The following is a 62,744-nucleotide window of genomic DNA, read 5'->3' on the forward strand; positions in this document are numbered from 1 at the left end:
ATTCTCTCGCAATTGCATCCATACATATTGCATGACACATTTCCGTTAATTGCAATCTAATCTCGTCCTTCATCGAACTAGCTTGAAAAATTGTTCGAAGAAAAGCAATCCACCCTTCACTTGTCGTTGGTAATTCACCGTTGAATAGACTCCAACAGCTTGTCAGAAGAGCCTGGATCATCATTAATCATGCCTTCGCTGCAATCAATACCTTCTCCATCAAAACACACGGTGGATGGGCGAGCGCGGTGTCATAACAAGCGTGCGCTCGTATCCAGGAAAACTGCACACCATAAGGAGAGCAGATCCTTTAAGTTACAAGAATTCAGCGACTGCCTCTCGTGTCGTACCAATGGATCATTTACAATTAATTTTCTTGGAATATTCCATGCACTGTAACTTGGTGCTTCTGGACTTTGAACAGGCTTTTGTATCTGGAAGATTTTGCAGTAAATTCATACTAAGTTGTATTACATTCCTTGCAAAGTATCCTAATTGCCTTTACTCTATGCCAAGGCCTTTCAATGATCATAAACTTAAATAAAAGTTTTGTTCTTAAGCTCTGGTAACATGACACATTTTTTGGTAAGAAAAATGATCATTCCTTCATCAGAAACAGTTTTTAGAATGGATATATATTTCTATAAAACATAGCATAGAGTATGTTATTCTTAGAATCTATAATGCTCTGCAAAGGGCCCAGAACATGAATTTAAAGTGGCCAAACCAAAGGCGCAATCAACGAGGGCTCGGTTGAATAGAAAATAAAAGCTTCAGCCATCACGAGAGGAGTCATATGGGTCAAACACGAGTAAAAAACATATTCACTCATAGTTTCACTTCCGTTCCCTGGGTAATAAACGACGAAGGGGAGTTTTTCAAGCGGCAATTTGTAATTCTTTTTAGCACAGAACTTACCGCTTCCGGTCGGGAATGCAGCAAAAGGGATGTTACCCCTTCGGTTGCTTTACTTCCGCTCTCGGAAATGCCGTTGTGCAGTTTGCTTAGCGGTAATGGTGCATGTAATATTTTAAATTATTATCTGCCTGGCTTGAGCGTCTGAAATATGATTCCCCGTTGGACAGTTTCAATTCATCGCTGGTGGAAAATGGAATTGCCCCAACGAGCATGTGCCATCGTCCCGTGCATTCCGGAACGTAGACAAAACCGGTTGCAAGGATTGTAAAAAGCTCACCGATGTCTCGGCGGGACATGGCTCCACGTGAATGCAAACACGAGTTTGGTATGCTTACACTGGCCAACAGCCGGGACTGGGTCTGTGCTTAGATACCTCGACTGGACAGAAGGATGAGCGTTCAGGGACGTTAAGAATTTCTTTCCCTAGACAGGTAGATACGGACGAAGTACAGATAGTAATCCGGGGAATGGCACGTTAATCACCGACAAAAACAACCGATCTCCATCGAATCTGGGATCTGAAAGCCGATGGTGTCCTTACGGGATGCGCACAACTTTACAGCTCCTCAAAAAGAAGTAGATAAGGCTTCCATGGAGCTGGTGTAAACTTTGGAAAGGCTTTTGGAATGCATAAGAATTGCTGGAACATATAATTTGATAACAAAAGGTGACACCATATGAATCCTGAGATGCTAACTTTTACCTTGACTTTAATGTTTGAAGTACTGGGGTAGGCGAAAAAGATTCTGTCAGGCTATCAGCTTTTATCAATCTTATGAAAGTGTGAGCAAAACAAAGGTTGTGATATCTATATTCTTTTTAACGTTTCGGGAGCCAGCCCGATTCTGAGCACAACAAAACTATAAAAGATGTTCTGTTTCTCTTTTTGCTTATCGCCCTACGACAACAATCACTTGTTGTGGTAAATCTCCACGAAACGACTCCTTGGAATGCCGACAGGAAGCTACGGCCTTATGACAAATTGCCACCGATTATGTGCTTCGTCATTGTTTTGCGGTTTTTTAGGTCAACGATTGGAATAGTTTGGGAGGCTGAATTCCGCAGAGTCGAGCCAGAATTCTCTACCTCCGACATCTTGACGCTTTTTTTGGGCTTCGTCGAAGCTACCGTTGCTCCAGCAAAACGAACCGAGCACGGCTGGAAAAGTGACACCCTTATAATGAGTGGGGAAAATGTAGAAAAATGACACTTCAATTTTCTCGGCTCCAGGATTCGCAATCTTTTCTGACATGGGACTTTTGGGTGCTTCTTGAGAATGCAGGGAAGAATGCCGCTGCCCCTGGCTGTGACATTGATGGGGAGGAAAATTATAAACAACCCCTCCCATGCCGATAAATACTGCCGCACTTTTCCTCACCCAAAACTGTTGTAATCCCGCAGCCCTCTGGGCGGGTCCGTCGGGCTTTTACTTTTACTTTTGGGACGGATGAATAATGTATGTGGGTCGCGAACGTGACAGGAATGTTTTCGGAGACTTGCAATCTCGAGCTGCACCGTTTGTCGCTCGTTCCTTGGCACAATGCGAGGAACACACAAACATACCTATTTACATGCGGACAATTGTCGTATTCGAGCAGTTGTTGGCAGAGTGTTCTTAGTCGCCCTATTCACATCTTTTCTAGCATGGGTGCCAGCATATCGAGAATAGTCATAATATGTGTATCTCGGAGATTATTGTTGTACTTTGCGGCATGGTTTTCCTCTAGATAAAGTCTTGATAATTGGGGAGAGATGGACAAATCAACGACAGTCAATTTAAGAGAGCATGAAATTGATCAAGGTGTATTTTTAACCTACAAATCAAATAGCCGATGTGTTTGATGTTTCGCAGACGTTCTTTAAAGAAATAAGTTTAGGTTATAGGTTATAGGTTCTTAGAATAATTTTAGACTTGCGTTACACGTATAACAGTTGATTGGCCATTTGAGATGTAATTTTAGTTGCTATTGAATATATATGAAAAAAAAAATGCAGTAAACATCAATCGGGTGCTTTGTTAGAAGTTTAATTAAGTAGTTGGTGAGGTTGTTGATGATCGTAGGTGGTATAATTAGAAGTTTATCACAATATTTGCAGCATTTTACTGAGAGAAAATGAGTTCGGAGCATTTGATTTAAGGCTAGAAAATATGAACAACCGTACTAGTAGTTATCCTTACACCTTCGGTTTTCTTTGGTACCCCTATTAATGAGAGCAATTTAGATGATCAGTACATTCTCTATCATCTAAACCTCAGCAGCACCACGAACGAGATGCTGACTGGGCCAGTAACTACTGCCTTAACAATGCCAATCATTCTTGGCATTCCAAAAACAGCAGGACCAGCAAGGCAGGGCGGATGCTAGCCTTTCATCGCCTCCGACGTCAAGTCGATAATTTTGGAAGGTCCATTGATATGCGAGCCGAAGCCAGCGCAAATGGTAAATATGCAAACATGCTTTTACGCACTATACCAAGGTCAGATGTTTATCACGGTGAAGCAAGACTTTTCCACGGTTCTTTCTAGACTCGAGATGACGCTGGAATCAGTCAGAAGTCGATTATTGAAAACTAGTTCGTGACTTGAAATTTCATGCTGAAATAAACGCGTCTGCAGCATGTAGAAAAACACTCATAAATGAGCTACACAGCATGCCGCTTTCACATGCTGCTCGAACGAAACCGGCTCGTGGTGTCGATTGTTGATGGTATAAATTACAAACAGACACTTGCGATAAGGCTTAATAATCAATTTGCATCAGTAATGTGTACACACAGACTCTAGTGGGTGCGTGAGATGATTGCGTAACCGTCACCACAGGTCAAAGCACATGTCAAATAACCTTCTTCACGCATCAAGAACTCGTATCGCTACAGATCAGACGTAGCGTGTCAGCTGGGCAAACAACCGGTTGCGTATTCTTGCTATGATTGTTTTGAATACATAAACTGGATTGTGTTTTCTTGCATCTGCATTGGCTCAACGGTGGTATTTTGGTAGAAGCATAAAAGGAACTAAATATATGCATGTTTCCAGGTGAAGAGATATGTTTGAATAAGCCCATCGAATATTAAGAGAAACTGTATTTTCTGTATGTAGAAGTAATTCAAATTCCAGCTGCATTTCCACGGCATCTCTTTTCACATTGAATTTATATTGCATCAAAAAACAATTGAATATATAGCGCAGCGATTATAATAAAAGATTATCTCGTATGCTATGAACCTCTTCATCATATGTAATTTACCTCCATGGAAAGTGTTTTCGCATTCTCATCTATACCACGACGTGACAATGTATGCCATATCTTAGCCACCTTCACTATCATTACAGAAGACCGTCTAGGCGAGATGAAACCACCATTCTTACCATGAAATGATAAAACCTCATCAATCAATTGTTGAATCCTTCGTCCTATCGCTTTCATTAACGACTTTCCTTGGCAATCATTTTCTAGCACTCTTTCTTTCTCAGAAGGACTAGAAGATGATGCCGACATCACACGGCTGGAACCGGTATGGGTTATTGTTCGCAAGTGCGATTCATGAAAGCAAGATTGGAATTGCAAATATGCCATTTCCTTGTCGCGGTCCTTCGTCCTCCTTCCTGGAAAAGTGCACAACGGGCAGGAATGTTGATGAGCAACAGGAGTTTCACAAGAATGTTTCCGATCAGGAACTCGTGAAAGGAGCTGCAGGCATGAGATAGAATCATAAACTATGTGCTTCGGTATCCTAACATTTTTCGTTGTTCTTTTTCATTGCTGTACTTTGGTGAAAATAAGCTACAATTTATCGTGTTTCTGAAGCAACTGTAGGCTAGACGTTTTTTCGACAAAATGATAGTTTCCACTTGGCAGGTGTTATTTATTTATGGTCCGAGAGGGTTATTATGTGATAAATATAACTTATACATCATTTTCTATACAATCCATCATAATGTATAACTGAATAAAGTGGATTGAGTAGAATAGGGTCATCACCTATTTTTTACAGTATAGTAGTGGAAAGTAAAACTTGAAAATAATAAACCTTGCCTTTCGTTTCACCGTGTATTTAATGCAACAAATGCAAAATTAGTTTTTTCAGCAAATCTCTTAATTTTCACATAACTAAGGTACATTTCGTTATTCAAAATACTAACAGTGGACAAAAGATGAAGCCGCATTCCGACACGTATTTTGGATTTATTTTACTTCCTAGAAGAAAGCCTTCGAGGTGCCACTTCCGGTACCCAGTTACGGTAACGGATCGTTTCCGTTCGATGGTGGGCATTGAACGTGACTTTTGCCGAAAGAAGCCTCATCCTGTAGTTTCGTTACAATCCCTGCCGAGAGCCTCCCGATACTGCCACCCGATTTCCCGAAACGAGTCATTACACTCGCAGAAAGCAACCGTTTCGGGCAATTATTTGTGCTTCACGGCAAGGGCTCCACTCATTTCCGGGCCGACCCCCTTCACAGCTGGGACACGACAAACAACCGATTGAATTCGTGCTGAAGGCTTGAAAACGCAATCACTAACTCTTACCAAGGTTCTCCGGCACAATAAGAGGCAGGTAAAAAGAAGAATCAACGCTCTAAAACAAGCCCAAAGAATGCCGAGTGGAAAGAATGGAAAAAGGGCTGAACTAACAAACCAATGGACTCTGCTGAAACCGTTTGTAGTACGATTTGTTCGCCTCATTACACCTTGACGCAACGAAACGTTTCGCAATGTCCTTGGCACTTGGCACTTTGCGAAATGGACGTGTGCCGTTGCTTTGTGTAGAGTTGTAAGATTTAGACAAAAAGGTTTATTTCTTTATATGAAACTGATGGTAACTAAAAAAAACATTGTTAAAAATATCCCATGGCTGATTTGTATCTCGATTATTCAATTGTGAGTATTCATTTGAGATTTTGCATACCCCGGCACAGAAGAGTTATTTCTATTTATGAACAAAATTGTTTCAAAACTGTTACTCTTCTCATTTGGAAATCAAGCATCAAGGATCATGCTTGAATTTCCATCCCAGCGCTGGCGGAAGCGATTCCAAAATATGTTGGTTTATTTGTAAGTATTTTTTGCTTGCATCATACTTTATATGACCTCCGCTATGCTCCCTGGACAAATTTTGAATGCTCAAGCGCAAGTTCCATGACGCTTCCAGTGACAAAGAATTAGGTGTCATTGTCCTGTCTTTCATAAAAATCATTCAAGCTGAATTTTTTATTCGTGCGCTGGATGGCCTTTTCCGATTTGCTTGCGTGTCTGCCATCTAAAACAGTACCAAGCTTTCAACTGGCATCTCGGGAACTTACCCATAAAAATACCCGTGCAAGCAACGGGTTCGCTTGCCAATGGCTCGCGTGATAGAAAACCCAAAACGGTGTTGCGTGCTGTGCAATTTTGTGCGATACATTCCCCCAGGACCCAGCAAAAGATATTGAGATGACGGTGCGAACGTCTTCTTGCAGGATGATTACTTTGCAAAACTGACATCACACGTGCAGGAATGCCGAGACCGGTGATAGCGAGAGCCGACAAGAGCAAACAATCGCTTGAGACGCACGTGACCGAAATAAAGCCTAATTTCAGCCGATGTAAGATGGGAATAAACGGCACTTGCTGTTTTTCTTTTTCGTGTCACCGCCTTCAATGACACCACTTACAGTCAAGGCAAACAACATGTTGAACCTGTTGTGTTCGTCTTATTTTGTATGCTGTCGCAATCCCATCACGTGTAAGAATGTGTGATGGGCGTGTAGGTTTAATTGAAGAAATGGTAAAAGCCATTTTAACGCAAAAAAAAACGAAAACGGGTGCGTTGCATAATTAAAGGAAAAAGCAAGGACATAACCGACGATGGGAAAAGAGTGACTTTAAGGAGCTTTGATTGAATCGCGAAAATCGAAAGCTCTTCCGGTGAAATGGAGCAGTACTTACTGAGCAAGCAAGCTGCTGATGCAGCAGTTCAGTTCACGTATCGTTAAAAACAACCCAAGTCAACGTAATGGCTGTCGTGCTCTACTTCAGCTTCGCTCAGGCTGCGATTGCGTCCGCATCGAGAAGGATTGATCCGGTGAGTAAAGAGGATCTGAAACGGAATTGAATTGGCGTTCACCTTACGGCGCACATTTTACATCCCAGAGAGGGTGAAGCCTTAAGCTCCTGAGAGCAGACGGCAATGCCCGTGCTAGCGTTCGTTTAGATGATAATCTAGCTACTCTTAAATATGGCAGGCTTCCTACGGCTAAGTTATGCTTTACGCTTGGCTCTCAACTTCCCAGCGGCGAATCTTCATTGAAGCTATTCCGTTTATGCTCTGATTGCTCATCGCTCCACGGGGAAATATAAACCGTATTCGCAGATTCCGGACACAAGGGGCCACTCGATCCGGTTCGCTGAATAGCGTAAGCGATTCGCATAATGGAAAGCTTCGCACGAAAAATCCTTGGCCACGATACTACTGTCAGAAGTACAAAGAATCTGCGGATGATATGAAAAGCTACAGGAAGGTGATTACGAAATAACCCAAGAACAACGTTTATCTCGTTTTAGCTGAAAATATTTTGAGATTTTTAGAAAAAAATGTGTGTTTAATGGTTCATTTACTGGTTTGAGTTTCTGAGTATGAACTCTGCAATGATTTTCTTGCTCTAAAGATTCCGTTAAGCATACGTGTCAAAAAATCTCGTTGACAGATGAAACCTCGAGGAATATTGCTACAACCTTTTTATAAGCAGTTGGGGAATTTCTTCAAAAATCATACCACCAGATTTGAATGCTTGGGGAAAGATGAACGACAACACCATTCGCAGGTATGTTTTTTGAATAACTTTTCACCTCATTTAAAACAGCTTTTCCCATCGCCATACGCCGTGTTTATTTCATTTTTACAGCCCGAAGCGTCTCCATCCAGGTACTGAGGGAGCGTGAAAAAGGCCGTTTATGTTTTTTTGTGTGCAAAATCTGGTTTTGCTGTTATTTTACTGCCAGACACACAGAGAATCGACACGATTCTGCCTGCAGTCCCCTGATTGCGGTCGCCAGAAAAAATAAAACACGACACGACGGTTGTAATTAAGCGCTTTTCAGATTTCATTCACCTTTGTCCCTGCAATAATAAATTATGAACCGTTCTGAGGCCACGATCTCTTCTTCCCTTCTAGCTGCCTCTTGCTTGAGCCCATCAAAATCGTGACCCGCGAAAGGTGCGCTATCATTCTGTACATGGCAATGGGAACCCCTTCATTGTCGCCATTACCCCTTACAAAATCCATCCCTCAATGGTTTCATCAAAAAGAGTAATGGATTACACTGTAGCGACCTTTCTGAGCCATTTTCATGTTTTTTTATGTTTGGTTGAGTTTTTCTTTTTCATAGCTAAAGCAAGGTGTCCAATTTGACACAATGCGATTAGTTTGTAAAACGGTGAAAGGATAAAAACTATCCAGCGAGAGAGAACGTAGCGCTAAAGAAGAAATTTTCTTTTCAAATCAATAATAACAGCATGAGGTGGAAATTCTCAATTGGGATTTTTTTTATTGAAAAACCTCTACGAAAAACAGTTTGTTTGTATATATGTTTTGCAATATATATTTTGAGTTTGAAGAAAAACACCCAAACCATAGTCCACATGCTATCTAAAAAAACAAATATTGAACTTTTTTCATCGCCATACGGTTTTTGGCGTACTGAAAAAGCTGAGTTTTGCTGTTATTGATTTTTAGCTTATAACACAAGCGTCGATCAATTTGTTTTGTTTTTCTAAGAAAGTTTTCAAATTAAGCCGAAACCGTTCAATTTTCGTGGCAATTTGATGTGTGACAGATTGGATTAGAACGGTTGGTCGAATTTGTGTAAAGTTTACTTAAAAATAAAAATCAATTAGCTTTGTCCATGATCTCTTTCAGAAAAAGAAAATTCACCCCCGAAGATGAAAGAATAATACTTATGTTACACAATTTGTGTGTAACTTTTCAGACTCACTGGATACGCCAGCATCAAGCATATAATCGCATGGCAAAAAAGGCAATTCAATATGAATAAAACACGACACATCGCACGTTTTCAAACACGTATTATGAGTGCCGTTTTCATAGGAAAAGTTGACCCAGTTTGTCGTAGCGAGTTCTATCGATTACGGAAACAAAAAAAAATCGGATTTCAAACATGCAGCGATAGATACCGATTTCGTTACCCGTACGCAGCTGACACGTCCCATTGTATTATACTATTGCGTCCCAGCGTATCTTACCTCGCGATACCTTTCCCGGAATGGCCACCCGAAAGACTTCCGCCCATCTGCAGCAAAGCGTATAAAGGCATTATATGGTTTTCGCGTAAAACTCCGGTAATAAAATTTTACGATTATTGCCGGCAGCCGTTCCCACATCCGGTTGGGTAGGATCGAGTGCGTCGAGATTGCGTATTATCATTTTCCGAACCCTACGCAGCGGTGCGCAAACGAAGGCAACATTAGCCACGGCCTTTGTAGTTAAAATCCTTCTCCGGACACATGTGTTCTCTGTTCGTGCGAGGTTTGCGTTTTCCCACCCGTATTCCTAGGGGCTGGTGTAAGGTTGGTGAATATTTGGCTCGAAAAATGCTAATCAAAGGGCAGTACCAAAACCGAGCCTTTTAATCTTGGACCCGTTGGACAGAATAACTGCTGTACAGTCGTGTAATGAAATGCTGATTTTATGCAATGCAACACATTACCACGCCATGTACCTTATAAGGGCTCATACTTGAAAGGTTTTGAATTAATAAGATCGAAGCTTTGGCATTATTTCTCCATTACATTTCTTCATTTCATTGAAATTGATTTTTCGTTCCATTCTCTATCCTTAACTTATTAAATTTTAGAATTGAAAATTGGAGTGTTTCGAACGAAACACTGGATTTGCATTTCCAAACAATATCAATTAGTGTTATTATTCTTTACTAGTTGCTCTAATTTAATTCGTTGATACACGATGATTAATGTTAACTTAAACAACCGGTAAACTTTACTATTTTTTCATCAATCTACTGACATCGCGCATACATAACTCAATATAAGTTTAACCTATTACATTATACTTTTATACATTAAATAAAATACATTTATAACTACACAGCCTGCAACGATTAAAGCATTATTGGTATTATCGATTTATGCAGATGGAGACGCCTAGTGTTTTTTGCGGATGGAGCACGTGGTGTTTTTGCCGATAGAGACGCATGGTGTTTTTGCCGATGGAGACGCATGGTGTTTTAGTTGTAGAGACGCATGGTGATTTCTGCTGATGAAAACGCCTGGCGATCTTTGCTTGTGAAGATATCTGATTCGATTTTACAATAAAGACACCTCGCGCTTTTTACCTATGAAGATATCTATTTTATATGCAATGGAGACGCATGGTACTTCATGCGTCTTTCAGTGCATATCACGTCAATACTGCTAGAAGAAATGATTTAAAAATAAATTTAAAATGCTTGTATCCTTTAAATGCTTGTATCCTAATAGCACAGCTAGGTTCAGCAACTTAAATATTAAACGTCAAGCACAGAAGAAACGAAGCAGTTTTCTTGCGATCGACGGTGAATATGCTTAGAGTAATATGCGCTTATGGATAAAAATTGACATCGCATTCGATAACGGGAAACTCAACCATACAGCGTTACCACGCAGATGATGCTATTTCATGGTTGCAGAAGGCCCCAGTCGTGCTTTGTCAAAATGCAACAAACCACGACTGACAGGGACAAGGGTACGAGAAAATCTTATTTTCGCAGTAATGCTGGGTGAAATTGAATTTCTAGCAGTGTGTTGTTCTTTGCCGCTGGAACTGGAGTTTGCCTTCGAAGGCGCACCGGTTCTGTTGATTTTGGTGTCATGGAAGGCTTATTTGGGACGGGTTTCGACATCAAAATTGCTTCCGCGTAGCGTTTCGGCCATCCGTTCAGCTCTATTTTGCTTACTGTTTGCTATCTGTTTTTGTGTTATTTTTCTTTTCCAAAAAGATGAAGCGTACAGTGTTTGGATAACGGTTTTGTTGACATTTCAGAAGATCATTCTATCCTGCTCGTTAGATTTCGAAGTCTCTTATGTGAGGACCACCACAATATGGCTCAGGTACATAGTAGAACTGGTTGCGAATGATTTGGCTGGAGTACAAAGCTATGAAGCGAGATTTGCCTTGTTGACGTTAGCAAAATCTGGTAAGTCTCAAAGCTATTGTTATTCATCAAAATGAATAAATACAGGTTTATTATAAACATAATAAAATCAGTCAAATAATGAGCTTACTAAGTGTAGATTATTTGCGTAAATACTTCAGAGCTCATCGAAAAAATATCTTCAGTGAATACCAATATTCGAAAACGAATTCTCTTCTTTAAGTGTGTGTTTTCTCATACAGCGTTAAATCAAAATCGTATAAACAAAATTTTTACAACCATGGAATCGATTTGATTTTGCTTTTGAAATTTTGAAAAAAATAAACTTTTTTTCATACATTGTCAAGCAAATTTATTCAATTAACCAAAAAAACTTCATGTTTGATGCGAAACGAAATCTTTCTTGCATTCTGCGCGTTGTTCTTCAATTGCCTAGTCTGGTTCCTCACAAATACGTGTGTCTCGCTGGGAAAGCATTAACATTTCGCTATGATTTTGCGACGAAAACCAACCGTACATTTGTGAAACGTGATGGAACGACATGACACAGTACGTGTTGGTCATACATATGACCCAAGCAAACACGCAACCACAAAAACAAGTGGTTTCCGGACGGAGAAAGGGTATCCTCGTAGCACAACACTTTCCCTCGGTGGCAACGACAGCTGACTGAAAAACAAGCACACCAAAGCAAACATGCCGTACGAAAAGCAGAGCAAAATAAAATGACTGCTTCCTTTTCATATAATCTGGTTCAACCGCACTGAATGGCACTAACTGAGAAGCAAGGACAAAAAACCTTGACCGCACGGAAATTCACAATTATTACTTGGATACACATTTTCTTGACTGCTGAAGCGTTTGAAATCCCACAGAGTTTTTCAAGCTGCAACAAACACACTACCGGATGGTAGCGAGGATTTCGAGCAGGAAAAGCTACCTATTTTTTCTATCTTGTTTCTCTGTGGTTAAGGCTTGTGTCAGGACTAACGTGTGCTTCAGCTTATGCTGTGTATGACTTTGTTTTTGATATTTGAGGTCTGTTTCCAACTTTCTGTCATTTGTTTTGGTGGCCATACGATAATTAAAATAATACATTTTCCAGTGACTGCTCACATTTCGCTAAAGTTGTACTAATATAAGAGGAATCACAAACCAGGAAAGATTTAACACATTGTAATTCATTACGATTTCTATCCAAAAATACTGGTTGGTTAGCATTTTGTAATCGTGTACGTTTTTACTCAAACACACAAGCTACATTTCCTACAAATGTTTTCAAATTTTTATTTATCAATTTTTTTGTGACAATTTCATCTATTGCCTTCTCGTGAAAAAGGATGCTGGCTTATCAGTGCGCCTGACGAGCATTGAAGCTCGGTCGTTACGTCTGTGAGTCTGACAAGCGTATCTTCACCACGCTTTACGCTTCCGACAGAAGCGGTTCATCCGCTTTAAGCTCGCCATCGTTCTGCATTCGAGCGTATCCAACGTTTGCACCAGAGCACGACTAGACGAAAACCTTCGTTTCTCTATTTCCGTTTTGCACTTTTTCACCCGCTTCATTCCTAAAAGCCACGTTAGTCTTCGCACCAATATTTCATTCTGCCTGCGCTTGTCACGTTGATCCCTTACTATCGTCGACGGATGCAGGGCACTCTATGAGGATGCTAAAGCTGCTAATAGCGGCTTTCCGTTTCTCGCGACAAACATTCGCGGTACTATTCAAAACCAATGTACCGTGTAAAACGTCGATTTGGTGTCCAGATATTTTCGCACCACCCGTACGACTCGGTGACAGATCCCAGAACTGTGGAGAACAAAGGAGCATAAATTTATGAGGATCCAGACATCAACACCAAGTAAGGTTTCCTGCTGCGACGATGATGAGCCACCAAAAAGCCATTCTATCAGAATGTGGCTAACAAAAAGGCACACTTGGAGATCGCAGGACGTGACAGAAGTTGTCAATAGAGAATGGAGAAGCTTCAGGCGTGAAAAGCAGCCGCACAAGCCTTGAAAGCAGCCTCAATATTTCTATTCCTAGGGGAAAATCATAGATCTGTAAAAGCGAAAAGCTATTCCTCGTAAAACCTTCTATAGAATCCGAAAACACAAAACGAAACGGACGATGGTAGAATCTGACCCGGGATTGGCGACGATCCATCATTCATCCACATCAAGGTTTCCCGAAGCAGCAAATTAATCGGAACAAATTCGAGTGAAAACGACGGCCTACTCAAAGCTTACCATTTTGAAGTCGCTGAATAGCATAAATTTAAGACAGATGTCTGCTTTGCTCCATGCCAACGCAAATCATCGTCATTAAGCATCAGATGCTTTGCATCGCTGCATAATGAGAGTGGCCTCAATTAGCATAGGTCAATTAATATCGTTAACACAGTTGGAGCAACACAATAAGCTGTTATTGCAAATTCATATGGCAAGTCCTTTAATATATTTTGTTGAAATACTGTAAACTTTTCCGAGAAAAAAAATAAAGTCCGAATGAGTAGAAAAAAAAGAACATATAGACAAAGCTCAAGGAATGTTTTTGTAACAAGAAGAAGAAGTGGTCTATGATATAAATAATTTGAATTATTAGTTGCCATAGTTTACTTCAAAATATTTTTTATTTGATAAGTGAAAAACATTTCAATCAAAAGTGATCAAATTCATTTATGTGTCAAAAAAGCTAGAGTTATCTTATTGTTAAGCTATGACTGCTTGTTGTCTGTTTTCCATTTCATTTTGTTAAAGAAAAAAACATCCACGCAAAAAAGCAGCAGAGTTCATTCACTCTCTCACGGTTCGTTGCATCGCGTTTATCAGCAGGAAACTTTCGACATTCGACCCCTGCGCTTCCATGCGCTTCCAGAACAGCGGCACTCACACAGGCAAACTAAAGCTGAAATAAAAACAGACCCATCCCGACATCGCTCACCCGTGCACCAGTGACCCACTTCCGAAACCGGTGTCGGCGTGAATGAAAAGCTCTACACCCTCGCTGGTGTTGGTGTTGCACAGCGTCTAGGTGCTGGGAATGTAGCGTAAAAAAAAATCGCCCGTTAGGAAAAACGGATGCTGAAAGCTCCCGAAGTGAACACGACCTTTCACGATGCTGTCAGTTTGCCGGCCACCGAACAGCATCCGACAGCACACGGCATCTCTCCTTAGCGTGGAAGATTCCGGATTGCCAGTCAACGAATCTCCAGTCTAGCTCCAGACATCAGCGCGGATGGTGGAGCTTTCGGTATCGCTCAGAACTCAACGAACAACGTTCGATTACGCAGTGACATCTGTGATGTGCCGTTTTACGATAAATACATTGAAGTCTAGTCTAGCAACCACCGTAGCGAGCGATTAATCACAAGTCTACCTCTAAGAGACGACTCTCGCTTGTTTTTTTTTTGCTCTGTTTCGAAGGGGTAGTCGAAGATAGGGTTGCTATTGTCGGTGAGTTTGCTAGTGTCCGGTTGGCCGCCTGTCCGGTTTGCTTTTGTTGCCACCGGAAGGAAAGTGCCAACGTTCTCAAGACGCGGAAACCAATTGTTCACCGTGGTGACTGTAGTGGTTGTGTAAGGTCGGTGCACTGGCCAGCACGCTACGAGAGAAGCATAGCAATAGAGAGGAAGTTATTTAGTGCTCGATTTTACAGAATAATAATTTACCTCGCTATTGTGCCGTGGAATGTCGGTGGGTTGTTCTAAACGTAGGAGATGGCAGCAGCACACCATCATGTCGTTGGAATATAACCGTTGCACTATCGGCATCGAAAAGCACAACGAGCAGTGCTAGTCGCAAGGTGGATAAGGAAAATGTGTGCAACTAGCAAACCGCTTCACCATCAGACCGGATTTCTTACGAGCGGATTTGTCCCGCCATAATTCCTATCGTACGATGGGAATGTGCCAGTGAGTCGGTGCAGGAAACGCAGCCGGATGGTCATAAAAATATTCGCATACATTACGTTTGCTTGCGATCCGGGTTTATACTGCGAAGAGCGTGCTATAATGCGCTCCATTGTACCCAGCAAACATCGTGCAGGTCCGTTTTCTTAGCGGTAGCGTTGTGGCCTCTACAAAGAACCGTTCAAAAGTGGCGCAACGATAAAAGCGCCGTACGTCGGCGTAAAATATGCTCCTTAGGCAGTGCGGTGTGGTTGCTTTGACAACCGGCTCAAACGAAGCGTTTCGTGGCGGAGATTAACGTGTTGACAGTGACGCTGCCCGAGGGCGGTAGTGTGAACGCGCGGTTGATCATAATTATGACAGTGCCGATGATTATGTTGCTGATGCCGATGAAGATGATGACGGTGCCAACAATGCGAGTGCCGATAATCTGCGAAAGCTTAGTATCATAACCGAGTTTGCTCAAATTAAATCACGAGCCTGTCCCAACAACGAAAGGGATGCTCCGAAAATTCCTTCCTGCGTTCAAGGCTCGTATAGGTAGTGGGGAATTATCTTCTGCATTCCGTGGAAGCCTTTCACGGCAATGGTTTCGTCGGCTGTCTGCGGTGGCCCGGAAACACAGTAATCGGTGGCGGATCGTAAAGGTTCCGCTTTACGGGCTTCCCATGCTACGGATTCCGTCTATACGCGGTTTGATGGTATTACCCGTACTGCGGATCGCTTGTGAATCTTTCGATTGGTGTTTTTACTTCCCCACGGGAGCATCCACTGCCACGCGCATACACTCTAAAGCCTACCTAAATTGTGATGAATGAAGTGTTGCATAGTTTGAGCGCCAACGCGTTAGGGAAAGATCGTAAAAAAGAGTCTCGAAAGCCGAACGGTCTGCGTCTTCGAGTTCGCAGGTTCACTGCTGCCCGTGCTGTGATCCCTGGTGTAATAAAATCTAAACGAGCCCAAACCATTTCCCAGGAAAACAGTCAGGGAAGTGGATTGTGTGATTACGAAGAATTAATGCTTCGCACGTAGGAAATTTAATATCTTCGGAGCGTGGCCCTTGTCCCAGTGTAGCGGCTGTGGTACGTCTTTCCTGTGTAATTCACTGCACACATAAATTCAAAATGGGGGAAAAAAGAGCAAAGCTCGCTGTTAAAAAAGAAACAAGAAATCAATAAAATCCAAAGTCAACATTTACCAGACCACAAACACAACCAGAGACGGACATCAAACGCATCTGCCGAGATTTTGAGGTAAGACATACGAAAGCAAGACCAACGAAAGGAAACATCAAACTGAACACGTCACATCACGTTCGCTCACCCACGGTTCACGCCTACTGCATTCGTTGATTTTCGTGAATTGAGGCAGGTTCTATTTGATTTCTTTCACCATCCAAGTGAGCCGCAGAAAGAGTTTAGAATATCAATAATTTAGGGGCGGAATTGCGTACGGTTCTCCAGCGTGCGCTCTCTACGACATCGACCAAAACTTTTCTAACACCTCGACAATTTAGTAACACTCGAAAGCTCTCGCCCTATCCACCGTCCTTCGACAACTTCGGGAAGGAAAAAAATAACAATATTCGGCGTGCGTCGAGTGTCGTATTGCAGAGCCGGCCGGCGTAATTCAAACACCAAAATTTAATAAGTTTTACCACCTTTTCATCGGCTTGTTTTGTTTGCTGCCTTACGGGACACAAGTTAATAGGATTGCCCGACCTGAAGTCGCCGGGCGTTCGTGCCAACACCCGAAGCTTGAAACTTTTCCCACCAGCATCGAATTTATCGAACATTTCCTCCTGCTCGCTGCCTCACAGCCTGACTAAACAATGGTTGCCGTGTGGCTTCCGGAGAGCAGATAGGTCGAGGGAATCGCCACTGGTATTGTACGGGACTGAGCTTTGGGCGACTTTTCAGCTAAATTTGGGTGGCGTTACACTTTTGCGCTTTTAAGATCACATCCCGCCGCCAAGTTTCACACTCAGTTTTTGAAAGCTATTCAAAGGTGTAAACTTTGTCTGAAGCCACAGGAAGAAAATGAAAAGGTTTAAGATTGTTTTGTTTTGTCTGAAATAATGATCATATTTGACGCCTTAAAACACCGGAAGATAAACATTTTCCTGATAATTTTTGTAAGGATCGTTTTGTAACACATTTAACGTTGTCAATCGACATATGTTTAGCTAACACTATGATACAATTTTACGGAGGCTTCCAAAGCGTGATACACGAAATACTAACAAAGAACAGCTTTACAAAAAAACTATAACTAATGCTTCTATATACAGTTGCTATTGTAATAGCTTTCATCACATTTTAACAAATTTATTAGCATACAAAAAAATCCTTCAAACACATACAACACACCCAAAGGACATTTCACACAACAGACCCAAAAATATCCTTTAAAAAAGATGGAAAAATTCCTAGTATACGATAAGGAATCTCATTTATGAGCCATGAACAATTGCACGAGATATTTTTGTTACAACCCAGCAAAACAAGGCTTCACCGCCGGCTGAGCTGCTACATAGCCTCCTCACATAACCAGCCGTCTGTGTGACCGATTTACCAAGGGTGATCTAAGAAGTATCATTCCCCTGTCTGATGCACAGACTGGGAGGGCGTTTATTGGCTGACCTTCATGAGAGAGGAGGAAATGTGGGCAATAGCTCGCCGGTCTAAACCTTTTCGGAGCAATCTGAAAGACGCTGAGTACGCACATGAACCTAGCCTTTGTTCTTGCCGTCTCCGGCAGATAAGGGTCATATGGAAAAAGGACCAACCATCTGGCGAGAAGTCTGTGCAATAAAACCAGCAAATGGATTGCAGTACGATGCCGAAGAAAAGGGGTTTATAATGTGGAAGAACCGCCGACTGTTATCATCCTTTTATCACTCTCGTTGCATTACCAGCCACTGGGTTACATGAGTATGATCTCTACGTCAAGGAGAGGTGAAACCCATTTTACGATAATGCCTCCAGCACACGGAACGGAGGATGGATATTTTGTCTAGCTCGGCAGCCAACTTTGAAACAATACCCAAAAACCACACTGTAGCGCAGTTACAACAAGACGTTTCACATTGATCAGCTCGTTATGACATTTTCCCTCCGCATTTGGAGCATGTTTCCTCCATTCAAACATCCATCAGCAACACTTGGAACCAACTCCGATTCCATCCTTTGTGAGACGGAAGTACGCACGTTTTGCAATGAATATTTGCGATTATAGCATCCGCGAGCATCTCCCTAGTGTCTAGCGGTTCCGTGTGTTAAGCAGTTTGATTTATGAGCTTTAAAACAATGGTTGTTAGCACAGGAAGGAACCGCTGACATGCCCCTGCGACTGGGTTCTTCCGAGTTACAGTTCCATAACACACCCCAAGTACCGAGCATTGAAAACGATGCAGACACTTGCAAAGCGACGAGAGCCTTAAGACGAGAGGTGCAGTGTTGATTCATGTCAAGATGGAGAAGATGTCGCGACCAAACATGATTCATGACAGATCGAGCAACGTTCGTACACGCTGAACGACCACGAGCACGTGTGCGGAATGTTAGCAAGCCTGCTCTCGAAAGTTGCCTCAATATGCTAAATTTCTCCACAATGAATCCTTTGCCAAGACCTTGGAAACCCCGGAACGGTCGTCGGTGGGAGCGGACTTCTAGTGGATCATTATCAACCTGCACAAGAGGCTCAACAAATGAAGTGTGAGAAAGTTACGAGCGCATACTTAACGACATAATTTCGTTATAATGGCATCGTGCGCGGACAGCTAATATTCTCATTATCAACTTTTGCCCCGGTAGCATTTAATGGTAGAAAGTTTGTGATTATACGAACACTATGGAGAAGAAAAGAACGTTTAACTTTTCGCATGTCAAAACGATTATCACTTCGCGATGATTGCTCGTATGTTACATGCAACCCTTATATGATAAACAATGTAAGGGAAGGAATAAATTCTTCAATTGGAGTTGCTTCAGATCTCAATTTCCTACCATAATGTTGTGTCAATTCGTTCCGATGTACGTGGCGACACTTTTCTGCTTCATGATTGATTATTCATGGCACCACTATCAGCCCATCATATCAACGATTTCACTTTACTCATCAATGCAGTTTCGCAACTCCTTTCACTCACATAGCACAAACGTTCCAAAACTTCACTCAGGTTTTCAAGAGCAAAAAAAAGGAAAAAACTTTCCTCATTTTCTTAAATCATCAGCCATCAGAATTTTGTCACCGTCATCGTTTCTTCCCGCAACGGATGTGTTGCATTAACAAATTAATTTCCCCTTCGTCCATGTCGCCCACACTTCATACGGTTTCACGACAGCTCAGATATATACGAATTTCATCTCGACAACGGACACAGCAACACGAAACTCTTTCCAGCCCTTTGAAGGTATCAGCAAACTCTCGAAGAACAGTAATTTTTAAACTCCAAACAACTCTCGCCTACGCTTCATCCACACTCCTTGCATACATCTCATGCCGTACCGGTAACACAACACGACCGATACTCTTTCCACGACGTTGTTTTCGTCGGGTTTTGTTACTCGAGCTGTTGCGTAAAATACTTCGGCCGAAACACTTTTGCCCTACTTTAGCCCAGGTATGACATCGAAAAGGCCTTCGTTCGGTCTATACCGCGTCGTACGATGGCGTTTTTCACTTTCATTCGAGACGACTTCAGACGGTTTTTTTCTTCACCTTTTTGCCTTGCTTTAATCTCACAAAATTCCCATCACTCAGCCATTAGCGAGACGCCTACGAACGACACACATCGCGTACAATGACTCTGGCGGGCAAACACGATTGTTCCTGTTTCGCCAGGATCAACATTTCCCTCGTATCTGATCTTCAGAGCGGTAAAAAGAGGCGTAAAATTTTCAGAACACGCATTAAAAGTCTCTTTCTCCTTCACCGGGAACCTGTAATCTAGCGTATCGCTTCTCTCGTATCGATGAAAAGAAAGATTTTCCAGCATGACATAATTCTGTTCTCTTGCTCGATGTGCCCTTTATAGGAGACTAACGGTACCTAAACAAACTCAAGGATACTTTTGAATTACCGCGACGAAAGGGAATGATTTGAGAAATTCGATTTATTGCGACATGAATGCACTTTTATTTGTTGACAAAACTTTCCAAAAACACCTAACAGAAATAAGCCCAATAACAAATCGAGCTGGTGTATACCCCGAAGGTCCACAGCCTTGCATTTTATTGTCTTGTTGAATAATCTCAGCTAAAGTGACCATCTCGTTAACTTTAAATTTTGAATTGTCTTCAATTTGCTTTCATTTGAATAGTCCTCATGCATTTCAGCTGTTCTTCTGTTCGGCACATTCAATCCTTCTGGTGCCGTGCTGCTAATTTTGTATCGTCTTTTGTGTTGTGCTTCCATCTTGCACTCGTCTATCTATCTTCATAAACGTAAACATGTAACTCACGGTTAGTGACCCACACGTCTGTTCACTATTCAGACAACCCTTCTCTTACATTCTGTTTTCCTCCTTCAGACAGCTCGACCGTAGTCACGTAGTCCAAATTGTGAACAAATATCTCCAACTTTATTACATTCTAGATGGCTCTCACATCCTTGCAGGGCTTTGTTCTTCCTGTCTCAATTACTCCCATGCAGACGAAGTCTCGGCCCAGTGGTCTGTGAAACTCACGTTCACGCACGCACACATTTCATTTCACCGTCGGGTGGATGGGTTTATTGAAATTTTTCCATCTGCATCGACAGCCGACAACGTCCACTCTTGTGGCTCTTGGGGGATGGAAAAGGTCGTCCACAGGGATGAGAACCAATATTATAACGAACGTACTGCTGGGGCTCAGTGGACAGCTGCGACCACCGATAGCTGTGACACGTATGTTTGTTTTCACATGGAGGAGCTCTCAAGAGCCGGCGGTCCTGCACCGGAAACGGGCTGGGAGGCGAATGCAAAGCAGCCAACATAAAAACCCGAAGCCGTGTGACAAAACAGCAGCAACAAATCCCAGCCCTTCACAACGCATCGACCGGTACAGCATTGAAATGGGATGGCTTGACTTCTGCAAAGTAGAACAAGCACAACAGAAGAAACTGGCAACACGAAAAGGGACATGTCATGGGCGCAGAGCGGCTGCAAAAGTGTCACGCTTAAAGTCGAGCCATTCTAGTTTGATTCTTGTTGGGTGTTGATTCCGGTATGAAACATGAAAACGAGAAATGCATTTTTAGCAGAAATCCGGTTCATTTAATCAGGGAAAAAATTGACACAATATAACAAAAATGAAAAGAGTATAAATAATAATGCATAGCGCCAAATAAATGCTTAAAACAGAGATGATTCGTAGACGAAAATGCGCACGTGACACCTCTGGACTGAATAAAGCATAGCTCTTTTAGTTTATCGTTTGTTGTTGGAATGGAATATGCTGATCATCTTTGAATTATTTGTAGTCAATCTGATGCAGCAAATAGCTGTTTGCAATATAACGAGCGCTGTTGTATATTGAGGATTGAATGTGACCACGTCATTTGCAGTATATTAATATAATAATGGTCTCTTTCGTGAAATAATATAAAAAAACATACCTTTTAATCAGATGTTCTTCAGCATGCGAACAATCCAAGCGTTCATTTAAATTTTAGCGCATATCATGGTAGACTCTGCACTCGAAACGTATGCTGTTGACTCGCACGTTATTGTAGAAATGCAATGGCAAACTTTCCTTAATTGGATGAACATTCCGACTATCAGCAAAGAAACTGCTGTCTACAAAATTGAAGCAACAAACTGTCTTGCTTCCCATCGTTTGCCTAAACGTACGGAAAATGTTGGAAAAAAACTATTTTTCCCAATCAGTCAGAGCATCAGCACAGGCGAATAGCAGAAGATGAAAAAGCAAAGCTAAACCATAGCTTTTTTTTTGCTTCGATTTTGCCACAATCTAACTTTTTTCAAAGCAAGCAATGCTCTAGAGATTGAGGTTTATTTGAAAGCTTTCTAGCCCGTAGGGATTCTTTGCATACCGAACGCACACTATCCACTGACTTTTAATTGAATCTAAACTCAAGAAGCTTAGCTTCTCAAAAGGCAAATCTCTTTTGACCACCAAGCCTAAGGCCACACAGGACACAAAGCAAACAGCATCCTTTCAAGCTTTTCACACACATACACACACACAAAGATGCGACAAGTGTTTGAAAACCAACGAACGTCCACCAAACAAACACATTCTTCAGCTGAAAGCGTTGAAAGAAAAAAAATGCCCAGGGCAGATCGCCCCGGAAAATGCATCCCCAAGAGAATAAGCCAAAAAAGGTTAATTTAATTTTGGACAACGTTTTTCTAGATCGCCTTGCCACAACTACCATCGCTCGTACTGCCTTTTCCCTGTTTCGCTTGCGTGCAGTCGTAGACCCGGTTTTCCCGTGTGTTCCGTGATTCGTAGCGGTCTCTGAGGAGATGTTCCCTAATTTATTTCATCGCATAAACGGGAATCCCATGCCAAACCTCGATGCCGACCATTCGACAAATAGATTCAATCTTTGCCTCTACAGCACGTGCCGCTTGTGTGGAGGAAATCATTGTGCGAACACAACGAATGATAAAGTGGACGGCATCAGCGGTAAAATGCTTCCTGCTCGAATGAATGGGCCAGATTTTAGGAGCTCAACGAATGCGCTGAAATCGTCAGGATGGACTGAAACGATTGCTAGCTAGTATTAACACTGTTCATCGTTTCCTCACGAAAATAGAGACAGAGTGATGCTACCTTCGAAGGGCATATTTATCGAAATAGCTCACACCGAAGCCAATGAACATCGTAGCAACTTGAATGGTCTTTGATCGATTTGAACTTAAAAAAAGCATCATAGCTTAAGGATTACTACAACTGGCGCTACCTCTAAGGATTCACCGATGGTCCATGTTTTTTTTCCTTCAACATGACCAGGGTCTCGTTTTCCAACTGGATGATTTCTATGATTCCTATCTATCGCGAACATTCAATCCCTTTGCGGGTTAGCTTGAAATGTTCATATGAGCATCGTTTCCCATCACGTCGGAGTTGACAGTTGACAGTTGACGAAATCCTTCAAGGAAGCTACGCACGCTAGCGCCCTATTCTATATTTGATTCAATCCTTTTATGTTTTTCAATATGCGTCGTGAAAAACGATAAAAAACGTAACACGCATCCTTTTCTCTGATTTGTACCTCCGATTTAGTATGAAAGGCATTTCGTTTCTTTGTATATATCTCAAGACGATAGAAAAGGACTGCGTTTTTCAATTTCCACTCATTCACTGAAAAATAGACATTCGAAACTAAGGGTACGATTTTCTTTTATTGAAACAGTTTAAAAGTATATCGGAAATTTCGGTACGAAGGACCAAACAGAAAGAAGCTCATGCTTTATAAGATTTGACGTTGACCTAAATTTTTCAGCTATGTAACAACTCTAAAACTTTTCATCTGGTTTTGAACTATACTATTACATTTATTTTTCCAAAAACATCTAAATAAGATCAAAACAAGCAATCCACAGACATATACATATTGTTGAAAATGTTGCTCTCGCAGATGAGCAACGCAGCCGATGTGGCTTCAGTGGCAGTGGTTTATGTTACGGTTATTAGATTAGCTGTTTGCGATGGCGTCGCTCTCTGGCGTCAAAACTGACGCGACCAAGCACTAGGAAAGTATACGCTACCTCGCATCTGACCATCCAGGCCGTACTGAGCAATGTTTGATGAATAAATCATAAATCAATTTACGCTCACATCGTATCGCATGGTGGCGCGTGTGATGGTGATTCGCCTCACGAGGACTAATGGTGTTCGCTACACCTAACACATCCGCATGGTCCGATTTATTGCGCGCCTTTTCCCAGCTCATTCTATCCTCCAGCAATTTTATTGATCGATTTTCGATTCGGTCATCCAGAGGTTCTGCTATAGACACCTATTTTGAAGCCTCCGAGCTCGTTGAACCCAGACGTCTGGCACTCTGACCTCCTCCTCTAGCTGGTCGACTTTGGCAGCTGTCGAAACTGACCGGCATACCAATTTGATTAATTAACCTACATTCAATTTATTGTCACTTTTAGAAGCCCAAACGGCCCTATAATCATCCTTACCCCTAGGATGCTGCCAACCGACCACACATGCAATCGTTTTATTTTTTGTGGCTGCTTCATCTAGCCACCGTAACGCTCAGTGACATCAAACATGTGAAAAATCAAGGCCCTTGTGGTGCTTTGAACCCATCGAAAACTGATGAAAGAGGATCACCCTGCTCATTGAATTTGACCGACATGTCGCAATGTGGGAAACACTCATTTGCGTAACTAATTGAAGCGGAAGAATATTTATTCACGTTTCACATTTTGACCCACCACACGATTCTTGCTTTAACCGAACCTGAAAATCGAAATGAACCAACCAGCACACGGACGTTCCTCATGTTTAATACACAGAGTTCCGAAAATAGGAAAATGACTTAAAACGGGGCTTTGCTGGTGGTCTTCTTCATTTGCGTAATCAAACAAGCTTAGAAAGGCACACAAAAGTCCTCACTCTGACGGTGTGTCTTCGGTACTAATGAATTTCACGCTGACCCATCGTCCTCGGATCCGATTATCCAGATAAGCTAGCGATGATGAGGCAGTTTCTAATCTTCCTAGAATTTAATTACTAAACCCAACAGAAACAGAAAAGAGTCGATGGTCAATCAATAGACAATTGTAACACATCGATATTGGAACCTTATATTGACTCTGAAAGAAAGGTGTTTAAAAAACCTTTACTACATTCACATAATGTTTAATGTACTGTTGTTTGCAATAAAATGTGCCCTAAAGTTTAATTGTAATATTATCCATTTTATTTAAGCATCGTTCCTTTTTTCCATCTTCTAATAAAATTTTCTCTTTGCCGAACGATTCCATGCTCAATTAATTCTGTTGGAAATGCCGATCCTTTGAAAAGCAACATTCAATACAAACCACGGAAAGATCAATCGTTTCCGAAACGACCAGTTACATAAATGATGGTGCCAAGCTGTAACAGCTTTTATTGCCTGATATATTTATGTCCAGAAAAATTCAACACACGATTCACAGCACCTGTCTACAGACTTCCCAACCAGCGATTGATTTGTTTCTCGTACAAATCGAATACTATTTCATTGTGGTTGATCTTTTTTGGCAGCTCAATACCAAGCATTGCACTCTCACAGCAGGAAATCTGTTAAACGTCCAATAAAATCGTTTATACCTTCAAAGTCAAACGAGCCATTCAACGCCATTGAATATCAACATTATTGATATTGTATCACTCAGCAGGAATTCATGAAAGTGCTGGATTGTATATCATCCTGATAGTGATTCTGTTGACTGAAAAGAGCGATATATGTCGACGAAGTATTTGGGAAATCGTAGCCGATTGTAATCGATTGCCCAAAAGCGCAAATAATATACTTAATGAATCAATCTACCTTTCGAGAGCGGCATGAAATTAATTATATGCAAGAGCAAACTGCAACCATTTCATGCAACATATGTGCAGTACCTCTTTCAGCTTATGCAAACAAATTGTGCTGCACAACGATTGAGCCTGTTTGCATATGTTCGATGCGGTACGTTCATATAACGTATATCCAAACCTGTATCTCTACATGAGCCACCAGGCGTCTCCATCACCCAACGGAATTCTTTCCAAGCTTGGCCTTTCCAACTAAACTACCCTCACGTATTCGTACCCTGACAAACAAAAAGAGAAACATCTCTCACGCGATGAAACAACCTTCTTTCTTTTCGCTTCTTCGCATAATGAACTCATCCAATGATAACATTTATTGGTTAAATTATACCTCACCATTAATTGGCGCTAAGTTTCGCAGCTCCAAGCAGCGTGATGTGGGTGAGCTTTAGTCCTCTAATCGTGCTTTGGAAGATGCGTTAATCACATTACCCATCATGAGAGTGTGTGTATGGAGCCAAACGCGCTGACCCCTCATAGAGACGAAAAGGAAAACGAAAATGGCACTTGATCGAAATCGAAGTGAGGTGCTGGTGGGAGAGAAGCTAGGCAAGCAAGAACATCAGCCTAGTCAGCCAAACAACCACCAGCCCAGTGCTACAGCTTTGAGGACTGCACGATAGCCGCTGCTATTAGCTTGAAGCGAATCTGAAGTGCTCGTTACCGTTGCCCATCAACCGAGCGCTTAGCAGTCTTTCCAGTTCCGATGATCCTTGGCATCCTTCTCAAACGAAGCACGAGCAAGCATCGGCCGCTTCCACACAAGCATTCTGCTACATAAATACATTATCGTGGCCAACACCCATCACCAGGTGCAAGAGAATCTTTCGCTCTTTCCATTCTACTTTCATTCTGCTGAAAGTTTAGAGTTGAGTTATTTGTTTGTCAAGTCCTATTTGCGCTGGAATAAAATCTGTCCAGAAAACTTATATAGAATTTTAATTCACAACTTCGCTGATTAACTAATAAGTTTCCAATAAAGATAAAAATATTCTTCTCCTACTGTATTATTGATTATTTTCATTAATCCATATTTTGAAACAGTAAAGAAACACGTTTTGATCATTCTTTAAACACAGCGATAATTTCATCCCACAAAATCCACGCAATCATGTACTGTGAAAAACCAGATTTATGGTCATCAATCTCGATAACAATTACATCAAAGGCTTGTATAGTTTTCTCTCACTCACTGTCCACTGAAAACCATACCACCTTGTTAAACATGACCCATCCGTTGTGTTATTTTACAATTAACCGACGAGATCGAGCCCAATTTACCTATGAAAACACGCCTTTACCTGTACTACCACCATGTCAGACCTTGCTGCTCGTTGCGTTTACATTGGTTTTCCAGGTTTAATGAACATATCAACCACATGCCATCAAACATGGGGTGTTGGAATGAAAACGATATCGCTCGAGTAATAACAGTCCACACTAACGACAATTGAATGGGTGGACAATTATCAAGAACAATAAAACTGATGACATTTTTCACTTGAAACAAGCCACGACCGAATGGTTCAGTCAACCATGAAGCATCATGTAATTACAGGTCATGATGCTTTATCAACCAATTAAAGTATATCGAACGGAGCCGTTGCAAGAGGAGCCAAATGTACACATTTTGCATACTGCTTAAATTTGACATGCGTTGTGAGTGAAGCGTTGTTAATTAATAACTTTTGTCAACTATTTGGTTAAATTATTTTTTCCGCCTACTATACAAAAAAAGACAATGAATCGGTTCTCCAGAGCGAAAACGAAAGCAAAATCAAGCAAAATAATTGTTGGACTACAATTTTCCTAATTCACTCCTAAATTATCTACCGTGTTCGAAAATTCTTCTAGACATTGTGACTCACATACTGCATTATGTGACTGCATTTCTCTGTGTCTACTGGCATTTCATTGTGTGTCTACTGGCCAGCATAAATGGATGATCCAACGCAAGGAATATCTCATCAATATTCAAGCCAAACACCATCATACACGCAACACCATGTACGAACCCATTCCAATGATCAATAAATCGTATAACACTCTTCTTTCTTTTTCTTTCTCTCTCTCTCTCTCTCCCCATCTCTCTTTCTTCTACAGGTTCTATCACATGTTTGTGCAACCATAAATAAAAAGAAACACAACTCACTTTTGAAGTAATCCTTGGAACATACCAAGGTCAACTGAAGCTAAACCACAAACAAGGATTCCAGTACCAAGCGTTAAACCGGACTAGTCAGCAAACACCCGTGGTTAGCGAGGTTTCCCCAAGGAGTACTGAGACAAATGTGAAGCAACTTGGGAATATTTTCTCCAAGCTTGATTGCATTAAAGAGAGAACAACATCTCCATGCAAAGAGTGTTCTGCCGGTTCCGGCACACTGCAGAATATTCTCCCGTGGCACCAACCGACTCTTTACCATACACAACTGACTCCTGGTTCAATAAGGATAATTGCAGTAATGTAGCAAACCCAGCAAAACCGATAAAAACGTGAATGAAACGAAACGGACCAGAATATCGAGTCGATACGATCGCTTGTTGTGCCCTTCAGCAAACGAACAGTGTCATGTAGGTCGTAATAAGCCTCGTACTTTCGGACTCAAGCTCACTCACCCGATTTACAGGAAACACAAGCGAGATTTCTTTCTCAACAAAATACCATCTATGAATCTTTCGTATGGTGAGATTCTACCGAGAAATGTTTTGAATGAGGATGAATATTTTATGTGCCAACGCGTGTTGGTGTAGGTTGTTTTTCTGTGCAACTTGAAGGGTTTACGTGAAACGAATTGGGCTCCACTTAGGCGCAGGTTGACTTTTACCTTCACTGTAGCAACCGTTGCCCTTAGCAATACGATGCTGCCGGAAGTTAATCCGTTTGCTCGAGACACTATGTGCAGACGAAAATGGTAACCGTTACCTCAGAGCTCCGCATTTTCGCAGCGACAAACAACTGACCGCCGGAAGGGTTGCCTTTGGTGCTATTGCCATCATTATGTTTCTTTGGTTTCCGATTTTCGCAGCGTCAGGGTTTGGAATTTCACCGAAATTGCTTGCAAAGGACACCGACCGTGCCATTCCTGTTTCAGTTGGTTTCCTAATTTGGTAACATTTTCTGTTATAGCCACGACGTGAATAGCGATATAAATTAATTCAGTTGAAGTTGAAAACCATTTCGAACGTTTCCTTCAAGTGTATCATGAATAATTATTGGAAGTCAATTTAATAGATGCATTTATACCTCATATACCTCATATTATAGCTGCATTTGAAACTCATTTCAGTCAGCGTAACCAAAACTTTGAGATGCAAGTGATTTCGTATAGTTTTTTTATTAAATCATAACCTCTTTTTCCCCAGCTATGGGTCAAGTGTAGTGTTTTGACGTGTGATCCTTAAATTTCACGCGAATAGGAACCTGGCCATGGGGTTTCGTGGACAGGCTGAAGGTCCTAAGTGTAAAACGATTGTGCTGAAGTGTCGTGCCGACGAACGGTAGAAGAAAAGGGCATCCACGCGTCATCCACAAAACAGCGCCCTCGCAAAATGACCGATATTAATCGCGGCAAACAGAGCTATCAGCACAAGCACAATGGCAAAATCGATCCGCAATCAATGCAATCCCCGCCGGGCCATCTCACGGCGGGCTTAGCGAATCCAACTGAACATAGCCGTTCAACAAACACTGGTGCCGGAACCAGCACCGGAGGCTCGTTGAAGCGCAACAATAGTCATCATCAGCGATCGAAAAAGTCCACTCAGTCCAGCACGCTAGAACGGGGCTCGACTGCTACCGGAGCGCTCAATGGTGGCTCTTTCTCTCATCATCACAATCATCATCATCAACAGCAGCAGCAGAGCGGATCGACCGGAACGAGATCCTGCACTGGAGCGGGACTCGCCAAGAGCTGGTCGAAAACCTCGAGCAGTAGCACCTCACAATCGACATCCCACGGGCCAGCGGAACAGTCGGTGCTTGCTTTAGACCCAAGTGGTAGCAGTCGGCCTCCAGGGGCGAATTTGGCGCCCACCGTCAAAACGGAAGCCACACTCGGAGAGGATTTTAAACGCTTCCACACGCTCCGCACCAGCTACGGTGGCAAATCCAATTTAAATGTAAATAACACCGATCACACGATAAAATCGCAGGTCCTGCTCCACCAGCAAAAGCTGCGCGAGTACGCGAGACAGCTGCCATCGCAGCAACAACAGCAGCAGCACCATGACAACGACAACTACTCAACCTGCTCTTCGTCGCAATCCGACTACCAGCATCCCCAGCATCAGCAGCAGCAGCAGCATCATCGCCACAAACATCACACCCACTATCGGCCGCATCAGCATCAACACCACCCACAACCACAGCCACTCGCCCACGGTGTCCAGCAGCAAACGGCGTTGCAGTCCAGCTACCCCGTGTCCGCGACAGTGGCCGCAACAGCTACTTTGACGCGCGCTGGTGGCTTTGGTGGAGCGTCGATATTGAAAAATGCCACCAACAGCCTCAAACGCGGCCCGGGTGGATTAAGTACGCTGTCACTGTGCAGCTGTGACGCGGAAACGGAGGTAAGTGAGCCATTATTAGAGGAATTTCCTTTCGTTCGCTATTCCTCTCTATTTCCTTTGTTTCCATTTTCCATCAAACGAAACCGACGGAAGCAAAGTGTTAGAAGAGGGATGATCAATAAACACTGATGCTGGCAAGTTTTTAAAGGTTTGAAGGACGTTTATTAGGAGTTTGCTTTTTGTTTTCAATCACTGGCGACGATGATGTTTTCCCCTATGGACATTGAAAAATGTGACTAACATTTTATGGTTAGCTTGATTCTTTTAATGCTTTAATGTATCGGGGTGAAAAACTAACATAAAATGTTATTTAAACAACATTCTAACATTCGGAGCATAGTCAGATATGGGCACCAAATCATACCAATGTTTCAGACTACACATAAACATAAAGTTGCTTGTCCATAGCCGCAATGCTCGTGTAAAAACAACGAAACAACTCTCGCTATTCAATCCGCATGATCACATAAACATATCACGTCCCGGAGGCCATAAAAGAAAGTGAATTGCGAAACGATTTCAGTCTCTCGAACGCTTTTCTAATCTTCTTAATCGCGTCAAGATCCTGTACGCCCGCAAAAAGTATTTCAAGAGAATCTCCCAAATCGAGGTCGATAATCGCTTTCGAGAGGGTCGTGTATTTTCTCCAGGGCTTCGACAAACGTCTCGAAGCTTGGACTTTGACCGCATGCGAAATCACCGGTAACGCGATGACTGCTCGTGATGCCAGTGGTATGAAGTCGGTGCAAAGCCGATGACTTCTTCGACCGCCGGGAGGTATGGGAGTTTGTAATTAATTTTCTTAATCACATTATCATCGTGCCTCAGTGTGAGAAGCCTCCACGATCGACTGGTCATGCTCGTACAAGTCAAGCTGTGGGCTGAGGGATGATGTTACGTAGATATCGAGCATGGACCGGATGCTGTTGATACAAAATGGTGGCCACTACGGTGCCGACGGCAGGTGGGCGTAAGCCTGTGAGAACTCCAGAACGCCCCAGAAAAAGACAACAAGCCTCGACACCAACGCCTCGCGTCTGGGTGGTGCGAAGCAATGTAAACGATAAGAAATGGAATAAGCCGGATTAAACATTCCATCTTATCGTGGAGATTCAAATTGAGAATTCATCTCAAGAGGCCAGCAATTCAGAAGTCTTTATAGCTTTCTCAAAGCCGACAGCTTCCATACCACTTGCGAAGACAGGCATTGGTTTGAAATGGTTGAAGGCGCTGTTGGCTTCCGAAAATAGACTTTGACCTCAACGCAGATCATAATGATATTGTCATTTCTCGGAGATGTTTTCGAGAAACCCACCAAAAGGATTTTCGAATATTTAGAGTATTAAAATATTGCTTGCAATTCCACGAATAAATAATTATTTCAATTTACAAACATTACTGGAAAAGCTGTTTAATTGAAACATTGCTTGAATTCTACGAATAATGCAGCAGCTTTTGTCATTGATGATATGTAAAATTTTGATAATTGGAATTACAAACTTGACTGATTGTTTCAGTTACTATATAACAGACACTTTAATCATCTGATAGCTACAAAATATCAATCATTGATAGCTTCAATTTCCCTGCCAGTTGATTACTTTAACTGTTCACTGACCGATTCTAGTGAATTGTTTGTCCTAAAATCCGATAAACCGCTCCCAATGACGAACTCTTGGCTCACTCAACACTTCCACTAGCCAGGACGTGCGAACGTGTGAAAGTGTCACCAGTATGGCCTTCTAATCTTTCATCTGATTATTGTTGCTGCCTTTTTCATTCCAATTAGCCCTTGGGATGATGTGTTTCCTCTAGCTAAATCTGTCGTGTGAATCAATGCCCTTCTCAGTCCTTAGAACTGGCCACGTTCCGCAATCTGACAGCCGAGTTACGGCAAAATGAGAGACACATAACCGTCCAGAAAACGGCGTACTTTATATGAAGTCGCTTCACATTACTCCCACCAATTTATCTGCTCGATCGGGCTATTTTCCTAACCGATTTCTGCCCCATCTCGAATTTCATTCTCCACACTGGCTCTCTCTCACTCCAATGACCCGGCTCCGATTAGCCGGTTTCTCCATTATTTTCCCTCTCTTGTCTGCCGTCTCACTGCCTTTGCTTCGGTCGTTCATTCTCGTTTTTTACCGGATCAAATATTTACAGATAATACCGAATCCATTAAGGCCGTTGTACCAGTACAGCTTGGACAGGAAAAATCCTCGCCAGCACACCTACACGTGCGAGCAAAACGCTCAGATTTTGCTGCGCCTGGAGAAGGACCGCCAGAAGAAGTTCGGCTCGATGGGAAAACTGGTAAGTGTTTATAGGCTTTGGTCCGATTTGGCAGTGATTTTTGTTGCGGTGATTGCGGATTTTCCACTTCGTTCCTCTCGAAGGTCAGCAAGTCGTTTGGAGACGAGATTTTAACCGCGTGTATAATGTATTTGAGCCACAACCTTCCTCAATGGCATCAAAGGCGTTGAAGCTCACTAAAAGACAGCTTTAGAGCACTATCGTTGTGTAGTTAGGAACGCTTCAAATGGAAACATCGTCTATATCGTACGAAGCTCATGTATGGGACACAGAGAATGCTTCACGTTGACCCCGTTGTTGTTTTGGAATCCTGTAACAACAAATAAAGTTTTCCATTAACCGGCACTGCATGAAAATCGTTGCCCTTCAAGAGGTTTTGAAACATGACTCCGAGAGCACAGAAAGGGAACACTACAGTCACACTGGCCGTGGCCTAACCGCTCAGCTCATTCAAGTGGTTTGGAGGAGCCTGCAGTATAAACGGCCGACATCAAATTTCAACAATGACAGAAACAATTAGCTTTCACCCTGCCGGAATCGAAACAACAAACGACGATGCCTCGGCAGGACGACAAAAGGCTTGAGAAAGCTAATTTACTAATGAAAACTCAACCACCACGCCAATCACATGGCCATGAGCCCTTCGGCATCTCTGTTTAGACGGTACAAATGAGGAACTGAGCTTCAGCTTGCTTATCAATACAGGCCTTTTGTGAAGACATGCAGCACTATCGTCGTTAGCCTGTAGACCCTAACCGAAACCTACTTTCTCGTGCTCGTGGAGCAGCTGTGTGTGTGTGTCCTCTTTTGGCAAGAGCTCATTTAATAGAAGTTGCCGCGACAACCTCGAACGAATGGCGCACATTTAAACGGGTGTTTAAATTTCTCCACCACTCATCATCAACACCAAGCCCAACATTCACCACAGCTAGTCGTTCCAGCGACACCACTACAAAAGCTCGGCCGGGTTAGAAGCCTTCTTCTTTATGGTCGCTGGTTCAAAGTTTTCGTTCGTCATCAAAATTGAGGAAACTCGACACTAATGCACCATTTTCTGCTCGCTTTTCAGCACCTCGCCACGTCAACTGGGGACTTGAGCCTAGCAACGACAGCGATGCAGCGACACTCGAGCATAACGGGTGCATCCGTACCGACGTCGTCCGTTTCCACACCGACACCAACGCCTCCGCCACCGCTTGCGCCATCCGGATCCGGTAGATCCACCGGAAACGCGTGTAAAGCTGCGGCCACCGTACTATCGTTCGACTGCCAGCACGGCTCGTATCCTCGTGGTGATAATTATGCTGAGGTAACCTTTGCACATCGTTGACATATCTTACTTTTCGTTTGATGAGATTCCAAATATCGCATGGGACCTAAGACCCTATACCGGTGCTAGGAGTGGTTTGAAAAGTTAAATAGGACCGAAAAAAAGCGTAAAATATGGTATGGAAACTTTTTTGTCTTACTTCAATAATTAATCGTCATCGATATCGATAAGTGAAGTCCTTCGTTTGTAGGCATTAATTTACGGGAAATAGAATGGTTTACTAGTAATTGTACCAAAAGAGGTGGACTGGTAGTATTCCTATATCCCATCACCTAGATAAGAAATCGTTTTCTACCCGTAGTTCCGGTTCTCATGCTTCCCTGTGTCCATTTCCCTAATTCTACTCTGTTCTCAAAAGCAACTGTCAAACTCTATCACGAAAAGTAAAAACATAAACACTTGCCCAGCCTATGTCCTGGTCGATTTGTCTAGTGCTGAGCCCCTAAACGTCGGGTTCTTTATGTAACACCAGAGTGTGTGGGACTGAAGCGGGAAAGCTACACATCTGCACAAGCGTTGCCAAAAAAAAGAAATCAAAACTTTATCGCTTCGGATAGCGAATTGGAACTGAAAACCGAAGCACTTTCCCTTTTCCGATCCCTCGATCTAAGCCGGACGGCCGGTCGGTGGTCGATGGCTACCTTTGGTCATAAATTATTGGAGGCTTTCCGGGTTGATCGGGATTCTCGGTGAACCTAGCTTCCTTCGGGCTTCGGTAGACAAAATTTATTGACCGCACCATTTTGCGGCCATGGTTTTGGAGTATTATTTATGGAATGTCCTTTCGCTGCTCAGGATCCCTTTTTGCTCATTCCCGGAAACCGAATCCATTTCCAAAACGTTTGCTAGGAGCTAGGAATGTTATAGTAGGCGAGAATCGCGGCTCAAGGAGCACATCATGGACAAATGCGGACGAATTCCATTGGTATGTGAGGAAAAGAGCTTTCAAAGTTTTTTAGATGAAGCAGGAGCATTTCGTTTGCAAATTGGCACTCCATTTCCAGGATCCAGCTGGGTCTACAGCTGGTACTGGGATGGATGCATTCCTGAAATATCAGTGAACTTGTCCTGCTCGTTTCAGATGGTTCTATATTTAGATCGCCATCAATCTGGACAATGGTTGGGATTTTCTGAGAAATAACAGCATACCTAAACTTATTGATTGTACATATTGATTGTGCCTGGATGGAAGGAATCGATAAGCACATTTAGTAAAAAAGAATTGGTTTTTTTTCGTCAGCTTTTCAATGCATTGTTTGGGAGTAGTTTATACATTTTTATAAATTAACTTCTCGCGAAAGAGTTTCCTAAACCCAGAATGATACAGCTTATAATGCTTTTTGTAATCCAGCATAATTTATTTCAAAAAAAAACTATCGCCTTTTGTGTCTCTTGATGTCTTGCATGCTGCAAAAACATTAGTTACTTCTGGACTCTGGAGCCCTGGACTTTTGTAATAAAGCCAGATATTTCTAGTGTCTGGTGTTGAGTGCATGCGACTCCATTAGACAGGCTAGTATCTCGACGGATGAGATAAATTTTACTCACGATAAGGGTTGGCGAAAAGCATGCACAAACACATCGCGCACAAACACATCGCGTACTCGCCGTCAAGGAAAAACTACTACTTCTGGTTTTGCATTCCATTTATAGCCTTTTGAATATTACCGTGAACTTTTACCCTCCGGCTCTTTTATTCACGGTAATGGAATTTTTAATGCTTGCGAACGGGTTTTCGACAGCAAGGTAAACGAACACCAGCATGAGCTTTGAATGGAGGACTCTGGCGAGGATGCTGAATATGTTTTGAGTGCAATCCAAAAGTTTCAACAAATTTAATACCAACCTGAGCAAGGATTTTTTGAATAATAAGAATAATGTACGGCCGTATCCTGAAAGAAAATAGTTCAACCTTTTTAAAAAAATAATTGTTTGTTGCAAAAACCATTTTTATGCTATTTTTTCATCCTCAGCAATCAGTAACGCCACCATGTCACAGCAACCTTTTTTCACATTGGATTAAACCACCATATGTGTTTTGATATTTTCGAATTGTTTAGCACTCCATTCTCTATTATTTATGTCATTGCAGTGTGCCCATTATTATGTTCTATTATTTTTAGGTATTGAACCGAAATACCTTCCCGAGACCCTCGGTTCTGACTGCCATGCGCGTTCCTAGAAGGTTGTATAATATTTGTTTCATGAGATTTTTATTGAATGTCATAAAATGCACTCACCCTAGGGAAGCAATGGTCCAAAACACGGAATCGAACATAAAACAGCTGCTCTCCAGTGCAGAAGTTGGATCGAAAGAACAAACTCATACTCAAACGCTACAGCTTAGCAATCACAATTTGTTAGCCGTACACAGCACACGATCCAGAAATTACAAAAAGAATAAACACTAAGCTCGCAACACAAAGGTTCGAACGTGGTAGGATTCGATCCCGCAGCTCCTCATTTTTATCGTTACGACTGGCATCATTTCGAGCAGCTGTACTAAACTGGTTTTAGTACGGACGCAAAACATATCCTCGATCTTGAGGATACGCAGGTTTTAAATTGCTAGGAGAAAACAATACTGAGAGCAGGAAAACATCGACACTATTATTGTGTGAGAACGTAAAAATAAATTGAAGGCAGTATTTATTGACCTTCAACCTAGCCGAAGGGTATATAAACCTTTGGATAGAACTTATAGTAATAATTTTACGAACCACTTGCGGTCCCTTTGAAAGGAAAGTTAGTGTAGTATATATTGAGTGAATGCACAAAGCTTATCACCGCACGATAACTGTTTCGATTTGATAAACAACTTCAATACGAATCTATACACCGTAACAAAATAAAGCAGAAGAATAACCAAAGAATAAAACTTTGTGAAAAACTGAATGTATTCGTGCAGCACAGTACATTCTTTTTCCAAATCCATCTCATCCATTTTTCCGGAAATCATTACTTTCTGCAGATTGAGTTTTGGCTTTTTGCCTCATCATTATCCTTCCAAGCTTGATTTGTAATTTTTCTTCATCAGCAATCAGGCACAAATTTTATCCTTGATCCTTCTTTTTGACTACAAAAAATTATCCCGAAAGCCTCCGTCCTCTCCGGTTGTAAATTTAAAGATACCTCAAAACGGAAGCATCTGTAAACTGATACCCCAGAAACAACGGAAGAACCACGAAATGAACGGAAATTATACCAAAGGAGAAAGCATTACGAGAGTGAAAAATGACGAACGATCCAACTGCATGCTCCCGGAACCGGTGACACAGGGAGAGAAAACATGGAAAAATGGCAGAAGATAAAAAAAACCGCGAAAAACACGAAACATCATTGCACTCGGCCTCCAACGATGGGCTCACGAGATAGGATGGGGAATGCTGATGAGACTACCGCTTCTGCAGATGGATAAACAAGAGAATACGGTCGGCCTACGATGGCCTCGTCGGGGCATTTCATTCCAGCGCTCGGGAAGCATTTATTCTCTTCATTTCCATTACGGCACAACGTCATAAATATCCGCTCCATCTGGCGTAGTCAGACCATTTTTCTGCTGCCAACGTGAGAACCGACGGGAGGAACCGCTTCGGGATGCTCTGTTGTGCTTTTCCGGTCTGTTTTGCGGTTTTCCATGGCCGGGGACATTACCATTAGTTTGCATCTCCGGTTTCTAGGCAGCGCTTGGGTCGGTTAGCGAGGAGCTCGATCTCGGTGGCAGATGCGAGGTACAGATGCGTTAAATGTACCGGGACTGCCAGTTTGTCATCCTCGTTCCGGGAGCTCAACAGCTGCAGTTGCACGACGCAGGGTCGCTGGCTGTTGCAGAAGAGATCAGCGAGAAAAATGGATTCCCTTCACGGTCCGAACCCATTTATTATGTGATTATGGGACTGTCCTGTCGCAAAGCCTCTGATTATTAGTACCAGAGAATGCATTCTAAACGCAGTGCCAAAGGATCCATAAAAATGACACCGTTTCATGATAATTTATTGCCCTGCAAATATAATTAGTTTGCTCGTCATAATCACGAAAGTCGATTAATATTTCATTTCATTCATTAATAACTCGCTTATGTGATACATTGTCTAATGGGAAGCGAATTATATCATCCTTTGTAAAGCTCAATCATTTTCTTGTTTCTTTTAGTTTCTTAATCACAATACTTTGCAGTTCGTGCCAGCTATGAATTTCTTGCACATTTAAACCACCTCATCGTATCGTCTTATCTTTCTTCTACATTTGCAGGACGATTCGTTCAGCGAAGACATGATACCTCCGCCACCGCCACCTTTGAATCGACGTCCTTCCTACGGATACGGCTGCGTCGTGCAACCTGTTGCATCCGGCCCGGAACCGATGCACGATCTAAGCTCCCAACCGCCCACAGTAAACCTCGGTTGCGGCCACGAGCTGGACGCTAGTATGATTGGAACCGGAGGGCCCAGCTACACCGGATCCATGAATCAGCCGGATCTGTTCAACTTTGCCGCGAACACAAACGGTCCTGCGAGCTCCAGCACGTTAAAGTCCACGCTGAAAGCTTCCAAGCCGTCGACAAACGGTAAAACAACTTCCGGCTCTTCGACCACAGGGACGGACGGCAAGACGAAGCTGAATGCTCTCGAGCCGCTCCCAGTCATGATGGTGGACCTGATGAATGGAAACGCCACCGCACAACTTCCGAGTGCCAACGGAAACGATCCGGTCGGAACGAAACCATATCCGCCTTACTACTTCGACGATAATTATCTGCACCACCAATACTACTACGGAAATGACCGAGAGGACCGACTGGGTGAGCCTGGCTCCGAACTCCCGCTAAAAGAGGCAATGGATGCTGGCCAGCTGTATCTGTATCACCAGCACCACCATCAACACGCACCTCATCCGGATCCGGTCACCGGAGGGTACATTCCCAACTACGACGCACTTAACCTGCCCGCGAAGTACAACACGATCGGAGCAAACGGGGATTTGCCATTCTCGGGACACTTCTCCGGAGTTGCCGGCATTGGCCACCACGCGAGCTCCTGCAACATCAACCAGTATGCTGGTTCGGCAAAGAGCAACCTCATCGCCTCACATGACCATCACTTTTCCAACTCGATCAGCAACTTCAACTTCAATCCCTCGCAGTATTTCGGTTCGGGGTTGGATGCACCACCCGGGACTACCATCATTCCGGGCAGTTTGGGTGGCGTGATGGGAGCAGGAGATGGTTTTCCTTCGTCCTGCAGCCTCAACGGAACGCCCAACAAGCAACAGCCGCATCCGTGGAAACATCGGCAGTGCCCAAGCCGTGGCTCAAGCAGCACCGGTTCCGGATCATCGAGTAAGTACCGCGAACGACCGTTTTCCAAAGATAGTGGTTGAAGAAACGATAAGTATCGAGAATTCGAGGACACATAAGATAAAGCATCGACACGTGTGTCCTGGATGAGTAGTTGTGGCTAAGAATAATATCCTTTCCTACAGTAAGCATGAGTCGCAGTTGAACAGTTGCCCACAAAACAAGAGTTTACTCCAGAAACATTTAGAGACATCGTCTGCTTAGCTTAAAAGTTCTCACGGCACCGAAAGACTGCTGAAATATTGGCTTATTAAACTATCCCAGCCCAGGCTATGCAGATTGTGGTTCTGTGGTATCCTCCCGCAGGAATAGTCCGGGATTTGAGGTCATACCAGCATTAATATCCGCCAGTCGACCGCTAACGAATGATGCGAAATCAACAACTTTGTGTTTGCATTTGAATAGCCATGCTCGATTATGCAGGCATCTTTTCCCCGTGATTCACGCCTCGGATGTTGGAAGCGGACCAGCGGAGCCATAACTATTATGGTTTCTCTTCGCCAGGCGCCAAACTAACCACAATGTACACCGACACAGAATTCCATTGTGGATACAGGGAATGGACCACATTTAAATTTCTGATAAATTATTCATCACACACACACGCGGGCATCAGGGGCACACAACATATCGCAGCATAACACCTCCTTACACTGATGACTTCCGTAGATGTTCCGTAGATGGTTCGTACATTAGCTGTGAACTCTGCTGCCTGAATCACTTTCCGATGCTTGGTCGGGATAGGAAAGTGGTGTTTAACATTTATATCCGTCAAGTAACTGCTCTAAAAAGCAGGAAGTTGGCCGAACGCACTGGCACCCTGGCTCGCGGCTAATGAATGTACTTCAGAGACCGGCTCTGCGCCCGGTTGTGGGTAAATCTGTTGCTGGAATCCTTCGAAGCGCTCCTCAAAAGTCCACAACAACTTTTGCCCCTTCAACTGCGCTACTCAACCGGTCGAGAACCGACCCTAATGTCGTTTGTGATAAACGCAGACGCTGAGTTGGCAAAAACGGATGTAAAAGAGCAGCGGGTGAACTAACCGAAGCAGCGAGGGAAGCTGAGAAAAACGGACGCAAATTAACATCGTTGCAATTTAGTTCAAGCTCTCCCGAGCTCTGGCCTCCCGATCCTTTCGAATTCACTCCCGAGCAAAACTCCTGAAGTGGGGCCAGTGGTCCACTCGAGCCTTCAAGTTAGAACACTTTGTGCAACAAATAAATGCTAATCAGCGCTGGCGGAGGCATGCGAATCGCTCCATCGCTTGCCGGACACGCCATGATGGCAGAAAACCCTGCTGGGTGCCCTACGGAGGACTGCACAGCACGGAGCCAAGTATGGGCATCGTTGCATCCTTCGTTGGTGAGCTTTCAGACGCCTAATGGGCTGCTCGAAACACGAGGGAAGCGATAATTCTTCAAACAAACAAAAACATCGCATTTTAACGGAGTCAGGCGCAGCTGGAAGCGGGTTGATTTTACTTCGCAAAAGAATGACAGAATGGAGGGAAATCCGGCGCATACTAACATGCTAAAAAGGATTAATTGCGCTCCGTTGAATGAAAATGTATTTTTAGCATAAGTAAACACCCTGAAGCCGAAGGAACCGTGACGAAAGGCATCCAGAGCAAAGAGGATGTGAATTATGGCACTTTGTTCTTGGATCACGTCCTGCAAATTTGCATCTTATCTGATGACACAAGCAGTGGCCAGTGCCAGTAGATGAGGGTGCTGGATGTCTTTAGTCACGAGATTTTATTGCCTGCTCATGATCCTTCCAACGACAGATGTGCGAAGGTTGTGAGTCTACAATTGCTGGAACATCCTTCTTTCAGAGAAACATGATGTTTCGAGACGTCACACACCATCAGATTGCATCGACTTGCACAATGCGCATTTTCCATTGAATCATTTTTTCATATTATACCTTTCTTGCCGTCGTTCTTCATTTCTTGTTGATTATTTTTATTGGAACCTTCAGATGCATGGTTCACGGAGATGAAAATATATACTCTTTCTATCCTACGATACATCACGGTGGTGTGGCATCATTTCCACATCTCTGAGAAAACTAATCAAACATCATTTTCCATCACTCTCATCCACGACCGTCGTCCTTGCAGAGTGGGACCTCCCTTCGAGACAGTGGCTCGCCGTGACCTCCATACTGCTGATAGCCGGTGCAGCTGGAGTGGCCGTACCGCTCGCTCTAAAAGTCTCCACAGGAGCACCGCTAGAGGAACGGATGCAGGTCGCAACGCAGCTGCTGGATACAGTGCCTTTAATCGATGGCCACAACGATCTGCCATGGAACATACGGAAATTCCTGCACAATCAGCTAAACGACTTCCGGTGAGCAGCAAACTTTTCATCCTGTCTCTTTCTCTCTCTCTCTCTCTCTCTCTCCACTAGTGTGTGCGTGACGTTTCGTGCCATCTTCAAGTCCAATTAGTAACTTTTTCAATTTACCTTGACTTTTCCTCTTGCATTCACCGTCGATCCGTACGAGTGTCCTGCACAATTCCTCCTTGGACTTTGATCTAACGTACTCTTGTTGCTCCGACAGGTTTGATGATGATCTCAAGACGATAATGCCCTGGTCAAAGAGCGCCTGGAGCCATACGGATCTACAGCGGCTCAAACGGGGTCGAATAGCATCCCAGGTAAGGCTCGATTAAGGGCGTACACAATTTTCCTCACATTTTTTTTTTGCTATTTTCGTCCTTTCAGGATTCAAAAAAAGAACCGAAACGTTTATTCGAATCAGATATGAACTTTTGCCCACCGCCGTTGGTTTGTTGTCTTTAACCTCCCCACGGGCGTTCCGCATTTTAATCATTCATTCTTCTCAACCGATTTTGCCGTTTTGCGCGGCAAACTTTTCATTCAATCAACCAAAACTCTCGAAAAACCGCAACTTTTCCGTTGACCCTCTAAGCGGTTCGAGTGGAAAAGGTACTCAAAACGCGATGTACCTTGAGCAGTGTGTTTTTTTGGCCCCCTTTTTTTACTTTTCCCTTCCCAAAGTGAGTTGCTTCCTTCCTGCTCAATACCATTTCCTTTTGTGTAGAATTTGTTCGAATGCAATTTCCCGCCGTACCTTATTACTGATGTTGCTAGTTAAACTTTTACCTCGTGCCGAAAAATAGGAAGCAGTTGGTAAAGGGAGCTGCCGCACATGTTGACATTGTGTAGCTCTCGGGCACACGAAAATTGAGTTTTCTCTCCAATTTACTGGAACTCGGTTGCCGGGAAGACAAAAAAAAACATGGAACTCGCAACCGGTTCTGTATTTATCCGCACCGAGCACACTTCGGTATCGGCTGACGGCTGGAGTATTTTGTTTTTGTTTAATTTTTTTCCGCTTCTGCCAAAGGGAAGCATTCTTTGGAAGGGTTTTCTGCGCTGTTAGATGGGCGTTTGCGATGGGAAAAAAAGGAATGAGTAAATGCTGGTCCCAACATAACTCTATCTCAATGCAATCAAGGACGAGATTAGATTCCCAGAACGCATTCACTAAAAAGTGCTTTATTTTACACCGAACCGGTTCCTTCGCCGATAAAGGCGAGGTTTTCCTTTACAGTTTTGGGTTCACGCGAACGCATTATGGTGTGCTTTTTCAGTACACGAATGAGCAAAACCCATTCCGACGTTGTAAACCGGTGTACGATCACCGCAGGCGGCATGCAATCATGTGGGTTGTGGCAACAAATTATGGCCCATAAAAGAAGACATTTACGATCGATCATTAAATATCGCTACGGTAAAGCTGCGTTTGATCGGTACGATGCGCGTGGAAACCTATAATACCGTCCCTAATAAACGGTGGTGTGTGCAACCCGAACGAATTTATTCCCCGAGAAAACTGCGCACCAATTTACCCATTTCCCTCGCAATGCTCTGCCACGTGATTGCGAGTCGCGCAATCATCTTCATTTTCCATTCTATCGAGCATTGCGAAAGTGTGTAATCAACGAGCGAAAGCTTCCGCCCTGAAGCACTGGCGCTAGAACGGTCCCGGGAGATAATTTGGCGCACCTTTTGTCTGGCCGACCTGTCCCGGCGCTGATCCAAATCAAATCAGCCATACTCGTCAAATCCCTTCTTTACCCGAGCTGGGGCATGTTTTCACCTTACCGCCACGTCGATGCTAGTCTCTCGCTACGACCCTCGACCCGGCCATTTTGGAACGGACTCGCCCCGATCGCTCATCGGGGATGCTTTCGGGGTTATTAATATATTTTAAGAGCTATTAAACTTTATATCGATTACACCGGGGTAGAACAATGGGATGGCGCGTGCTATGCTCCACGCCGATAAAAGAACTGAATCGGGTCTCGCTCCCGATCCTTTACGCGCGCAGAAATTTTCAATCACGGATCACGTGGGGTCGCTGTACCTTACCATAAACGGGACGGGTACGGTTCCAGCGGATGCTATTATTTATAATTGAAATAAGGGCATAAAGTCCTGATTCGTTTATTGTTCCAGCCATCAGGCTGGTGGCAAGAATGGAACGAGCAGATGCTTCAAGCGCACAGGTAAAATGAGCTTGATCTTCAAATTGAAACTTTTTCGATAAGCTTCGGAATTACTCTCGCTGGAGTAGTTGAAGGTGCAATTTAATTTTAAGCTATTTTTTGTATTTCTTCATTTCGGAGCAATATTTACTAAGATAAATTAAAGCCATTTCAAGCATTCAACATTGAAGGACGATGATAATATCAAATTATTTCAGACACTAATGCTGCAGCTTCCGCCTGGTTTCACGTTTTCAGCATTCAAATTCAATTTCAATCGCCCGGGCAAGCTATATTGCTTCTCCTATATTTCTCAATTTGCCAGATCTGATAACACTAAGTGCCGATTTTTTAAATTAAGCCTCCGTAACGATTTTTCATCGATGAGCCGTTAGAGTGGTCTTTCAGCACCTCGATCCGTTCGCTCAACGGTTCGAGCAGTTTGGCTCGCATAACGTGTTTTTCTCACCAACAACCCAGCCAACCCATGTTGTGCGTGAACGGTTCCTTGCCCTATCCGAAGGTATCCTTGCGTAAGCGAGGTACGTTGGGAAAATAAATTATCGTAACCTTATCGCGAGGCGGTGAAAAAGCTACATCCATTAACATACATACGCCCAGTGTTGTTCAATCGAAATGGATGCAGGGAGGGATCGCAAAAACAATCTTAGCCAATTTTTTTTTTTGCACTCTCAAGAAACCAGAGCGAGGTGGGCGAGTGCCGTTGATTGAAAAATAATGTAAATTAATCTCGATTCCTTTCCTGTAAGAAGCTTAACGCTCCGTTCCGCTGATACCATTACACAAGCGACGGAATAAGGAAAGTGAGTGAAATAATATTAAAAAAAAAAAAGCAAACCGCGACAAAAAGGGCAATCCGTTGTGAAAGAAATGGGAAAATACGCGTTCCTTTCATCTCTCCTTCCGCCGTGCCGGAAGCGCCGATAGGGGCAGCACAAATTACCTTATCCCACAACACCGCAGCATGCCCGATCGACCGATGAACCGGAAGCACCCGGTACACGGTTGATAAGGAGCAATTTTATCAAACTTGCCATGGCCGTCTCGTTTGCCACCTTGATCATGGCTGAGATAAAAATAAACCGTAACAAGCCGGCGGGTGGGAAACCAACAGACGAACTCCCGAACGACCGCGACCTTCGAGACGAACGCGGCATGGAAATATTAATTTTCAGTCCACCGAAACGTTAAAGGATACAACCGCTTTGGAAGGGAACGTGCCGAAGACAGTACGTACCCGGATCGTGTTCAATTAATTCGATAACGTTAACCTTCGCTGGTGCAGAGAGGGCAGGTCCTTGGGCAGCCACCCTTAATAAGGTCACCCTGGAAGGGTCCTGTGGAACTTCTAAGTATTCAAGGAGCCTACTAAAAGTCACGAATTTACCTGCCGGTGGCCGGTGACTAGGGATTTCTAGCTCGATAGCGCACTATCGTTTCGCGGGGCGAAATTCCTGCTCTCGGAATGTCAGAAAAGGGCAAATTAACGATTTTGGTGGAAATACTCATTATCCTTTATTCCCCGAAAACGGGTTTAACCAGTTGCAAAGGAAACTTTATGTTGCTGCGTACACCCGCCCACAAGCATCGTTATCTAAAAGGGCAACCGAGGTAATTTAAAAACTTGTTCTAATCAAACAGTTTTGAAACTGCATGCAGACAAAGCGTTACTATATCACAAGGAAGCATTAAAGTTTGCTGAAGGCTTACACTTTAGATTTTATGAGCAAAACGACATGTACTTTATGAAGGATGCACTACGTTTTTTGCAAACAAGAAGACATGGCTGCCACCATGGTACTAACAAGGATACGTGGAAAATCACGAGCTCGCTTCTAATCCACTTATCGTATGCTTCAGAACATGGCACGGAGCAAGCGATCAAAGCACAGGGGCATATCCTAGCACGATGGTTTAAGTAATAGGCATTTGGCTGGGACTGAATTAATTAATTTGAGCCACTCGAACCGCAAAGCCTTTCAATGGACTTCTCCATTCGAGGATGTACGAAGGAGTATAATGGAATGATAACACCAGTTATCTGCACAGTGACTCCTTACCAGGAAACGAAGAGTCTTACTGTTTCAAAGCAGCCTTCTCAATTCAAAAGCGATTTTAATCATCCATGTGTAATTTAATGTTAAACGTGTCCTATCAATCGATTAGCTTATGACATCCTCGTCCACACGAACACCGGGAGGTAGTGAAGGAAATCTTACCAATTTCAACATAATTATACATCATTTCCACGTGAAGAGGAACATTCATCTTGCACCGGCTCTCGTTTTAAATCGATTTCTCATTTTCTTTTCAGTTTTGGGCAGCATACGTTCCGTGCGAGGCGCAGCACAAGGACGCGGTCCAGATCACCTTGGAACAGATAGATGTAATTAAAAGACTGACAGAACGGTTTTCCCCTCATCTGACGTCCTGCGCATCGGTGTTCGGTAGGTAACCGGTTGACCACAGATAGTTCTTGATGTCGTTGATTTTTCTAGTTATTACGGTCCATTACGGAAATTAAAAACCCATACCACTTCTTCTGAGCTGGTTGTCAAAGGGATCCGCGTGTCCAGGAAAATGTGGACATTAATTAATACTTCTTGTATGCTTCCATCCCACACAGACATCGTACAGGCACACAAAAACCGTCAAATGTGTTCATTAATCGGCGTCGAGGGTGGCCACTCGCTCGGCGGATCGCTCGGTGTCCTGCGTATCTACTATGCCCTCGGGGTCCGCTACATGACACTTACATCCACCTGCCATACACCGTGGGCTGACTCGAGCAACGCGGATGCACCGAAGTATGATGTCCGGCATGGTGGGCTTACAGCCTACGGCAAGGTAATTGTCTATTTTTGCATTATTTCCACCACGCTTCGTCCTTCGTGTTTTCGTACCACACACCTAGATGTTGGAATTCGTTGAACGGAGGCCGCATTGAACTGTTTTGGAAAATAATGCTCCCCGCTGGATCGGCTCGCCGGACCACACGGGCTTTCTAATCTGGTCGTATCCAAGTCCTCGTGGCGTTATTACAGACCAAGCGCACCACAGAGACCATAAAAGATAATTAAGAGATTACTCATGGCCGGCTGGAATGGTTCGTTCGGTGCGTTCGCGAGCGTTGCTTACTCTTTGTGCAGTTAAGCACCCGCATTTCATGGCCGATTCAAGAGCAAAGGGCCTGCTATCGCAATGCAACATCACGCAGGGCTACTCGGTTTGGGATGTTAACCAAAATCAGTCCTAAATTCACTTACGGGCTCTCCAAAGGGTGGAGTGTCCTTTTCACCGTCCGTTAGACACGTACCCAAAGGCTATGGTACAGCCATTCCCGGTGGAAATTCTCAGCTGTCCCTAAAGCTATCTATAAATACCCAAGATACGGTTCTCAGCACCACGGGTGTGGATTTCAATCGCACGAAATCAATGGTTCTAAAAGCCATACGATCCAGCTCGGAGTCGTTGTTTCGTGCTTTGCACTCGTGCAGTAGTGAGGGAATTTGAAACGAATTTTAATCCAGCATAGGCAATACCTGAGTACAAAGCGAATATTTAAACCTCAGTTAAATCAAGTGCGTTGCAAATAACAGAAAATATGCAAGAATTTTGCTGTTGAGCTGTACTTTCAGTGTAGTACAGCAGTCAATACCTTTGAAGGAAATTTGCTCAATTTCTCAGCCTACCGATGCTAAGGACATGAAGCACTAAAACATATTTCCAGCCACAGTAGATATTTTCCTTGTTAAAGTTGTTACCCGCGGCTGATTTGCAGTAAAGATAACATCAGAACGCCTACGTTTTGCTGAATAACCTAGATTATATTACCAACGTGCTCGCGTCTTTTGGCAAATCAATATTAATCTATAGGTTAATTATCAAGCGCCTACCGAGGAAAGCGCGAGGATAAATGATAGCAACGTGCCAACGGCATCGATTGGCGGAACGAAAATAAAGCGATCCAATTAATGATGGTCCTAATTTCAGACTGCTAGTTAGCGCCGGAAAATCGATTGAATAAAAACAACTTTTTGGAAAGTAATCGGATCGAGCGCAGGTATCCTGTAGCTCAATTCGCGGATCGGGTTTCTGGGTGTTGAAGCTGCGTAACGGGAATTGATGCCACATTTCGGTTTTACAAAGGAGCACTTTTGCATGCGATTTTGAATTGATATTTGTTTTTTATTGAGTTATAATGAATTATGATACATGCAGAGCTTAGCTAGGACCACACGTTTTTAAACAATTTTGTTTTTTGGATTCCAAATTCAATTCAACTAAATCATGGAACAATGAATGCTTTGAGTTAATTTCAAATCGTACGTATGTAGTTTTGGCGTTTGTTCATCTGCACAAAGCAATTAGCGGAAATATATATATCGTTTGAACACTATTCTTTCAATAAACAATCCACGGTTGATGCTGACTACCGATTGAATAGCGCTAGTTCGTAACGAGCACACAATGCCGTATGGTTCATAATTTCAAATTTTGCTAAAGCAATTGCTACACAGACTCTAGCGCTTATTGTATCTTCGCTTGCATGCCCGTACACAATACACGGAACAGGAAACAGTACGAACCTTCGTTAATGAACAACCGTTCAACATCGGTACATACGTTCAATAAAATTGCTTCGCAGGATACGCCGCGAGATAGATACACGAGCATGAACGGAATCGTTCAAAAAAAATTCGTCCTAACAGCAAAACCGGGTGAACCAACTAAATTGGCATCTGCCATGTGAGGGCAGGCCAACGTTCGCTATTGTGCAATGCCGTCCGATCGCCTCGGAATCGTCGTTTCATGCATTCGTTTTCTTGTCGACACAACTTTGGCCATGACGTGCCACGTCCAAACCATACAGGGCAATCAGAACTTGGCTGCTTGTTCTTTTGCTCCCGATCCGTGCCATACCATCGACAGCCGGTGCCTGATATTTGATACTAACTTTTCCCCCAAAGGAAACTTCTGGCAGCATTGCAAGCAACGATGGGTAACAAGAGTGGTGCCTTTCGATCGAAGGTAGCAATAATATTACGTACTATTACATCACTGAGAGTGTGTTTTTCTTTACTATCGTGTTATATTGGAGTTTAGTTTCAGTGGAAGTTTTCCGCTTGCTGTACAACAACGATTCAATTCTTGTTTTATTTATCCATTTATTTTATATAAATTATAATGCCAACAATTTTTTGTTTCAAATAATTTTTACCACATAAAAAATAATATCTTAAACGAAATTTAAAAAAAATACCCCAATCCTCTCGGATTATGTATTTGAGAGTTATGGCGCGAGAGGATTAAATGAGGACATCTTCCTGATACATTCTAGTGTTGCCATCGCCGTGTGTGTTTTTGGGCTCTGCACACATTCGGCTGGGAAATAGGGTGAGGGATGTTCCAAATTTTTCCAATTAAGATTTTGTCACAATGCAGTTATTTCGTTCAATGTCACTTTTTTCGTACTGCAGCGCGTAGTAAAAACGGGTTGAAACCTTGTCCGTGGTTATGTTCTTTTTTTTTGTTCCTCGAGCTTGTCCACTTTGGCTCCTCCTCATATTGGACACGAGCTAGTAGTTTGCAAGCGAGTGGGGGCAGTGCTTGTTAGTTGTCCTGTCGGATAACGTCATATCAAAGACAAGGACGAACGCGGTGCACTTCATCATCATTTCGCTGACGTACACCCCGCTGGCTAGGAGTAAGTGTTTGCATTTTCTAACCTATATTCGGAGGGATTTTTTTTTTTGAAAACTAGTTTTTTTTTCTTTTAAAACACCCGTCCACTTTCAGCTCCACCCGGTATTCCGAGCAGCCGGTTCGCGTTGTCCATTTCGGGGATAAATTCCCATTTGTATTCCAATTTATGTCTGATAACTTTTTCACTCATGTTCCCTGTTTCTGTATCTCGTTCTCTATTTTTTTTTTGTTTCATCCTTAACGACCTGTTTTCCACAATCCAATCTCCACCGCATCGAAACTGGGATCATCCTACGCCATCCACTTCTGCACACCTGCACACCCGGCGCACACAGACGATCGTTCGCGAAATGAACCGGCTCGGCATGATAGTGGACCTATCGAAGTCGTCCGTCGGCACGATGAAGGATGTCCTGGCGACCTCGCAGGCCCCGGTCATCTTTTCCCATTCGTCAGCCCACTCGCTGTGCAATTCGAGCCGTAACGTGCAGGACGAGGTCCTGGAGCTGGTGACGAAAAATCGCGGTCTCGTGATGGTGAGCTTTTACAACATGTATCTGCGGTGCAGCGATAACGCATCCGTGCACGATGCAGTGGGTAAGTGGAGCATGTTTTTTTCGTTGTTCATTTTTACATCCCTGTGTGATCCAGTTATCCGGTGCCGGCATGGAACGTGCCGTTCTCTCATCATTCTCATCAGCCGATTCCAAATCGCTTCGAACCATCCTTCACTGTCACTAGCCTGTCCGGTGATTGGGATAGATTGAGGCGACATCGTCAACCGCTGGTGCCGTTCTGCATGTGGTTTATTTGAGGCCCTGCGATTTACAGACCGGAAGTTGCCATTCCGTCGGTACGAGACTCTTATGTCCTCGTTTGCATTGGAAATTCCGTCATCCAGCAATGGAGGATGGTGATATCAATCGACAACCACAAACACTTCCTCACTGAAGAGTCGCAGGCAATGATGAACCACATAAGGGAAAGCGCTTTCATTACGTTTACCCGTAGGAAAGCTTGTTCCAACGACTGTCACCAGTGCTTAACGTTCGGATCACCGAACGGATTGGCATGGAGCAATGAGTCTTTCGATGGCTCACATGGTTTATGATCGAAGGGATCGTATTTTCGTGTATATAACATACCCTCTTTTTACCCTAAAATTGCTAAACTCAAATCAGGAGTAGGAGAGTACATGGAAAGTATCTCTGTCCAACATGCCGAATCATGCTTATCGGATATTGAAAAAATACGTTTTAATTGCTGATTGGCATGTTGATTTACAAGTTCTCATTTCAAATCAGGAACAAAGGGTTGGTCCTTGTCGGTCTGTACTACAGTTGGAATTGTGGGATTGTATTTCTAACAACAGAAAAATACAAAACGGGTCAGGAAGATGGAATCACCCATGGGTTCTGGAAGCTGAATAATGGCATCAGCAAGATTAAGGAATATCATCAACAGTACCAAGAGAACGTAAAATCGAAATACATTAAAATTTCATTTTATTATTGCTAAATAAAGGCCGATCATACATTAAGAGTTAATTCACTGCGATGCTAGACCCGTTTTCATTACTTCCTCATCTGCACAACCCACGGATGATTCATAACGTCTCGCAACGTGATGCGGGAGCTGCTGGGTATGCAGAGAAGCTGTAAAAGAGAAGAAAAAAAAATTAATAAAGCATAGTCGAAAGCCGTATAACCCTGCGAGACGGTACATCATACCTTTGAAATAAGACTAATCGCTCCGGAACTCATGTGCCGAGGATAGGTGATATCCAAGCGACGAATCTTGTCGTACGTGTTTTGCGTCGTTGGCGATTCAAACGGTGGGTTGCCGACGAGGAACTCGTAGCACAGAATGCCCAGGCACCACTGATCGACCGAATCGTCGTACATCTTGCCGTCCACCATTTCCGGTGGCAGATAATCGAGAGTACCGCACATCGTCTTTCGCTTATTCGAGTTTGTATGCGCGGACCACCCGAAATCAGCCAGCTTTATGTTGTCGTCATCCGTGAGCAGAATGTTTTCCGGCTTCAGATCGCGGTGGATCACGTTGTTAGCATGGCAGTAATTCAATGCATCGGCCACCTGGGAAATGTAACGGGCAGCACGGCGCTCGTCGAAATATCCCTTCGGCGCGGCTTTGAGCTGCTTGTACAGTTCACCCTGCGCGGCCAGCTCTAGCGCCAGATATATCCGACGCTCATCGTGGAACCAGGTGTACAGCCGCAAGATATGCGGATGTTTGAGGCGGGACTGGATTTCGATTTCCCGCAACAGCTGCTTCTCGACGTTCCATTTAGTTAGTTGCGATTTGAACATAACCTTCATTGCCACCATAAAGCCGGTTTCGCGTTCCCGGGCAAGATATACACGTCCGAATTTGCCACGACCAAGAGGGCGTCCGACATCAAAATCCTCCGTGGACCACTCGTACGGGTTCTCGTAGGCAGGATGGTGCAGCATTTTGATGGTTTTCATCAACACCTCCGAGTTGGTAGAATCACAATCCTGTCCATTCACATCAAATACTTCCATAATTAGCAAGTTATTCAACAAATTAAACAATTTTTCATTCAACAAAACACAAAAACGTTAAACGTTGCACCACTATGTCTCGCTTGGCTTGAGTTGCGCTCGCAGTTGTTATGGCAGTTGCAATCATTCGTTTTGAAAATATGTTTGACAGCTGTCAAACTACATTCTGACGTTCATTCTGTTCGCGTCGCGTATTTGAACTTAACAGGTTTTAAACAAATTTAATCATACTTTATAATACAAAGTTTGTAAGAAAAACCATACTTTAGTCAACACTATAGCCTAAAAATACTTAATAATACTACGACTACTTAATAACTGCTTTCTAAATTGACTGTAAAAAGTCGTCCTAAGAAGCATCGCCATCGCACTAGTAGCCTGAAAAATTAACATATTTTAACATAACAAATTATACACGAATCAAGAGTTTAATTCCACACCATCGCAATTCATTAAGGAATGCTAGAAGAAATAATTAGCCAAATTCAATTTATACTTTGGATCTTGACGGTAGGCTTTCCTAGGCAATTTATCTCGCTCACAGAAAACAAATTAAAATGCTAAAAAGAAGATTCAATTTTGTCTAGCTCAAACCGATGGTATCGTTCGAGTCGTCGCCTTTAAGGATTAAGTTATCCCGGTAGAAGAGATTAAACTGAAACAAACATAAAACCAAACATTTACACGCCTAGTCTAACACGTGGGACGGTTGTGAGGCGCACATTTCGAAAACCGCATAACGCGGCTCGACGGAATTTCAGCCTAATAATATCACCGAGAAAGCGGAGCAAAAAAAAACAACCGTTTGCCTAAAAAAATACTTCCCGCATTGGGAAAAGGTCCTTTTCACTCGCTTCTTCTTATGGAGTCACGCTAGCGTTCGTTAACTGGAACTGCTTAGCATATAAAAACGATTCCGAGTTTTGTCGCTGTTTGCATAGTTGCCGTTCCACGCGCGCCAGATAAGTGACACTTTTCGCTGTCCAAAACCACACACCGACGTCGTCACCAGAGAATGTCGGCCTGCGGTAGGCGCGGACCGGGTTGTGATAACCCACATCACGCATCCTTCGCGAGAACCACGTGGGAACACACCGCTCTGGGGGGGATGATTTTTTCATGCCCATAGCAGCTTTTACGAATGTGACGCTCAAACACCGTGACGGCATCCGGCTAAGGCTGTGGGCCAATTTCTAAGGTGTAAAATCCCTTGGGAAAGGCGGGCAAAGTTTTTTGAACCACCAGAGCGCAAAAGGCTGCTACCTTCGAAGAACCGTTTGACAGCAGGTGTACCGGGAAAATGCTTCCACGGCTCGAGTGCGCTCTAGCGCTAATCGTTCCAGGCCTGGTTTCGACGAATATTATCTTTAAACGAAGCTGCTGCATGTGCGGTAACATGCGGGAGCATCAAACGAGCACGCTAGAACAGAAGCAACTTTAATTTTATTTTCCCGAGCGGTGTGCAGCTAATTACAACAACCACTCAAGTGGGTCAGCACTCTGCTTCCCAGCATCATCAGGGGGAAAAATGAAAAAAAAACTTGTTTGTAAGCTTTGCTTCCGAAAACCGAGCGAGAATATGCTTCATCATTGTACCGGAGCAAAAATACCATACTAGGATTTCCACAGCGTTTTAATTCTATTCCTAAGAATTTACGGTGTTGCGGAGTAATTTTTGTTATTACTTTTCCATGCTTATGGCGCATTTTGTCTTTCGTTACAGCCATAAAAATGGGACAGGAAAAAAAAACAACATTAAACTTCCGTCCCAGCGCGGCCTGCTATGGAATGCCTTAAATCCCTTCGGGAATAACAATTTTGTGACCACGCTCTAAATACTAGGGATAAAGATAAACGAGGAGCTAGCGCACTAAACTCGCATTTTCGGTGAATGGTACCGAGCATCCTGTGGATATAAATCCCGTCCCGCCAGGACACGCCACCACAGTGACGGCGCCGGGATTTACCTAATAACGCTCTCTTTATCCCTTTAAATACAATAAAATTAAGCGCAGCACCTGTTGGCGGTTTAGTCAAGCCTCGCAGTAACGCTCGCAGCGCTTGACCCAACGCGTGGCCATGCTCACGTATACGTATTTACCCCAGCGGGCTTTGCTAAACAAATTACCGGACCACTCACGCCATGAAGAAGTAGCCCTTGTGTCCTGCCATTCCGCAGACTCGAATGACAAGTTTTAACCGCTCGAGTTTTGCGACTTGCCTTGCTTGCCGGCAGCAGGCAGGGGATTTACGGATTTTTGTCTGAGTTTTCCCTCCTCGGGGAGCACTTTCAAGGACTTACGTCCTGGCCATCGAAGCTCCACGTCGGACGGATGACCGAAGGGCGTGATCCTGCGACCGACAGCCTGCCGCCTCGAGAGGAGTTGTCACAACAATTCATTCCGTAATTACAGCGTTGGTCCCAGGACACCCTCCGGGGCTTTCGGTTCGCCCATCCAAAGACATCCTGCCACGACCCACGGGCCGATGATGGCAATAATATTTTACTTCACAACTGCTGTTTTGTTTTTCTGCCGTGTTTCTTCTCGAGCCCCCAGCTACCGGTCTTGTTCTGTTGTGCTTTACTGCCCACGGCGAGATGCCAGAAATAAAGATGAAATACCAACAAATGGGCAACGAATCGGAAACAGGGACACCGGGAGATGGGAAGGATTTTCTCCATCCCAGGCTCGAAGCTGCCCACCCGGAAATGCAAACACGCCCGGAATTTTTTCACACCCGCTCGGGACCACACCATTACCACCACTTCCGGTGGGAGGAATTAGAAAGGGAATGTTTTAGAATGATGTGTCTTTTAATTAAAATTTTACGACCTTCCGGGCTGGGCTGAAAGCCGGGTGAATTCGTTGGATGAGCGCGAGCCAAGTTTATGGGAATCGAAAAAGGGCACGGCAGCCGGATTCTTGCCGCGGCAGGCTAGGAAATTGTACCCCCCAGCCCCGATTCCTTGCGATGGGAAGTTTGGCCGAAAATGCTTCGCCAATTCCCATCGCAGGAACTCCTGCGATTTGGCAGGACGCCCGGGATGCCGCACAGATACCCAAACGACAGCTGCTGGTTCCCAGCCGAGGAATGCCCTGCGCCACCCGGGAGTGGTGTGATAATTTGTTTTGATAACTGAATTAAAAGTCAAATTTAGATTTATGCCGTCCGATATCAAATTATTGGGATGCGTTCTCGCGCCGTCCGTGCTGCGCTGCCGTTGGCCAGTGGCCGTGGGCGGTTTTTGGAGAGGATGGGGGCCGTATTTAGCAAAGTGATTTTTATTGCCATTTTTTGCTTGCTTTATCATGCCGACGGGTCCACCGACGGGACGGCATTATTTCCGTTAATTGGGTAGAGGAATTAAATTTCAACCGAACCCATCCACCCATCCCAGGGCGCTCGCGGAAGTTTTCCCATTCACCGTGCCCATGGAATGGTGCCGTTCGCGTTTGAAGTCCGGGAAGCGTATCGGTCGTAATGATTATTGTTCCTTTCATTGGAATTATTATTCAAATCATGAAAACGAACCCACTCCACGACCACGGATGGCAGCAGACACGAGCCTATGCGGTTCGAACCGGTAAAGTTATTCGGAAAATTCCGACCCACCGATGGCGATGGAAACGGCGATAATGATCTCGCATTCACGGGACGTCCGTCATAGCCCGTAAAAACGATCACATATATATTTTTTAATTACTTACATGTTGCAGCATACGCGCACGAATGTGTTTATTTTTTTACATCCAAACAATATGAGTGCGTTTCCATGGCGACAAAGGCAAATCAAGCGTAACATAAACGAACGAAATACGTCACGATACGCGGAATCATATTCGTTCAACTATTTATGCGCGTTCCCGTTACAGTCGGCATTGAATATGCTAAACGCATTCTCCACCATTCGCGCGGGTTGCATTATTCATGGGCACCGAAATGTGCACAAAACGATGCGCAAACGATGCGCAGGTACGACGAACCCATCGATGCACTTCAACGTGTTCGTGTGGTGCAACATCGAATAGGGAAAACGGACGAAAAAAAAAACACCCTTTCCAATCTATTCCAGCTCCACACTCTCGACAATCTACTTCATCGCCTCTTGCATTGAAGTGGCCGTTTTTTTTTTATTTTGTTCGAGTGCACCTTTCAAGCCACCACTCGTGCTGCGATGCTGACGGCTGCAGGATGCGGCCACAAGTATCGCAATTTTACCGCCAACTTCAGCGAACTGCAGCCTGCATTCGGGTTGCATAAACTTTACCACCCCAACGGGGGCTTTTCCAAATTTTCAGCACCGTGCCAAATTCTCGCCCGGAGGAATTTCCCGGAGGAGGAAATTTGAATTTTTTATGCAATGAAAATTTAATTTCCCCCAAACTTTCCCACCGATCGTGGCGTGACGGTTCGGTTCGTGATTTTTTGAGCTGTCCCAACCACCGCTCCAATTAAAGTATCCGCTCTCGTGGTATCGGGGTTTGGACCCGGATGTCGATCATCAAGTTGAAGAGCATCGCATTATGAATAAAGTAGATGAGGATGCAAGAAATATAAAACTCATCGCAAATTGTATTAGGCATGAAAATCAGATTAACCCACTTGCAGTATGTTTCGTGTGCCAGCTTTCGAACGATTATTCATTGCCGGAACACTTGGAAAGTTCGTCCAAATCAACGCTTGTGTCTCTTAGCTGCAATGAAATCAAAAAGCGTGCATCAAAAAAGCGAATACCGGTTGCTTCATTGCTTATTCATAGGCAGCTGCTTTAAATTGCTCTTTAAAGCAGCCGGCCTTTGCCCGTTGCCAGACGTCCTACGCCTAAAAGGCCGTTTGCCGGTGACACACACCCACCCGAAGGACACCCGAAGGTACACTCATTCTGGCACCTTGTTTCTTTTTGTTCTTCTACGCCTCTCTTAACCCACACCCTTGTCCGTCTCCAGACAAGGCAAGGACCAAAAGGCAGCAACAAGCTAATACATCTTCCCGGTGACATTTATCGATGGCAAGGTTATATGCATATTCATGCGGTCGGGCATGTCCCTTGTCCCACAAGTGGCAAGCTGGTCGGCTGGCACGGTCCGGCTTTTGCGTCTGGTTAAGAAAAAGGGCTCCCGACGAACCAGGAGCAACCATTCGCATCCTTAAGGCGGTGCTTTCTGTGATCAAGCGAACCAAGCGCAACACCGATGCTGGCCAGGGAATTGTCCTGTGAGAGGCGTAAGCCAGAAAGCTCGATTGGAATCGTAACCTTCGGGTTTTGTTCGATTTTTCGTCTGCTTTTCTGGTCACTTCTTGGAGCCATCTTGGTGTCCATTAATATTCCAGACGATGACCAAGGGTTTTCGTGCTAGACTGCTCTTTGAATACTCCGTGCTTCGTGCTGCATGTTACACCAAAAACCCTGGTCTAGGCACTCCGAGCTAGTTTTATTTATTTATTTTTACTTAGACAGCAAACACAATCCAGCAAATCCACTTCCAATTTTCTCATCCAAACTGTGTGTTGTTGATATTTAGAGCACATCACGGGTCCGTCGTTCATCCGGGAAAGTGCAACTGCACGTGCACGAAAACCCGACCCCGGAGCTGCAGCTTTGCCGCTCAGGGACGGCATGCAGTCAGCAGAAAATCCTCCGCTTTATTGCCGTTATCTAGCAGGGGGTCCTGTTGCGCTGGAACATAATTACCCTGCGCGCGAGCAGCGCAACTATCCGTGCCGGTTGGATGCGTCGTAAAATTTACGATTCAGCTCGAGCACGGGAAAAATCAACGAACGGAAAACGAATGAGCAAAGAGGCACCAGTAAAGGCACCTTTCAAGGGCACTTGTTTGAGTACACATTTTCCCAGTAACCCTTACCACGCGGCCACGTCGGTAAGCTTGCCCGGGTGCGCCGGGAGTGCATAAGCAGAGCGATTCCCGTTGGAGTGGAGCTGACGCTGGGAAAACATCACTCACACAGCCACACTCAGAAACCCGGACTGGCTGGGTCTGAAAGGCAACCGACAGACGCTCACTTGAAGCTTCCGGGTGGGGAAAGAAAATGTTTTTTTTTTGTTGCTTGCACACTGTGGGAACGAGACCGCAATGGTGGGTTTTTATCATTGCTCTCTTTCATGCTTTTTCCGCTCGCACTTTCGTGGCAGCCCAGCCACGCTTTTTTGTGCCTGTGAAAATTCCGTTCACAATTCTGTTCGCTTTCGGCATTCATCGAATGGGCTTCTTATCAGTAGTGCATCGAATGCAAGTACCTATGAATGGTGGTGGAGAAGATGTCGCCCGGTCGGTGGGAGTGAGAAGTACCAGGAAAACCACTTCTTCTCGGGCGGACGAAATCCTGTCGCCTTTTGAGGCGGTAGGAGTTGTTGCCATGTTTGCTCAACACGCCAGCGGAACCGCGGTCGACGCCAGGACCGTGCACTTCGGATGACGAGTATATTTGCACAAGACTCACACATACACACACGTGTATACTTATCACAGTACTCGATGCACTTGGTGCGCGTCTCTACAAGGACCTTGCCACTTAGCTCTCGGACGACAGTGGGATGCTCGTTTGCTCGTCGGCACCATTTTCTTTTTCTTCGAGCAGCACACAAGAACCGGTAGTCTACGGTGCAGGAGCTCGTGTGCGGATGGTGTATTTTTCTTCGAACGAAGCTCACTTCAAAGTGAAAATGGAGCCATTTTCCAAGCTAGTTGGCGTGTGCGATACAAGAGAAAGCAACACAAAAAACGAACTGTACCGTGCAGCATGCTCGTTCTGACGGCGTGACCTCAGATAAAAAGTCGCGTGAAGAGTGGCTCAGGTCGAAGCGATGAATGGTCATTCGAAATGCATCGACTAGCACTTCGACTTTCTTCACGGAACGCTCTTTCTCTGACCTGGTTTTGCTTCGATTCGCTTTTTCCAACACAACCGGTGTGTGTCTTTATTCCTTGTTAGTACCCAACATTTCACTCGTTTTTTCAACTATCGATGAGAGAACAAAATAACGCAACCGTCACTCGATGCTTTCTAAAGAAAAAACCGCAAGGACACTCGGTGCTGCTTCCAACTGTCACGATGCGTACCATTCGGAGCTAGCTGGTGTCCAGTTGGCGTTGTAATGCGTCGTGATCGAGCTGCACAGGGCGATGAGATGAATGACGCTTCAAAGCCTATTACGGGGATGATATTTCTCGCTCCAGTTACTTCTCCGATCTAATTTGATTTTCTTCTTCTCGTTTCATGTTTGCCACCACCCGGCTTGTTGTTTTCCGTCACTGACACGTTCGAAAAACACAAAAAAAAACACCACAACCAAACGATAAAAACGAACGCCATCTGTCATCGTCGCAGCGCATATTAATCACATCAGAAGAATCGCCGGCATCGATCACGTGGGGCTCGGTGCGGGCTACGATGGAATTAATCAGTAAGTACACGCCACCCCACAGGTGACACGTGGATGCGCCGCGAAAGGTTGGGTTTAATTTATAGCATGTGAGATTTAATTAATTATGCCTGCCGCGGCTCATTACGGGCCCGTGTGCCGGGAGTTTGTAGCAGCATTGTGATGTAAAATTAACTTCAATAATAGTATGATTTATTTCGGGCGTGAACGCGCTCTGCGAATGGTGAAAAAAGAAAAAGAAAAACGTGCGTTTAATTAACAGCGGCTTGTTGACAACGAGGCCCTTTCGTTTACGTTTCAAATTAGCTTTTTTGTGTTCGGTCGTTGCACAAACGTTCGTGCTTTCGGTGTAATATTTGACCTTATGCTTCCGGGGCACTTACCCTTGAGTAGCATCACTTCACTCTGCTCACTTGAGAAACTGATTCCCTCGCGAAACTAGCTGATTAAACGCACCAGCACTTCACTTGAGCTGAAGACCCCCAATGACAAGACTGCACGCAACTGGCTCCCCTTGGGGTGCTTTTGCATTGCCATAAAAAAGCACTAAAGCGCAATAGGACACTTGCCGTCACGAGTGGCAGCCTTCCGCGCCCGACGCCATCGTTTGACAATCTTCTGGAAAATTTATCTTGAAAGTGTGCCGGGAAAATAAAACTCTCGGCAAGACGAAACGGGCCGCCCATAAATTGGCTCATAGCTCGGCACGCAGCACCAGTGCCAGAGTTCGGCGTTCGTTTAATAGCTGCAGGGAGAAAAGTCTGCCAGGCGTGGTACAACAACGCCCTCCTCGAAAAGAGGGTGGAGAGACAAAAAAAAAGAGCGATCACCCCATCAGGCCCATCTCGACGGGGCCTCGTATGGGCTCGCCCGATTAAGGTGGGGTGCTATATTATCCGTTTCTTCCCTTTTCGTTGTTGTTTATTGCCGGCTTTAAAAGGGCGAGAAAACCCCACTCTCTCAATCTAATGCATCGTACACGTATCTCTCTTTCTCTTTCTCTCCTACAGCACACCGCACGATCTCGAGGATGTGTCGAGCTACCCGCGTCTGTTTGCCGAGCTGCTCGGCGATGGCTGGACGGTGGAGGAGCTGGAAAAGCTGGCCGGCCGCAACCTGCTGCGAGTGTTCGAGGAGGTGGAAAAGGTGCGCGAAAATCAGCGCCTTTCAGGCGTCCGACCCTACGAGGACATCCCGCCCGTGCTGCGACCCGACGAGCACGCGAACTGTTCCACGAACAGTTAATGGGATGCCACCGAGCCCACCCATTGGTTTTCCCGGTGAATTAGCCTCGCCATCGTGAGGCTCTACAGCCACACTTAATTTCACGGCCAAAATCACGGGGCGCCTCCATTTACGGGGGCTGCTGCGGTGGTGATATATGCTTCGGTGAACCAGACCGGACTGGTCGGATGGAGAGAGAGAAAAAAAGGAACGTTTTACCGCCGGCTGGTTTGCGGCCCGGCGTGGGAAGGAAAACCACTCTCCAAACGTGCCCACTCGCCTGTGAATCTCATTGAAATGCCTTTTTCGAAACGAAGTAGTAAATTAAACACACATCACCACCCCTGCCCGATCAGGGCCATCCGTCGATCCCGTAGTGATCGCAGCCCTTACCCAAAAAGCACGAAGTGTTGTACCACGAGAATAGAGAAATTTCCCTCCCCAAAGTTGCTGAACGGCTGGGTGGGGGGGGCATTTTTCTTCCGGTTTACAGCACGAACAATGTAAACCCACGGTTTGTACATACTCATCGGTCGCCGAAGCGCTCTGCGAATGCGTGCTTCCGGCCGGGTTTGCGCGATGAAAAATGAGATATTTAATTAGCGCCTTCGTTGAAAGAAGGCCGTGCCGGAAGGAGAAGCAACAAAAAGAAGAAAGTAAACCCTCTGCCCAGTGGGCATCTGAGCGTGGGAAATAGAAAAGGCGAAAGAAAAATGATATACACATTACCGTCATCCTGTAGCTAAGACACCCGCGAAGGATACGGTTCGCTTCCCGCTGGGCATCGCTTCCTTTTCTGTGTTGTTGCTGTTGTTTTTCTTTACCGATTTACATTTACTTCACTCGCCGTTTTCCGGAAGAACGAGCGGAAATCCCGCGTAGCCCATTAATGTTACGAGGAACCGGTCCCTAGTCCGGTTTCGGCTTCATTTAAAAAGGTGTGTGTGTGGGTGTGTGGGGGTGACTATGGGGCGTAATAATAAGTAGCAAAACCGTAAATGAGAAATGACTCGAATTTGTGCAAGCGTGCACAGATAACATGCACCACCGGAGGTGCGATGCTGCCATCACCCACGTGAGTCTACCGAGCCCGGTCCAGATTCTCGTTTGTATCTTGGCTCACATAAAAAAACCCCACCGTTGGCCGAAGAAAGAGGTGATGTTTTGGAATAGAAGAGAGTGTGCTGTACGTACGAAACTAATTAAAAATTCCACTCCCATGATAAACGGTGGCTCGATCAGCAAGCTGCATGCAGTGTTTTGCTGTGATCGAAAGTGTAATCAGTGTTCGGGTAGGTGGCGTGCAAAAGCTTAGGTGAGCTTTAAGCCTTTTTTTCTTCTTTAAGCTGCTTACAGCTTGCTTTAAGCTGTTCGTTTGAGTGTGAGGGAAATCCCGGGAAAAGCAGCAAAAAGGGAAAACACACATAAACATGCGCTCGTAATTATTTAAGAGAAAGCTAGCCAAGAGAGAGAAAGAGAGAGAGAGAGAGAGAGAGAGAGAGACCTACGGGTCAGGCTGCACCGGAGGAAGCAATATAACAACTACGACACGTGTCCGACCTATCGGGTGCACCTGCTGCACCGGCGGTCCTTTTTCGCCAAGGGGAAAATTATAAAACATGACCAAACCCCCTCGATCGCTAACCCCTCGGTCGCTAAGAGGGAAAGCGAAAGGGCGCATTGTACAAATCGTTGGTGTTGATCGCGTTGTTGAGTACACGGTCGCCGTTTTCATGTTCCTTTTCAGTTCCGGACTGTCCGGACAGGAGAAAGAGAAAATCTATAGCTTCCGCTTGGGTGGTTTCTATGTGTGGTGAGCTTTTTGTGTGTGTGTGTGCCTTTACACACTTAAAATACACCCCTCTCACTATGGAGTGGTTGGCCACGGGTAGGGGCTGGAAAATTGCTTTAATTAAAATACAAATGGCTTGCCTTTGACCGTGTGCTCTTTAACGCCGTGCTGCTGGACGGTGGTCACCCTCTTTTTCCCTTTTTTCTCGCCCCATTTGCTCTCACTCTTGCAGTCTATTTTCCTTCAGCATCTAGCGGTGCTGACCCAAAGGGCACATAAAATTTGTAACGAACTTCTGCGGGGCCCCTGGACCGACCGAGTAGATTATTTTCCTGGCTCCCTTTCGTCCAGCACGTGTGAGCCGAACGTAGCAAAAACGCCCACAAGCGTTGTGATAAAAATAGCGCGTCTGCACGCCGACCCGGG

The 62,744-nt window shown here is 44.1% G+C and overlaps 2 protein-coding genes across 2 annotated transcripts; one reads left to right on the plus strand and one right to left on the minus strand.

Annotated features, from left to right (window-relative positions):
- Positions 1-33,530: 33,530 nt before the first annotated feature.
- Positions 33,531-60,547, plus strand: LOC128722592 (uncharacterized). Its single transcript, XM_053816265.1, has 9 exons — positions 33,531-33,725; positions 37,998-39,084; positions 41,225-41,453; positions 41,668-41,764; positions 45,957-46,089; positions 46,269-46,489; positions 49,684-49,945; positions 59,248-59,323; positions 60,313-60,547. Exons 1-9 carry the CDS (start codon positions 33,531-33,533, stop codon positions 60,545-60,547), a joined length of 2,535 nt encoding a protein of 844 aa, XP_053672240.1.
- LOC128722593 (aurora kinase B) lies at positions 50,923-51,897 on the minus strand. The gene is made up of 2 exons (XM_053816266.1): positions 51,079-51,897; positions 50,923-51,003 (listed from the first exon to the last, which is right to left on the minus strand). Exons 1-2 carry the CDS (start codon positions 51,895-51,897, stop codon positions 50,923-50,925), a joined length of 900 nt encoding a protein of 299 aa, XP_053672241.1.
- Positions 60,548-62,744: the final 2,197 nt, after the last annotated feature.

The sequence above is a fragment of the Anopheles nili genome, chromosome 3 (genome assembly GCF_943737925.1).
Source record: "Anopheles nili chromosome 3, idAnoNiliSN_F5_01, whole genome shotgun sequence".
Classification (NCBI taxonomy): Eukaryota; Metazoa; Arthropoda; class Insecta; order Diptera; family Culicidae; genus Anopheles; species Anopheles nili.

What these genes read in the sequence shown, in the direction of transcription:
- LOC128722592 (XM_053816265.1), top strand. Translation starts at nt 33,531, where the DNA reads ATGCAGCGACACTCGAGCATAACGGGTGCATCCGTACCGACGTCGTCC. An exon ending in GTGGTGATAATTATGCTGAG is followed by an intron (nt 33,726 to 37,997) that starts GTAACCTTTGCA and finishes CTACATTTGCAG; the next exon opens with GACGATTCGTTCAGCGAAGA. An exon ending in GGGGTCGAATAGCATCCCAG is followed by an intron (nt 41,765 to 45,956) that starts GTAAGGCTCGAT and finishes TTTTCTTTTCAG; the next exon opens with TTTTGGGCAGCATACGTTCC.
- LOC128722593 (XM_053816266.1), bottom strand. Translation starts at nt 51,897, where the DNA reads ATGGAAGTATTTGATGTGAATGGACAGGATTGTGATTCTACCAACTCG. An exon ending in CGATTAGTCTTATTTCAAAG is followed by an intron (nt 51,004 to 51,078) that starts GTATGATGTACC and finishes TCTCTTTTACAG; the next exon opens with CTTCTCTGCATACCCAGCAG.